Here is a 71,872-nt window from a genome sequence, read left to right as displayed (position 1 = left end):
CCTGAAGAAGCAGAAAGACCTGACTTCAGGTTCTCAGAAATCCCATAAAAATCCAGGTGCACTTGACCCCCACCTGTAACTCTAATGATAGGGGAGGTGGAGACAGGGGCATTGCTGGAGTTTGCTCTGCTAGGTCAGCTCCAGGATCAGTGAAAGACCTTGTTTCAGGGGAATATGGTGGCCAGTGATAGTTCAGGACAGCTGACATCTTCTCGGGCCTCTGCACAGGTACATATATGCATACACGCATACACACACACCATGTACATTCCTTAAGTCTCTGTTTCCCTGCTTGTATTAATCTATATTTTTCTGATGACCAAATTTATTTTTTTTACTTATTTACTTTACACCCCAATTGTTGCCCCCTCCCAGTCACCCACTCCCACAATCCCCACCCCCACCACTCCTCCTCTTCTCCTGTGAGAGGGTAGAGCCCCACTAGGTATCCCCCCACAAACTTTTATTTTTTTAAACTCAGGGTCTCATGTAGCCCAGGCTGGCCTCAAACTCATTATGAAGCAAAGGATGGTCTTGAGCTTCTGATCCTCGGGTCTCCCTCTACCTCCCATGTGCTGGGGTGAGAGACGAGTGTCACCATGGCCAGTTTGTGTGGTGCTGAGGATGGACCGCAAAGCCTCATGGATGCTGAGCAAGGGCTCTACCGGCTAAGCCACACCCCCAGACCCTCTATATTTAGAAAATCAAAAATAAGCCCTGCTTCAAAACATCAGAATGATTACAAGGCACCTGCTAGTCTCTAGTTGAAGTCTAGGTCTAGCCCCTTCCTTGTCCCCAAAGAGCTTATAGTCCGTAGGTGATAGGGCATTAATACAAACTGATTGAGGGAGGGACAGGTGCTGAGTCACCAGGGGCTGGAACTCGGGGGCAGGGGACAGCTGCAGGGCTTGACAGGGATCCACACCTCATTGCAATTTGAGCCCCTGCCCAGCAAAGGAGCCTTGTCCTCCCATTCAGAACAGAGCCCTGAATCTATGAAGCCCGTAAGGCCAGCTCACTCATTACCTTCCACGATGGTCCTCCTTACCCCCAAGTACCTGAATCAAAAAACATCAAATCAGAACCCACGTGGATGAGAGGCTGTGTAGACAGCTCAGTCTGTACAGTGATTGTCTTGCAAGCATGAGAACCAAAACCCATGTAAAAAGGCAGATGTTGGTGGCATGCACCTATAATCTAAGTTCTGAGGAAGAGAGAACAAGATCCCCAGGGCTCAGTGGGTAGCCAGGCTAGTCCAGTTGGTAACCTCCAGCTAACAGTGAAAGGCTCTGTCTCAAACAAACAACCCAAGGTGGGCTGGGCATTGGTAATACACATCTTTATGTCTTTAGTACCAGTGCTTGGGAGGCAGAGGCAGGCAGATCTTTGATTGAAAGTGAATGTAGTCTACCGAGAGAGTTTCAGGACAGCCAGGGCTACACAGAGAAATCCTGTCTCAAAAGAACAAACAACCCAAGATGGATGGCCCTGAGGAACAACATTGGAGGTCAAGTTCTGGCCTTTACACATGGGTGCACACACATGGGAATGCATCCAAACACATGTCACATGCAAAAAAGAAGTCACATGGGTGAGACTGGACACCCATGAGACCGGATACCCAACAGAGGCAACATGGGATGGACCAAATTTGAGTATCAAAGTCAGACACTCCCTCCTCCCCGTAGCTGCCAGTTGAGAGAAACAGTGAAGGGAACAAGGTCAAAGTTAGGAAGAAAAAGCCCAGAATCACTCATGAGGTCCAGGTCCAAAAGATGGGACTTGAGGTAAGGAAGGAGTCAGGACTGAGGTTGGATCTGGGAGGGAAGGAGGAAGAGGACCAAAGCCAGGATGCTGGGCTCCATGGAGACAATGGGGGTGCAGGGAAGGTGGTCCCAGCCTACCATGGTCTGGTGTGCTTTCCAGTGCTGCAGCAGGTCTGGGGACAGCTTGGGGTGGCTCTTTAAATAGTGCTCCTCCAAGCCAGGCACCATTCCAAGTCTAGACAACAGTTTGGAAGGTGACCAGGGACAAGATGAGGGGCATTCAAGCTGGGCATCTCCCAGGGCTGTGAGGAGTGGGTGGCAAAGGCCACCAATGTGGAGACTGTCTAAGCCATGGGGATCTCTGACATCCCTAAGCCAACTGTTTTCTCTCTAGCCAAGGGACCATGGACCAGGAAGGGGGCAAGTGGCCAGGGACATGCCGAGTAAGTCAATGTGATCAGCCAGCTGGAGAGGCTTGGCATTGGATCCGTGAGGGGCAGAGGGCTCCTGGAAACAGAGGCTCCATGCCAGCTGGGGACACTCAGAGTAAAGATAACATCCCTTGAGTTTCAGGATTCTGGGTAGGACACCTGTGGGATACTCAGTCCTATCGTGGGGACAATGGGGGATATTATGATTGCATGACTTGCAATGTGTTTTGGTCTGACCGTCAAGGTCCCTCAACCAACATGACTGCAGTCAACTTCTGGAATTCTAAAACCTCACACCCCCACAAGTCTACAGACATTCAAGTCCTTTATGCAGAAGATGTGGTATCAGCTTAGAAGCTTCTATATGATTTTTGAAAAAATTGATTTCTGGACTGGGAATTGAACTCACAAGCCTCAGTTGCAGACAGTAGAGGTCCATGCCCTTTATCCTTTCCTAATACTTCTGAGCACATTTGGTTAAAACTACACATGTGCCGGGCAGTGGGGGCGCACGCCTTTAATCCCAGCACTTGGGAGGCAGAGGCAGGCGGATTTCTGAGTTCGAGGCCAGCCTGGTCTACAGAATGAGTTCCAGGACAGCCAGGGCTATACAGAGAAACCCTGTCTTGAAAAACCAAAAAAACAAAAACAAAAACAAAAAAAAACTACACATGCAAAAACTGGCTACACATTGCTCTGTGTACACATTGGAGGGCCATCCTTATCTGCCCCAGGCCAGGGCCCCCTTCTGAACTTGAAAATGCACAAAGTAAAGCCAGGAATGCTGGTGGTATATGTCTGATCCCAGCACTTGGGTCGGGAAGGCAAGAGGGTCAGGAGTTTAAGATCAGTCTGGGCTACAAGAGATCCTGTGGGCAGCAAGAAAGGTACAGCACCTACATAGAGTCCCCCAGCGAGGAGCGATGGTATGGCTTAATGATGGAACACTTGACTAGCTGCACAAATCCCTAGGTTCAGTACAACACACACACACACACACACACACACACACACACACACACAGAGAGAGAGAGAGAGAGAGAGAGAGAGAGAGAGAGAGAGAGAGAGAGGAGTGCAAAAGAAAATGCACAAAATCATGTTCGTAAAAGCAGAGAGACAAAAGAACCACATAGTTGATGAGGGAGAATTACAAAGACTTCACACACACACACACACACACGCACACACACACGCACACGCACACGCACGCACTCGTGCAATCTTCTCCTGGATGAGAATCTAAGATTTCTCCCTCCGAGCCAAGCAGAGCCCACACCTGCCACCCACCACCTCCTCAGGTGACCAGTGTGGTGCTGGTGGCCCCAGATCAGCCTCAAAGGCAGCCCCGGTCCATCTAGCCAAGTCGACTGCTGCGTGGGAAACTACATATGATCAGCTGCCAGGGCCAGAGGGCTTGGCTCAGGCCATGCAGCTGCAGGTCCCCAAGAGCTGGAGAGCTTAGCTGTCCCCGGAGCTGGCCTCAAGCCTGCAGGCCCTGGTACGGCTGATCCATGCCTTGATGAGAGAGAATATGATACTGATCAAACGAAGAGTGGCTGACATTTATAAACCAGAAGGTCACTCCAGGTCTTTGGCATCAGAGTCAGTCTCTCTCTCTCTCTCTCTCTCTCTCTCTCTCTCTCTCTCTCTCCCTCCCTCCCTCCCTCCCTCCCTCCCTCCTGTCTTTCACAGAGTCTCATTGGGTAGTTCTGGCTGGCTGTCAACTCACTATGTAGACCAGGCTGGCCTTGAACTCACAGAGCACCAACTGCCTGTCTGTCTCCCAAGTGCTAGGATTAAAGGCGTGCTCTACCATACCCTGGCAGAGTTCATCATTAACTCACTTTCCAAGTGAGGAAACTGAGAGACCATAAGCCACACATATGCACTCTCACAACTCATATGGCTGGTAGAAGGAAGTGGAACTAAGGAGAGAGGCCCTTTCAAATGGATTAATAAAGAAGCTTCTAGAAGATCCTATCCATATAAAACACTTCTTACACCTATGCCTTAATCTTCTGAGACTAAAGAAGACTGTCCACTTTCTCTGCTCTTCCACGCCCCCAGCCCCTCACTGGGGGATTCTAGGCAGGGGCTCTAACATTGAGCCACACTTCGAACTCCTCACTGGCCTTCCACCTATATTGGAAGTGAGGTCCTTCCATGCCACCTTCAGGGAACCCCAAAAGAGCCATCACATATTCCACAGTCATTCAGTAGGTCCTGCCCACTGAAGGTGACCCTGGCTGAGGCAGAAGCCCTGGATGCCAAGCTTAGCCCACACTGACTGGCAGGTGGGGAGACAGGCTGTGTGGCTATAGCAGTGCTTCTGTTTGAGTGCCCGCATGGCACAGGTGGCCGCTCTCTGTGCCAGCTGCGGGGTAATGTCTTTACTTGCCAGGTCATCTCGGCTCCGGGCTCAATGAGGGAGACCATGATGGCATCCAGCCTCTAACTTTGGAAAGCCCAGGACAGTTCTGGGCAAGCACCATGCTCACGGCCTGAGCAGCGGAGTGCTGATTAACAGGGAACCTCCATCATAGCTGGAGTCTTGCAAATGACAAGAAAGTACTGAGAGGCATCTGGGGAATATTTGCCCTCAAAGAGTGACAGCTATTGCTCAGACACGCCCAAGCCAGTTGGAGCAGATGATTCCACCTTTCAACTCTCCTTCAATCCTCCCTCCTCCCTCTCCCTCCCTATTTCCTACCCCCTTGCTCTCCGTGTGTGTGTGTGTGTGTGTGTGTGTGTGTGCGTGTGCGTGTGCGTGTGCGTGTGCGTGTGCGTGTGCGTGTGCGTGTGCGTGTGTGTGTGTGTGTGTTAAGGTCAGAGGTCAACTGCAAGGGTTCCTCAGAAGCTGCCCACCTATTATTTTTGAGTCTCTCACTGGCTTTGAACTGGCCAACCAGACTAGGCTAGATGGCCAGCGAGCCCCAGGGAGCATCCTGCTTTTGCTTTCCCAGTACTAGGCTTACAAATGTATGTACCACGCCCACCTTTTCACATAGGTCCTGGGGATCAAATTCAAGTCTCATGTTTGCATGGCAAGCATTGAATTATCTCCTAAACCTCTGCTAAATTCTTACCTGTACCCCACCCAAGCTCAACAAGCTATCCACCTTCAACCCCAGCCAGCCCCCCATGCTGACATCTACTGTTCCTCAAAGTCTTGTCCCTGCAGTGGTACAGGCCTGCCCATCACAGCTAGTTAGAAGACTGAGAAAGGGGTGTCATGAGTTCAAGACCAATTTAGGCTGCATAGTGAGTTGCATGCCAGGCTGAGCAAGTCAGTGAGATGTTGTCTCAAAGTGACAAGGAGGAGGAAGAAGAGAAGGAGGAGGAGAAGGAGGAGGAGAAGGAGGGGGAGGGGAGGGAAGGGGAGAGGAGAAGGAGAAGAAGGAGGAAAAAGGAGAAGAAGGAGGAGGAGGGGAAGGAGAAGGAGGAGGAGGAAGAGGAAGAAGAGAAGGAAGAGGAGGAGAGAGCTGGGTACAGGCTGGGTACAGGCTGGGTACAGCTCATTGGTAGCATGCTGGGCTCCCAGAACCTTATTCATTGACACAGCCTTCCATGTGTCAATTGTCTGACAGATCCAAGGAACCCATTGGAGTCCACCACTGTCATGGTCCCAGTGTGTAAAATTTTGCCAGCTGGTAAAGCTGTTTTGGAATGTTATGGAAGCAGAGGAATACAGAGTCTGGCTCCTGGAGGTAAGCTGTATGCTGAGGACAGAAGGGAAGGAGGATGTTAATATTTAAAGATATCACACTTTCACTGAGCCACGCCCACAGCCCCTCACTGGGGGATTCTAGGCAGGGGCTCTACCACTGAGCCACGCCCCCAGCTGCCTTTTTGTTGTTGTTTGCTTGTATAGTTGGTGTCCTAGTTAGCTTTAACTGTCAACTTGACACATCTTAGAGTCCAAATTGAGGAACTGCATAGATCAGATTGGCCCGTAGGATGGTCTGTGGGGAGTTGTCTTGTAGTGGGGGTGGCCTGATTCTGCTTGTATTGTAATGATAAGTGTAGGGCCCCAAAACTGTTTGCCCCAGAGAGTTCACACTAGATGCTAAATAACCCTGGCTCCAGTTAACTGTGGTTAAACAAAGATGCCAACAGCCAGTAGTTGGGCCGAAAAGACATAGGTAGGGTTTCGGTTTTGCAGGATTGGGAAGACAAAGGTGTGGGAGAGGAGGAAGGAAAAGCCTCCTTGGGTTAGCGGAGTTATAAAAAAACGTGGCCCTGAGAGCTGGCCAATTAGAGTTAAGTTAGTAAGTAATAGCTCGGGGTTATCGATAGGGAAGTAGAGTCTAGCAGCATGGAGGGTAGGCAGCTGCCCAGCTATTGTGCTGTTTAAGGCATACTGTAAATATGAAGGCTGTGTGTGTGTGTGTTAAATCAGAGAACTCAATACCCAAAGGTGGGGTAGAAGCTCCAGGTGGGGTTTTTAATAATTTGTACTACATTGTCTTGATTATTAAATGATGTTGGAGGTGATTCTGGACTGTATAGAAAAGCTAGCTGAACGTGAACCTGTGGTCGTGCCAGCAATCACCCTTGCTCCCCGGTTTCTGCTTCAGCTCCCTGCCTTGACTGCCCTCGGCGATAAACTGTGACCTGGAAGTGTAAGTCAAATTAATCCTTCCCTCCCCAAGTTGATACTGGTCAGGGTGTTTTATCTCAAAAACAGAAAGAAAGGCGGAACAGCCCTACAAGCCAAGACCTCATGTCGTTCAGGCTACCTTTGAACTTGCTGTGTAGCCAGGGATGAGTTGATCCCCCAGTCCTCCTGCTGCCCACTCCTGACTGTCGAGATTCCATGTGTGCACCACCATATCTGTCTCTCTGACTCGTGTCCGGTGCCATACAAGAGGATGCCTCTTACTTGTTTCCATTATCACCAACAGGAGCCAGTCTCCTCTTCACTGCCTTTCTGCCCTGATGGATCTACATCCCCTGAATCTGCAAGGCATTTTAAATCTTTACTCTCTTAAACTGATTGTCAGTTTGATGAGAAAAGTACTCACACAGTGTCCGTTGCCACTCTCTTTCAGGTGGCCTTTCCTTGCTCACCCCCATAGCCAAGAGCTCACCGCCCAAACTTGTTATCAAGACAATTCAGATCAGTAGATAGTCATTGACTGCTGCAATGGAGAACCCTTGCTCGATGACCCCCGGGTTGGGAACATTTTAGTGACCTAGTTAGACAGTGTTGGTGGAGTGTATTTGTGATCTAAATATTTGTTGAGGACAATCTGAGTGCTTGTCACCGTGCCCTGCGTGGTGAATAACACCAGTGTGGCTCTAAGAGTAATGGAACCATAGAGAGAATATCACTAGCCATTCAGAGGTATCTCTATGGGTAGGTGTCCCCACATTGGGCCTTGAATACAGAGGGGCATGGTAAGTTTTACTTGTGGGCTAGAAAGAAAAGGTAAGTTTCTTTTTCATGTTCTAGCACACCCATAAAGGTGTGAGTTAGCATGAGAGTTCATGGTCAAGTAGGGAGACATGGATCATGTGTGTAGTGGTATACCAGTAATCCTAGCACCCAAGAAGCTGAGGCAGGAAGATCAGGAGTTCAAGGCCAGCCTAGGTTACATAGTCAGATCCCTGCTACAAAAAAGAGACCGCAACAATAAATGCATGGCCAGGGAGGTCACTCTACCTGAGTTTGATCCCCACACAAACAAACCAGGTATGTGAGTGCACATGCATTCTTCCAGCTGGCAAGAGAGACGGGCAGATCCCTAGGACCTGCTGGTCAGCCAGCCAGGCTGCATCAGCAAACTGCAGGCCAAGGGAGAGGCACTGTCTCTAAAACAAGACATAGAGTTACTGAGGAAAGTACCTGAGGTTGACATCTGATCTCTGCATACACATACACACACACACACACACACACACACACACACACACACACACACCCACCACCACCACCACCACCACCACCACCACCACCACCACCACACAAAGAACCCAGAGAAGAGGTTCCAGGTCTGGCATCAAGCCTCCATTTCTTCTGGTTTAGACTACCTCAGGGGCTCAAAGGGGTAGGCTGATCCTGCCCATTTTCCTTAAGGCCATCAACCCACAGCTATTTTTACAGCAGGATGTCTGTGGCCACAGGTCCTTTGAACCAACCCGTCTTGCATGTTTCTGTAGTATGTATATCCTGGCTTAGCCTGTCCTGTTGTGGCTGCAGCTATAAAACAGGCAAGAAGCATTCTGGGAGACATTCTTCTGGTTTTAAAGGCTGTCTTGCCTATTCTAATGAGAGAAAGCTTCGTGCTGGGGATAAGGGGTGGCTGGGAAGGGGGGGGGGACACCAGGAGTTTTGGGGGAAAACCCAAAGCACCCTCCAATTGTCCTCAGAGTGTCTCCACCATCCCCTGGTAATTAAAGAGATGACAGATTCGAGCAGCCATTTCCTGTGGGGTGAGAGGAAGGTTGGGGGAGAAGGAAAGAAGGGATAATTGGCTGTAAGTCGGCGCTCTGTCTGGAATATGAACTGTTAGATTGGGGTAGCTCCTGCCACACTTAGTCTTTGGCTCCTACTTAGCTTCTGGTCTACCAGGAGCCCAGTTAGTCTTACAGGGGTGGCCATAGGACTATGGGGCATCTTCCCTGAATACACAACAGATCTGAAGCTCAGAGGTGGGAGGGTCTGCTCTAGTTTCCTTTCTGTTGCTGTGACAAAACATTCTGATAAAACCAACTTGGGGAGGAAAAAGTTAGTTAGTTCATTTTATGCTGTCAGGTCACAGTCTATCATCAAGGGATGCCAGGACAGGAACTCAAAGCAGAGACTTAGAGATAGATAGATAGATAGATAGATAGATAGATAGATAGATAGATAGACATTTTTACTAGAACCCACAGGGGCAGAAGGGGACAGGAGTTACAGGAGGTTGTGAGCCAACCTACATAGGTTCTAAGAACAAACTCAGGTCCTCTAAAAGAGCCGAATAGGCTCTTAGCCACTGAATCATCTCTCCAGAACTTCAGCTAGCCTTATATATTCTGCAGCCACTTGCCTAGGGAATGGTGCCACCCACAGTGTCTGGGTCCTCCTATATCGATTAATAATTAAGATAATCCCTCACAGACAGGCCCATGGCAAACCCAGCCAAGGCAATTACTCAATTAGTGTTTCCTGCACAGCCAGCCCACTTTGATCCTTGGGCCATAGTGATCCCAAGGGAGCCATGTTTATCTTGGTTTGAGACTGTATTAGTCACTTCCATGTCATTATGAGAAAAAGCATGGACAGAAATGTTTGGCTTATGGTTTCAGAGGGGTCCACTCCAACCTGCTGATGGGCAGAGTCCCCACACAATGGTGGGCCAGGAAGCAGAGACAGAACAAGACTGGATGCAGGAGCCTGGGATAACTTCCAAAGCTCAATCCCACGACCTGTTCTCTCCAGGCGAGCCCTACCTTCTAAAAGTTTGGCAGCCTTCCAGAACAGTACTCCCTGGTGGGGAACAAGCATTCAAACATGTAAGCCAGGAGCGGGGACTGGACGGGTGAATGGGGGAGCTGTGTCACATCCAAACTGCAATAGTCATGTTGCTATCTCGTCTCCTACCAGTGATCACACAGAATTTGTAGCCATGCCTTCTTTGTGTTTGTATGTCTGTCCATCTATTGTTTTGAGTCAGTACTTCCTATAAACTGGCTTCTGCTTCACAATATAGCCAAGGATGGCCTTGAACTCTTGATCCTCCTGCCTCCAGCTCTAGAGTGCTAGGATTATGTGTGCCACCATTCCTATGCTTTATGCAGGAGAGTCAAACAATCTACCAACATGGTTTAAAAGGAACCTCTGTGGGCTGGCACATCTCTGGACTCTCTAGCAAACCCACGTGGTGACAAAAGACCCAGTCCATGTTATTCATGAAGAAACTCAGATATATCATCACATAAGGACTGGGACTTGTGTGTTTCCCACTTCATAAGCAGCCTGCCCAGGGCCTCAGAGACCTGGGATGTGGTGGGTATCTGTACAGCCAGACTTCTCACAGCATACTCAAGTGTCACTGCTCTGGGGACTGAAGAGACGACTCAGCCAGTAAAGGGACTTGCCGCCAAGTCTGATGACCTGAGTTCAAATCCTGGGACCCCCATATGGTGAGAGGAGAGAGCCGACTCCAACAAGTTACCTCTGGCCTTCCATACACAGAAAATAAATAAATGTAAAAAGAAAAGATAATATATCAGTTCTTTGGTAACTATTTATGGTCACGTGAAGAACCATCCCACAGCACATGCCTGTAATCCCAGCACCCTAGAGACTGAGGCAGGAGGATTGAGAATTCAAGGCCAGCCTATCTCAGACAGACAGTGGTTAAGAGCACTGGCTGCTCTTCCAGAGGTTCTGAGTTCAATTCCCAGCAACCACATGGTGGCTCACAAACATCTGTAATGTGATCTGATGCCCTCTTCATTGTGTCTGAAGACAGCAATGTATACTCACATTTAAAAAAAAAAAATAGACGAGCCAGGCAGTGGTGGTGCACGCCTTTAATCCCAGCACTTGGGAGGCAGAGGCAGGCGGATTTCTGAGTTTGAGGCCAGTCTGGTCTACAGAGTGAGTTCCAGGACAGCCAGGGCTATACAGAGAAATCTTATCTTAAAAAAAAAAAAAAGAAAGAAAGATGTGAATGCAGACCCTCCCACAGGAAGACGGATGACAGCCCACCTGGCAGAGTGAGCTAGTCACTTCTCTCACATCAGTGTCATGGATTCGCAGCTTGAGGGTACAGGAGCAGGAGGCAGCTGTCACGTGGCATCCACAGACAGGAAAGAGAGACAGATGCCGGCGCTCACCTCACTGTCTCCTTTTCATTCAATATAAGACATAAACCCACGGAATCCATAAATCCATGGTGCCATCCATATTCAAATTGGGTCTTTCTACCTCAATTAAACCAATCTTCCCTAAAGACATCTGTTGGGCCTTGGACAAGGTAACTCCATTTAACCTGTTACCTTCAGTCACGTAGGACAGGTAGAGGGTGTGACTAACAAGTCTCCACCTCCAGAGATTTAAATATTAATGAATTATCAAAAGGCCAGGGGCGTAGCTAATTAAGTTATTCCCTCCCCTTTTTCCTTCCCTATAAAATGAGAGCCCCCTGGCCTTTGGGGGGGAAGGGGGGGAAGCGCGTACCAGTTGCGCCCATTCACCATGCCATGAACAATAAAAGCTTTGGAAAACCGGACTCCACGTGTCCATGGTCTCTCCGCCTGATTCCCAGCTTTTGGAACCCTGGAACCTTGCCGATGCAGCCGCCGGCCCGCCCACCGACAGCTGCGTGAATGTGGGATCCTCCGCTGGCGGCGCGGGAAGCCCTGGTGCCGGACCGCCCTGAGACTCTGTCGCCGGACTCCCTTCCCCCCGCCCGCGAGATTTTTCCCCACAGACATCCCCAGAAGTCTGTCCCGATGATGATTCTAGATGCTGTCAAGTTGACAATTGACATCGATCATTACAGGCTGGATCATATATGTTTAATGTCTGGCCTGACCAGGACTTGTGCGACCTTCCAATATGGCTGCCGCTTGGTAGTCACACTCCTCTTATAGCCCAGGGTTATATGTCCTGGAAATAACATTTTCCTCAAATTGTGTGACCTAACATCAGAAACCACATGGTGACATTTGATACTTCTGTCCTCTTTTGTTGGCGATGAGAGCCTGCCTGCCCGGTGGTGTGAACGAGAAGGAAGGCTGGGGCTAGCCTAGACTCGAACAACCTTGGAAAGTGATATTGGATCCAGATCTGACAGGATAAAGAGCAGAAATTCAGGACCCACCCACAGCCAAGCCAGCCCAGAAAGGACAGGAAACTGTCACTTGTGAGACAGTTTGATGGCATTCTCTACGTTGTACAGTCTTCAGCCAAGAAAGATTGTGCTTCAGAGTGAAAAAGAGGGGTCTGGTCCTGGTGTGATTTAATTTTTTTTTTTTTTTTTTGAGACAGAATCACACTAAATTGCCCAGGCTGGCATCAATTCACTATGTAGCCCAGGTTGCCCCTGATCTCATAATCCTTCAGCTTCAGCCTTGCAAGTGCAGGGGCTTCCCATGAATAGCTCTGTAACTGTTTCAATCTGAACTACTCTCCATCTGACCTGTGGGTGTGACTCTGGTGAGAGAGTATGTGCCTAGCATGTTCAGGACTCTGGGGTTGATCCCCCCCCAACACCATGTACACCACCCATGGCTGTACCCCAGGAATTCCAGCACTTGGGAGGTAGAGTCAGGAGGATTGGAAGTTCAAGGTCATCTCATTCCACACAGTAATTCAGTCTCCATGAGATCTTATCTCTTTTCTTTTATTGTCTTCAAAATTTTTATTTATTTTGTCTTGAAACAAGTTTTTGTTATGTAGCCCTTGCTGGCCTGGAAACTCCCCATGTAGATCAGGCTGACCCCTAACTCACAGAGATGGAGGTGTGTGTGTGTGTGTGTGTGTGTGTGTGTGTGTAAAAAAACAATCTTAGATGTCACTCCTCAGGAGACTGCTTCCCTTGTCTTTTGAGACAATCCTAGACTGGCCTGGAGTTTTCCCGTTTGTCTGGACTGGCTGCAACAAGTCCCAGGCATCCCCAGGGATCCCCTACCATCCCATCTCTGCCTTCTTGGTGGTAGGATTACAAACACACACCACCATGTCCAGCTCTGTATGTGTGTGCTATGGACCAAACCCAGCCCCAGTCCCCTCACCACCACACACACATACACACACCCCTGCTTGTAAGGCAAACACTGTACCAACTGAGCTATCACCTAGACTTGATTTTTGGGATTTTTTCAGCTAGAGTCTCATTATGTAGTCTAGGTTGGCCTGAAACTCACACTGTATAGTCCAGAATTCACCAGAATTCACAACCCTCCTGCCTTGTCCTCTCAGATGCTGAGAAGACAGGGATGTACTGCCATATCCAGATCTTCATCCTCTTTCTCTTCCCCAAGAACCAGGTAGACCTCACTCCTTAGGCAGCTGGGGAAACTGAGGCCTAGAATATTTAAGGAGGCACAGTGTTCTAGTGAAAATAAGTCCTCCCATCTCAAAAAGGAGCTGAACAGCCCTGGACCTCCAGACGGTCCCCGATGCATCCTCCACACAGGGCGGCTCAGGCAGGCCGGGTCTGAGGCCTCCCCAAGGCCTCCAGACTGCCAGACAGGCCCAATTTGCTTTACTAATGGGAGGTTTATGCCGCCCAAAGCCTCCTCCCACCCTCCCCTGGGGGCCCCCAGCTGACAGCCACTGAACTGAACAAACCGTAATTATATTGAGCCACAACCGCCCTCCTGACTGAGCGATTAGCCAAGTTGCCAGGTATGGGGAAGCTTACACCCTAGGCTGGCTCTGGGGTGCGGCCAGCCACCCAGCCCCTTCACACCCACAGGTGAGACGCCTCTCCCCAGGTACAGACTCCTCCCTCAGCCTGACCTTAGGCCATCCCTTGAGCCTAGCTTCCTATCACAAGCTGGGAGTGGGGGTGGAGAGCTATCAGGGGAGAGAAAAAAGTAGGAGTCACCTCCCGGAGGCCCTTCCCCAGCCCACGGCTGTTACCTCAGAACAGTTTTGGATTAATATAAAAACTGCAGAGCCTCTACTGAGACTTCCTTGTCCCAGCCCTAGCAGGCTTCCCCTGGTTATTACCGTGGGGTTGTTAACCACACCCCCACCTCCTCACTGGTAGATTTTAGACATGTGGTCTACCACTGAGCCCCACCCCCACCCCCACCCCCGCTTTTTACTTCTTGAGGCAGTTTTACCTGGTGGTACAAGCCTTTCATTCCAGCTACTCAGGAGGCTATGGCAGGAGAGCTCAAGAATGAATTCCAGGACCACAAATTCAAGGTCATTCTGAGCAACTAGTGAGGCCCTAAAGGCAATCCCAGTCTTCACCCTCCATGCAGAGACAAAGGCAATAAATCATTGCCTATGTCCTGTAGAAAGGCATCACATGCTGTTTCTAGAAAGGCACTGTCTTAGATAGCTTGTGTGTTTGTGTATACTATGGAGACGTGACGTCTGGAGCCATGGCATCCAGGTGGGACCAGGTGAGGGCTTTAAAGATGAAAGGCAAGCGCCCACCGGTGGTGATAGGTGTGGTGTTTAGAGGAGGGGCAGGGACGACTGAAGCCATCACAGAATTATGAATCTTCTTTCTCAGGTCCCTGCTTTGTATATGCCATTCTTTTGGGTTTTTCTCATAGCCAAACACAATCCTTTAGTGTGTGTGTGTGTGTGTGTGTGTGTGTGTGTGTGTACACGCGCGCACACACACACACACACACTCACTCACACACATGAACACAGACTAGAGGTCAGCCTCAAGTGCTGTTCCTCAGGAGCCATCCACCTTGTTTTGTGTGTGGGAGAGGCGCTCATTCCTACGGACGCATGGGAAGCCAGAGGTCAGCGTCAGCTGCCTTCCTCTATTGATCTCTGCCTTATTATTATAACCTTTTAAAATGTAAAGTTTAAGAGTATTTTTGCCTGCCTTGAAGGTCTGTGTATCACATGAGTGCCCAGCGCCTGTAGAGGCCAGAAGGGGCGCGGGATGCCCAGAAATGGAGTTCCGAATGGTTGTGAGCCGCCATTGTGGATGCCGGGAACTGAACCTGGGTTCTCTGCAAGAGCAACCCGTGCTTTTAACCGCTAAACCATCTCGCCAGCCTTGCTTGAATTTTTTTAAAGGTGTTTCTCACTGAACCTGGAGGTGGTCTAGAACGGCTAGCCAGCAAGCCCCAGGGACCCTCCAGTTTCTGCCCCTCACCATTGAGAGTATAGATGCACGCCACACGCCCAGCTGTTTATGTGAGCGCTGGAGAGCTAAACTAAGGTCCTCATACTTGTGCAACAAGCCCTTGAACTGCTGAGCCAGCTCCCCAACTTGGCTTTTGAAGCTGGGTCTCTCATTGAAACCAGGAACTCACCAGTTCAGCTGGATTGACTGGCCAGTGAGCCCCAGGATTCCGTCTTCCCCATAACTGGGGTTACAAGCATGTAGGACCATGCTTAACGTTGTATGTAGATTCTCGGGACCAGACTCTGATTCTCATGCTTGCCGGGCACGCACTTTATAGATAGCCATCTCTCCGGCCCCCAAACACAATCCTCGATTAATCAGAGTACTTCCGGGGAACCTTTACCTTGGAGGACAAGTTAAATGAACTCTAGGGATTTCCAGCTACTGAGTCCGGGGGTGGGGTGGGGGGGAGTGGGGGGGGCGGTGGCTCTTATCACTTCCTCCTGAGGAGGCTTGCTACCAAAACTTACTTCAGCCTCCTAACCACACCCTGGTACAGAGACTGTGCCCCCTACCTGGGCCCCACAGAGTCAACTTGCACATCAACTCGGCCTCAGGGCCTCACCCTCTCTGCTCTCTGGAGGAGCAAAGGTTTGACTTTCTGGAGAACGAGCAAGTGTCTCCGCTCAGCCTTGTTTACAGTTGTTGAACTATTTTCGTCAAATTAATTAAATACATGCTAAATCTTCTCCAATTTGTTGTGCAACAAATTAAAGATGCTAAGATCGCGAAACACACACAAAACCTGTTTGTTCCGATAAATACCCACATGACAGCCCTGCATCACATGTCTAGAATCTGCTTCCAACCACCTACTGCAACAGGGCAGAGCTCTGACCTCCCCTACAACTAACCGGTCCCCTGTGCCTGGGCTCCCTGGGAGTATCCATGGCTTCCCATGCTTCCTTATCCGTTGCACAATAATTACATGTGAGTGTATGCATGCGTGTGCATGCGTTCATGTGTGTAAGTCAAAGGATAGCCTCAGGTATTATTTTTCCTCAGCCACCATCCACTTTTTTTTTTTCAGACTTCTCTCAGTGGCCTGGAACTTGTCAAGCAGACTACGATGGCTAATTTTCGAGCCCCAGGGATCTGCCTGGCTCCAGCTCCTCAGTTCTGGAATTACAAGTGTGCTCCACCACAGTCAACTTTGGGGGTGTGTGGCGGGAGGGTCTTAGGGTTTTTTTGTTGTTTGTTTTGTTTGTTGTTTTGTAAGGAGCAGGTGGTTATTTTTTGAGACAAGATTTCTCTATGTAGCTGGGCAGTGGTGGCGCATGCCTTTAATCCCAGCACTTGGGAGTCAGAGGCAGGCAGATTTCTGAGTTCGAGGCCAGCCTGATCTACAGAGTGAGTTCCAGGACAGCCAGGGCTACACAGAGAAACCCTGTCTCAAAAAACAAAAAAAAAAAAAAAAAAAAAAAAAAACAAAAACAAAAAAACAAAAAACAAAAAACAAAAAACAAAAAACAAAAAAAAAAACAAAAAAAAAAGATTTCTCTGTGTAGCCCTGGCGGTCTAGGAATTCACTCCATAGACTAGATTGGCCTCAAACTCAAAGATCCATGCCTGCCTCTGCCTCCCGAGTACTAGGATTAAAGGTATGCCCCACCATGCTTTTTTTTTTTAATCCAGCTTTTTAAAAAAGTGAGGCCTGGGAATCAAACTCAAGTCTTCATGTTTTTAGAGGAAACACTTTACCGATAGATCTGTCTCCAGCTCCTACAGTGCTGACTCATGATACACAGGATACTACCTTCTGGAAGCACAGAATATAAGGTAGCCAGCCAAGCTCACCTTGGGATGTTAGCTGTCCATCTGCAGTAGGTGACCACTGTGCACACAGGACCTTCTCCCAGCTCTGGACTCTAGTTCCAGGCAAGGCTTTGACTGAAGAAGTCACAGCAGTCCAAATCGTGGCCCTAGGAATCCTCTGTGCTCTAGGATGTCAACATCATCAGAACCTTAAGCCAGCCCTCCATACACACACTAGTGTATCTGCATTGTCCCACCCAAAGAAAGCAGTCCACCTTCATGAGTCTTCTTTACTCTTGCAGGGTCTGGAGGGATAAAGATGCCATAGGTGGCTTTTCTGAGCAGCCGCCAAGATGGCTGAAGTGGAGCAGAAGAAGTGGACCTTCCACAAATTCACCTGTTGTGGTGTGGACCTCGACCAGCTGCTGGACATGTCCCATGAGCAGCTGATGCAATTGTACAGCATCCACCAGAGCCTGCGCCTGAACCGTGGCCTTCGGTGGAAGCAGCACTCACTCACTGCTCAAGCGCTTGAGAAAGGCCAAGAAGGAAGCACTGCCCATGAAGAAGCCCGAGGTGGTGAAGACCCACCTGAGGGACATAATCATTCTGGCATCGTGGTGGGCATGTACAATGGCAAGACCTTCAACCAGGTGGAAATCAAACCAGAGATGATCAGACACTACCTGGGCGAGTTCTCCATCACCTACCTACAAGCCCATGAAGCACAGCCGGCCCAGTATTGGTGCCACCCACTCCTCCCGATTCATCCCCCTCAAGTAGCGGCGGCCAATAAAGACTGGTGTTTTTGGTCCCTGGGGAAAAAAATGGCATAGGTGTCCCAATGAAAGACGAAGCACAGAGAGCCCTATATGCTACATGCACAAGCCTGTAGATTGCATATTTAGAATTGTGCAAATATTATATTATCAACTTTATAACAGTTATATATATAAATAAATAATAGTATACACATGTAATATATAAGGCACTGTAAATAATAGTCAATGTATTGTGCTGTAGGGTACCAGAACTTATTTCTCCCATCTGATTGTATTTTTGGACACATATTTTATTGTTCAATCTTCTTTTCTCTAGCCACTTCCTAGTCTTTAGTAGTTTATTATTCTACCTTTTCTTCTTTGAGATCAACTTTTTTGCTTCTATATGAGTAAGAATATGTGATATTTGTTTTTCTGTGCCTTGAAGCCGTGTACTACCAAGATCTGCAAATGACCCCATGCTTGGTTGTAGACCCTTCACAGTAGAGGCTTCTGGGCTCCAGCAGTGCTCAGGTATATGGATCACCTGGGAGGAGAAAGGAAACAGACAATGAAGAGTCACAGATCATGGCATCATATGCCTGTTCTATACCCAGCTAAACTAGCCAGCAACCCTAAGGTTTTTGAGGAGGAAATGGGATGCACAGAAAAAATGGCCCAGGAGAATAACAAAGAGTAGTCCTAGATGACAGGATCCAGATTAGCAAAGAAGATAGGGGAGAGAAAGAGTTCCGTGAGAATGAGGGATTCCATAGATTTGATAGTTTTCCTGATACATTAGAACAACTTAAAAGGCAATAAATGAAGTCTGACAGTGGTAGTGTACACTCTTTTTTTTTTTTTTTTTTTTTTTTTGGTTTTTCGAGACAGGGTCTCTCCATGTAGCCCTGGCTGTCCTGGAACTCATTCTGTAGACCAGGCTGACCTTGAACTCAGAAATCTACCTGCCTCTGCCTCCCGAGTGCTGGGATTAAAGGCGTGAGCCACCACCGCCCGGCGGTAGTGTACACTCTTAATCCCAGTACTCAGGAGGCAGAGCCAGGCAGATCTCTGAGTTTGAGGCCAGCCTGGTCTACAGAGTGAGTTCCAGGACAGGGCTATACAGAGAAACCCTGTCTTGAAAAAACAAACAAACAAACAAACAAACAAACAAAAGTTAGAATCTGCCACAGAAATAAGAGCAGAGGGAAATACAGAACAACATCAAACCAAACCCTGCATCACAGACCACCGAGCTTCCCAGTGAACAGTACTCACATAATTATTCCAACAAACACTGTTTATTCCCAGTTTTCCTAATCTGCCTATCGATGTGGCTAGAGAAGGTCTAATCAAGGTTAAAAGGGCAAATATTTCCAACCGTAGTAATGGAAAAGCTCAAATGACAAATGTAAACAAGGAAAAGGGAGGAAGAGTGGGAATAAGTACAGCACACACCGACATCTTTATTGTGAGCAGTATGGAGGACTGGAGGGCTGGAGAGATGGCTCAGCAGTTAAGAGCACTGGCTGCTTTCCCAGAGATCATGAGTTCAATTCCCAGCAACCACATGGTGGCTCACAACCATCTGTAATGGAATCCAATGCCCTCTTGTGTGTCTGAAGACAGCTACAGTATGCTCAAATAAATAAAATAAAATAAAATAAATACATTTTAAAATGGGGGACTGGAGCTGGAGAGATGGCTCAGTGAGCGTTTAAGCATGCCTGCTGATCTGATCTTCCAGAGATGGCTCAGTGAGTGTTTAAGCATGCCTGCTGATCTGATCTTCCAGAGGACCTGGGTTCGGGTGTCAGCACCCACATCAGGCAGGTTCAGCACCAGAGTATCTGACATGTGGCCTCCTCAGACACATGCACATAAATAATAATTTTTTAAAAAGTCTTTTGAAGAGATGGTGGAGTGGTTATTTTGGAAGGGAGGCAGGAAGGGGACCTTAAGTTACATCCGCAGTCCTCTGATCAGGAAGTCTCCAGGCACAGTGTTTAACCTTTCATTGTAACAAAACACCTGATACCGACAACCTAACTAAGGAAACGTTCAGTCTGACTCAGGGTTTCAGTCCATTGTTAGCTGGCTCCATTGTCTTGGGCCTGAGGCAAGTAGAACAACAAGGTGAAAAACTCGTTAAAACAATGGTGTGCGGTTCAGGGAAGACAGGAAGCAGAAAGAGGAGCAAGGCGGGAGGGACAAAGACAAGCATATTGAAGACCCTCCCTTAATGACGCACTTCCTCCGGCTGCGTCCCCACCTCCCGTAGCTTCATCACCTCTCAATACATTGTTCTGACAGGCTCTGCTCCATTCATTGTTTCAAGATCTCCCAGGAGGAATCCGGGCCCATCTTCCTGCCCCTTCTCCCATCTCTCTCTGTCTCTGTGTCTCTCTGCCTCTGTCTCTGTCTCTCTTTCTCTGCCTCTCTTTCTGCGTGTATGTATGTTTGTATTCTCTCTGTGCATGGCTGTTCATGTGTGTATAAGTACACATATGTGTGCGTGTGGGTAAAGACCAGAGGAAACTCTTGGCTGGTTGGCTGGGTTTTTTGTTTTGTTTTTTTTTTTTTTTTGGTTTTTTTTTTTTCGAGACAGGGTTTCTCTGTGTGGCTGTGATTTCTTCGATGTTGTCTATTCCTTGGGTCGCTTCGTTTTTTTGTGTCTCATGTAGCCCAGGGCTGCCCTCAAATACACCCTGTAGCTAAGCATAAGTCCCGTGAGGATGAGGGATCCCATAGATCTGATCGTTTTCCTGATACATTAGAACAACTTAAAAGGCAATAAATGAAGTCTGGCAGTGGTGGTGTGAAACTTCTGATCCTTCTGCCTCCATTTCCCGAGTCTGGAGTTAGTGGTATGAATCGCCATGAATAATGTCTATGGTGTTAGGGGTGGAACCCAGGACAGCATTAGACAGGTACCCTATCAATTTAATTACATCCCCTACCAGCCCACCTTGTTTTACTGAGATGGGGCCTTTGCTGGCCTCGATCTCATCAAATTGGCCGTGCTGGCTGGCCAGTGAGCCCTAGGTAAGCTTATCTGTAAGCTCTGAGCTTACAAGCACACACCAGCACACTTGGCTTTCTTAATGGGGATGAAATTTAGTTTCTTCTAATAAAAGCATGTTATGCTTGGCTGGCTGAGCCATCTCCCGGCCTCTTATCTGCCTAATTCTCCTGCATACATTTCTCTAGGTTCTCAAAGTCACACCGATCCGAGATTGCAGAGAGGCGAGCTGGCTTTGGGGCAATTGGCTGTAACTGTAACACGGTGTGAGACGCTAAAGCCATTTTCCTATAAAAGGATGGAGTTTAGAAAGATCCAGCTGTTATCTGCAAACATCTGCCAAAGAAGAGGACATCACTGGGCTGTGACTTCTGTCCCAGATTGCTAAACAATGGGTGGACGGCTGCAGGGAACTAGATGTTCAAATAAGGAAGGCAGAGGAGTGAGTTGCCTGCCAGAAGAGGTGTGTGGAGGGACTGTACATGCACCTGGGAGCAATGGGGCTTAGCAGGAATCTAGCATGAGATAAGGAGTTCCCCAATTACCCCCAAATCCTGAGAAAATGGGTCTGGAGGGAAGAGGGAAACAGGCTTGTGGCCAAAACAAAGATACCAAGATGGCAGCTCTGGGGTCAGTGGTTCAAGAGGGAGATGAAGCTCTTATTTGTGTCGAAAGGGAGATGGAGATGTTGCCTAGATTGTCTGAGGAAATAAATGCCGCCCGGGGAAAAGCCCAAACTCCAAAGGACCAGTTCTTCTTTCCTCCTGATGGACCACCCTGATTTTTCTGTTTAGAGAGAAACTCTGTATTCCCACAGACTGGGCTCCCTTCGCTTCCTTGTCTAAGGCCTTTGCTGAAACTCTTTGTGAAAGGGGCTGAGTCTACAAAGTGCATGAAACACGTACTTGCTCCCTAGTCCCTGCCTCTCCATCAAAGAACTAGAACAGTATACATTGAAGCCCGCCGTGTCCAGCTGGAGAGACGGCTGGGTCGGTAAAGCAGTTGCGGAACAAGCATGGGGATGTGAGTTTGAAACCCCACCCCCACGTAACAATGCAGTGCACGAGTCTGAAACCCCGGATCAGGCAGAGGCGAGCAGATTCCTGCAGCACAGTCTAGCCGAATTGGTGAACTGAAGGTTTGGTGCGAGATCCTGTCTCAAAATAATGTACAGTGGCGGATCCCTGGCCCCCTGTGAGCATGCACCCGTGAGAACATGTGCACATGCTAAACATATGTGCACAAACACATAAAAGAGGGGAGTGGAAGGGAGAGAAGAAAAGGAGGGAGGGAGGGAAGGAGGGAGGGAGGGAGGGAAGGAGGGAGAAAATGGAGGAGACACACAGAAATATAAACAGACAGAGAGACCTGAGACTTCGTTTGTGTCCCTTCTGGATGTCACTGTCTCCAACTTCAGGTTCATTAATTACTCCCTTGATCTGAGAGGCCAGCACAGGTACCCACCAGCAACGTAAGCGGCACCCTGATGGAAACACACTCACGTCTGTTCTCCTGTGACTTCCTTTCTTCTCCAAAGAGTGTTCTGAGCCTTGTATGCACTGGAAACTCATACATATGCACTGTATTTAATGTGTTTCTCCCTGTGGGTTCTGTCCGACACCTGCTCCGGAACTCAGAGGCTCTGCCTCATCATTTCAGAGTTTATTTATTTGGATGTTGCTGGATTTGGAGGGAGGGGGGTGGAGGTGGACCTGCATCTCTCGAAGGATGTGTAGAGGGAAAATGTCCTGAGAAAAAACAAAGGACTGAGTCAAGGTGTGCCTCACAGCCAGACATGGGGAACACCTGGGTCCCCATCTGCTGAATAACACTTTATTCCTCTCCTTCCTCCTCCACCTCCTCTTCCTCCTCCACCTCCTCTTCCTCTGTCCTCTTCTTCCTCCTTTTTCTCCCCACATTCTCTTCCTCTTCCTTATCTTTATCAGCCCAGGCTCCTGATCTGCCCCCCTCCATCTGCCACATTCAGGGACTACAGCTGTGCCACCCTGCCCGGGGTAAATTTCCCAGGTCACACAGCAGTAAGTGACAGAGAGGTCCACAGGAGCCTTCCTGACCACTGGTCTTTCTGCACATTTTCAGTCTCCAAGTCCTTCCCTAGAATCCCCCAGTGAGGGGCTGGGGGCATGGCTCAGTGGTAGAGCCCCTGCCTAGAATCCCCCAGGGGGGGATGGGGGCATGGCTCAGTGGTAGAGCCCCTGCCTAGAATCCCTCAGTGAGGGGCTGGGGTGTAGCTCAGTGGTAGAGCACCTACCTAGAATCCCCCAGTGAGGGGCTGGGGGCATGGCTCAGTGGTAGAGCCCCTGTCTAGAATCCCCCAGTGAGGGGCTGGGGGTGTGGCTCAGTGGTAGAGCCCCTGTCTAGAATCCCCCAGTGAGGGGCTGGGGGTGTGGCTCAGTGGTAGAGCACCTGCCAAGACTCCCCAGTGAGAGGGATAGAAGCATGATTCAGTGGTAGAGCACCTGTGTAGCATGAGAAAGGCCTTAGATTCAGTCCCAGAAATACATATGTACGTATGTACATACATACATACATACATACATACATACATCATTCATACATGAAAATATTTCATCAGGGCAACTAAGTATGTCTGATCACAATGTTCAACCTCCACAAAGAAGCAAGCAAACAAACAAATGCAGTTTTGCTGCTTCCTTATGGTGTATACCCTCTGTGTTTCTTTCCTCTCTCCACCTCAGTTTCCCCATTTGCAGAATACAAGCTCTAGCACCCACATTCCGGGACAGAACTAAGGATTTCAAAGGGATCCCAGATTCTGATCCACTGTGCTGTTATTCCAGGCACATGCTAGAAAACCCCGTCTATTCCCAGGACAGCGGTGCTGAGCCTGTCATCGCGCTGAGGTCACCGCACTGAGCCATCCTGAGATAATTTAAGAGGTCTGAGCCAAGGAACTGTCCCCAGGAACAACTGCTATGTCCCTTCTATGGCCACAGGATAGATCAGCCTGCAGCTGGGCTGCAAGGACTCTCCAGGTGTTGCCACCAAAGATGCGCCTTGTACACGTTCGTTCTCTCTCTCTCTCTCTCTCTCTCTCTCTCTCTCTCTCTCTCTCTGCCCGCCACTCTAAAAAAATGACTCCCAGGCAAAGAAAGCAGACACTCTGGGCTATAAATATTTCAGGCAGAATGAACGTCCTTCCCGAGACCAGCTTGCAGTATATATTATTTATAAAACCATAACTTGAGTTGAAAGGTAGTGGGTGGAAAAAAATAGACAATCTCCAGTCAGATTCAATGGGAGGTGGGAGGGGAGAGATGAGTGACTGAGCCATACAAGGTCACCAGAGGTCATCTGGCCACACCCACCCTGGTTCCTGCTTTTTTCAAAGGTAGCTGGCTGGAGGGACAATGAATAAAGGCCCCGGATGTCAGCAAAGAGTCAAACAACCAAGATCAAGTTTGCTTCTCAGGACTCTTGTCAATGAGTCTTCCAACACACACTCCAAGTGGAGAGAACTAGGAATCCTGTGTGGGACGGTGTGTTGCCGTTTTCCTCAATAAGTGCACATTATTATTATTTTGTAGTATTTTATTGCCTTTTTATTTATTTTACATGCATGCCAGAGCACGTGATATGGAGGTCAGAGGACCACTCTCAGATGTCAGTGCGTTCTCTCTCTCTCTCTCTCTCTCTCTCTCTCTCTCTCTCTCTCTCTGTCTCTCTCTCCCTTTACTAAATTTGACCTAGGGATTAAACTTTTGTCACCAGCCTCCTCTCCCACCCTCTACCTTATTTTGTGAGATGGGTTTCTCACTGAACCTGGGACTCACCAGTTGCCTGAACCAGCTGGCCAGTAGGTGTCAGGAACTGTTCTGTCTCTCATCCCCACAACACTGGATTACAGGCACCAGATCAGACTTTTACATGGGTGCTTGGGATTTGAAGTCAGGCCTCATGTTTATGCAACCCCACTATACTGACCGAGCTGTCAGATCCCCGTAGCCCAAGAAAAGTAGTATTTCCTCCAGATACTTAGAGATGAGGATTTGCCATGGGGAAACAAGCTGGGAAGGCTGCCCCCAAGGCCACTGCATGGGCCCCCTGTTTCCACACCCTGCCCTCTAACCATTAAAACAAATAAGGAGAAAACACTGGATGAGTTCATTTGCTAAAATAGACCCAAATGAAATAGCTGATTACATTTTTCCCCAAAGGAAACTTGAGTTAATTTGGCCGGTGACTTGTTGCCAGGCTGCCAGTCCCAACACACACAGGAGGGGGGGGTGGAAACGGGAGGGAATCAACAGGGACCGGCACAGTCAGGCAGCTGTGTGTGACATCCCAGAGGTCACATTCCCAACTGTGAAATGGACAGATGACAATATACACTCAATGACACTCGCCTGCCAGCTGCCGTACATGCTCCGAGAGGCTTCCATTGCTTTCTGTCCAGAAATAAAGCTCAAGAGTCACACAGGCCATTGATGTCCACAGCTAATGCCTGAGGTGGGGCACACCTGGAATCCCAGCTGACGGTCGATCGTGTGAGGGTCATGAGTTCAAGGCCAGCCTGGAGGACACAGTGAGAGGCAAAACATGGAAAAAGAAAAGGAAAGAAGAAAGGAATGAGGTTGGAAAGAGAAGAAAAGAAAGACGGACAAAGAGGAAACAGGAGGGAGGGAAGGAGAAAAGAGGGAGAAGAGAGTGGGGACGATCTGGGGCTGCAGCTCACCTGGCACAGTGCTTGTCCAGCACACATGGAGCCCCAGGACTCACTCCCAGCCCTGCATAAGCCACGAGTGATAGAACATGCCTGTAACCTCATCAGTCCTGGTAGAGGCGGGAGGATCACAAGTTCAAGGTCATTTTTGACTCCACGGCACCTTGGAGACTTGCCAGCCTGGGCTACATTGAGACCCTGTCTCTAAACTGAATGAATGAATGAGTGTATGAGGGAGAGAAGAAGACAGAAGGGCTGTAGAAGCCAGGCTTGAGCGCCTTCAGTGCCTGTGGAGGTCACTACAGTGGAGTCAGATACATATGGTGGCCCCAATGGAATCTTCTAGGCTAATTCCTTCTGCCAGGAGTCAATGTGTCCCAGGAGGTCTCATCTGGCCTTAGGAATCATCTCACTTGCTTTGCAAGTGGGTCACCCATTACTGTTGAAGTCCCCTCTCCAATGTAGGCTCTACCCCAAACCCCAAGCAGATCCAAGGCCCCATCAGCCCCCACCTGCTGCCAAGATCCCATTTGAGCCCAGATCTACTTTCCCTTACAGCCCATCTCTCAGACACCCCATCCTCCAGAGGGAAGCTTCTTCCAGCAGCTGTCCCAGCTGGGCTCTGGTCCCTGCTGAGCCTCCCCTGTTTTCACATCCCCTCCTCTGCCCAATAAAACAAATAAGAAGGAAATACTAGACAAGTTAATTTGCTAAAATGGACCCAAATGAAATAGCTGATTACATTTTTCCCCAAAGGAAACTTGAGTTAATTTGGCCGGTGACTTGTGCCAGGCTGCCAGTCCCAACACACACATCCGAACAGGGCTCCTCCCAGGGCCAGTTGGCAGCTGCTCTGCCCCATGCAGGTCGCAGTCACCACCCAATGGGAGGTGAAGGTGGGGTGTGGAAGGCAGAAACGCCCTGAGGAAATACTGTTAGAGGTGCATACATGTCCTGCACTGAAAATGTGGGCATACACATGCGTGCACACATAGGCTTGCACAGACAAGCTCATAGTGCACACACCCAAACAAACACACGCTCACAAACACACTCATGCATGGGCACGCTCAGAGCATTCATTCATCCAAGTGTACACATCAAAGCATGCACACATCCACACGTGCACACGCCCCCACACAGTCATGCTTGCACACAATTTCAAATGTGCATGCCCAGAGCATGCACACCCTCAAATACAGACACACTCATGCATACATTGCAAGGATACACACACACACACACACAAGCACACACAAACTCATGAATACCACCCTCACGTTTGCACACATTCAAAGCACACAAACATGGACACATGCACCCTCATGCCCGTATACACAAGGCACGCACAAAAGAGCTATAGGCTTCCCATGCATGCATGCACACATCAGTGCACACTCCCCCAGAGCATGCACACACGAGCACATGTACTGCCCAGCACTCACATATACAAAGCATGTGCAGTCACACACGTGCATGTTTGCACACCCACATACATGCACGGGTCTGTTTCATAGCTGCACTCCAGCTGAGGGCACTTGGGAGACTGAGTCAATGGATGCATCTATAGACCGATGCTGCTGAAACCCATAAGTTACTCATTACTGGTGCTGGAGAGATATCTCAGTGGGTAAAGTGCTAGCCACAGAAGCGTGAAGACCAGAATTTGATCCCAGAACCCATGTAAAAAAGCCAAGTGTGGTAACATTCATTTCTAATCCCAGCCCTGGGAGCCAGGGGCAGGTGGACACATGCTGGCCAGCCAGCCCAGACAAATCCATGAACTGTGAGAGGCCAGTGAGAGACGCCGTCCCAAAAATAAGATAACATTCTGGGGAACAATACCTGAGGCTGACCCCACAAGGTTGTGACCCCACCTTTGCACATGAGCACCACACAAACACACACAACCAAACACCACAGGCATGCGTCCAGGCAAAACACTCAAACACATCCAATTAAATTTTGAGAAATTAAATATACATAATATTTTTTAAAATCTTAAAAAAGTAAAGTCCATATGGAACAGAAGCCACACAGACAGTGTCGTCTTCACGTCCCCCACCGCAGCATCTCACACCTACTTCCAAACTGACATCATGAAGCAGGGGAATCCTTCAAGTCCTCCCATCAAGAGGGGGACCTCAAATAAGTTTTCAGCCCTTCCTTGGATCCAGCTAGGCACCTGTGAGCCCAAGAAGGGATGCCAAGCACGAAAAGCAGGTGTCCCCCAAACCCACAAGCACAGGGGCTGCAGTCACGAACCTCTAGGGTAAGGTGCATTTACATCCACAGGCACGTAGTAAACAAAGATCCACAGGTGCACAACAGACACACACACACATGGCCACACATACACACACACTCACATAAAGACAGACACACTCACACATAGCTACACATACACACATACAGACACATACATTTAGACACACACTCACACACATGCCCACACATATACATGCACTCACATACAGACTTATGCACATACAGATGCACACATAGTCACAATACAGATACTCACATACAGACAGACAGACACACTCATACAAATAGACACACACACATAGATAGCAATTCATTCACACACCTACATGCACACAGATACATACCCCAAAGCCAGCATTCATTCACACAGAGTCACCCCTGTGCAGGGAAGCACAGTTACACACAATAGACAGACACACTCATACATTCGGACACCGAGGCATGCATGCACACACTAATACCCAAATTCACACACACAGACACCCTCCATGAGTTATTGCTGCTGCTGCTTCCTCCTCCTCCTCTTCTTCTTCTCCTTCTCCTCCTCCTCCTCTTCTTTTTCTTCTTCTTTCTTCTTCTTTTCTTCCTCCTCCTCCTCCTCCTCCTCCTCCTCCTCCTCCTCTTCCTCCTCCTCCTCTTCCTCCTCCTCCTCCTCCTCTTCCTCCTCCTCCTCTTCCTCCTCCTCCTCCTCCTCTTCCTCCTCCTCCTCCTCCTCCTCCTCCTCCTCCTCCTCCTTCTTCTTCTTCTTCTTCTTTCTATTTCTCCCCACATCTCATTTGTAATAGTCTCACATAGTCCAGGCTATCATTGAAATGATTATACAGCCAAGAATGGCTTTGAATTTCTGATTCTCCTGCCTCTGCCTCCTGGGTGTTGGGATTACAAATGTACACCAATATCTGGTTGCCCATGCTTTGTCTTAAAGGATATTCTGTACTAGGAAGTTAAGAAGAGAGCACCAAAACCCAGGTTGAGCCAAAAGCAAGCTAAGACTAAGGTCGGGGCTATGGCCAAAGTCTAGTTAGCACTCGCCACCGCTCCACCCACTTTGTCCTTATTTTGGCCTCTAAGTATCTGGAGCCACAGCCCAGGTAAGGGATCCCAGCTATCTCTTGCTGCTTTTTTTTGACGACCAAGAAACGGGAAGTTAGACCAGTTTTCACAAGCGCCACTAGGTGGCGCTCCTCTAACGAAGATCTGAATGGACCACACTGCCCGCTCAGCCAGACCAAGGCTGGCCTCCTCCCTGCAGATGTTCCCTCAACCTAAGACACAGTGCCCCAGGTCCTCAATCCCCGTGTGTCCCAGCCTCAGCTTCCATGTAAGGCCTGAGCCACCGTGGCCTCTACAGAGGCAGATAAATGGAAGAGGGGACAAGGTTAACTTATGACTGCTAACAACCAAGAAGTTCATAGACACTTGCCCCCCTAGTTTCTAGACGGGAACAGAGGCAGGGTCAGGACGGGGCTCACTGGCTCACTGATAGAGCCGCTCACCCAGTGAGGGGCTAGGAGCCTGGCTCGACAAGCAGAGCACCTGCAAAGCCCTGGATCCTTTTTGCAGCACAAAAAAATTAGTGAGTTAATTAAATTAAAAGTGCGATTGATACAACCAGGCATGGTGGCAGCTGGCGACTATAATCCTAGCACTTGGGAGGCTGAAGTGGGCAGAAATTGGATTTTAAGGGTAGCCTGAGCTTATGGTGAGATTAAAGTTCAGTAAGCAATAATGACTCAGTTTCCCTCTTTCAATTCCCCTGGGACAGCAGTCTGGCATCTACCTTTACCCTCTCGGTTTGGGGGCGACGGTTTCAAAGCCCACAGGGGGATGGGAAGACCCAGGGTCTCCACCAGGCCCAAAGTAAAGGGTCAGAAGCCCAGGTCCACCACTGTGCCAACCCCATCCAAGGGAGCAGTTTTAATTTACTGCTTCTCACCGTAGGACCCGTCCAGCATCCCTTCCTCCAGGAAGGTTTTCAGGACTGACTCCCAAGTAAAGGCTTCAGCGGGACCTTCTATAGTAGGAAGTCCTGGGCCACAAAGTACTGTGCCCTCAGGACGTCCCCTAGTCCTTAGCTTGGCCAGTTGTCAGTGACAGGCTCTGGGGCAAAGACTGAACCATGATAACTGGATCTTGGAAAAGCCTGTGACGTGTTGGACACATTCAGTTGACATCAGTCAACTGAGATTAGAAAGGCCTTTAGGGTAGGGGATGAAACCTACCCTAAGAGAGGTAGGTTTCATTTCATCTCATCTCATGAGGGGAACCTCACTGGCTCAGAGAGGTCAAGTGACTGATAGAACATCACACAGCAGAGACTACACACAGTGTGAGGTGGAGTGAAAGAAAGGGGAGGGGGAGGGAAAGAAGACTAAAATTATGAAAATACATATATGCACATATGTATTCATGCACACATACACTCCTTAGAATAGTCCAGATGGCACCTTTAGCATGTATCAAATGCTAACTTACCCCTGGGGATAGGCCCTATCTGTCACCCTGCCATGTTAGCTTTGAGTAACAGACAGACTGCAATGGCAGCAGTGATGAATGTCCCTGTGTGTGTAGAGGTCAGCGGAGCTGGGTCAGCAGGACCCGGTCAGGCTGGGTCAGCTCAGGCAGCCTCCTGATGCCCTGCAGGAGTCTGGAAATCCATGGGCTCAGGCTGAGAGTCCTAGGGCACAGGGCAGATTCAGAAGAAAACACCAGGAAGGCCCAGGGGCAGGAGTGAGTTCTGCACTGGCCTTAAGAGTCTCTGTCCTTGCCCCTGGGCAGCTCTGGGTCCTGCTTAGAGCTTCGTCCATACGAGGGTGGGCTGGCCTGGCTGAGCAGCAGAGTGGAGGGGCGGAGAGACATAAACAGAGAGGCCGCCTTCCCACTGTGAGGACCACCCAGGGTACACATCAGCTCCCTCCTCCTGCTCCCTCCCTTTTCCCCTTCCTTTCTTTTCTCAGTGCAGGGCACTAATCATTTACCAAGAGAGGCAGCATCTTCCTCCTCCTCACCCCACAAACCAGCCAGAACAGCCACAAAGCTAGCCAGCCCCCGAGGCCAGGCCCTCGGGTGCCAGGTTACCCAGCGTGTATCTCAAGACAGCTGACTTCTCTGCTCCCTTGCTCTCCTCTTCTTTCCCTTTAGAAGCCTGAAAAAGGCGCCTGTCCCAGCTGCCAACCACCTTGGCATCTGCCACATGGGTGTCTGGTGCCAAAGCATCCCTGGATGAGACAATATTTTAAGACTCTTCTTGAGCCAGGTGTGGTGGCACATGCCTTTAATCCCAGCACTTGGGAGGCAGAGGCAGGCGGATCTCTGAATTAGGGCCAGCCTGGTCTACAGAGTGAGTTCCAGGATAGCCAGGACTACACAGAGAAACCCTGTCTCAAAAAAAATTAAAAATTAACTTAAAACTTCTTGGTGGAGTCTCTCAGAGACCATTTGTTCAAAGGTTGGTGGTTTCTGGGGTTCAGCATAGACAGATCACAACAGGAAGCTTGAAGTCCCCATAAATCACTCCACCAGGTCCCAGGCAGCCCCAAGTGACCAAGTGAGATTCAGGTGACACCAGTATACAATTGATCTAATTCAGACCCAGGCTACGCCCGAAGAGGGAAAGGCTCTGCTGAGCTGTGTGTAACTGCAAAAGGGATGTGCAACTTGCTTACACGAGATGACTGCTATAAAATTAATCAATTAATTCAAATAAAAGTGTGATTCAAGTTCAACCTCCAACTTACCTGAAGTCTAGACAGACCTGAAACATGGTTCTTCTGCTGCAGCCTCCTGAGTGCTAGGATTAGAGGTGTCATCTAGCCAAACATTTTTATTTCAGCCAAACCTATACTCTGTGTCTCCTTGCCCCTGGAAGTCAGCATTCTCCTTACCCATCAGATGAATCGATAGAGTGGCCAGGGCCCACGTACTAGTACAACTTTCAACCCAAGCCTGATCCTTAACCACTCAGAACCCAGGCTTAGAAGGTACTCTAAGCTCAAGGCAAAGTTTCCGTTCCCTCTGTTTTTTCCACTCAACTCCACTCCTTCCCCACCCCAAAACCGTCTTACCCTGTAGCCCAGGCTGGCCCTAAACCCTTCATCCTCCTGCCTCTAAAATTATAGGTACATCATGCTCTGACATCCAGCTTGTATTTTCTTTCATTTGAAATTTTCTTACATTTGAAAACATAAGAAGCAAAACATGGCTAGGAATGGTGGTCACAGGTCTGTGATCCCTCACTACATAGACAGGGGCAGGAGGAGGAATTCAGGCTAGCTTCTACTGTGTAGTTAGTGAGTTCAAGGCCAGCATGGGCTACATAAGAAAGGAAAGGGGCTTGAGAGGCGGCTCAGGAGTTAAGAACAAGTTTGCTAGTTGTCCTTCCAGAGATCCTGGGTTCAATTCCCAGCACCCACATGGCAACTTACAATGGTGTAACTCCAGTTCCAGAAGACTCAATGCTGACTTCTGGCCTCCTTAGGCACTAGATATTCACACGGTACACAGATAAGCATGCATGTAAAATAATAAAATACATCTTTAAAACTTTTTTTTCCGGGCAGTGGTGGCGCACACCTTTAATCCCAGCACTCGGGAGGCAGAGGCAAGCAGATTTCTGAGTTCAAGGCCAGCCTGGTCTACAGAGTGAGTTCCAGGACAGCCAGGGCTACACAGAGAAACCCTGTCTCGAAAAACCAAAAAAAAACTTTTTTTTAAGAATAAAAGGAGGGAAAAGAAGAGGGAGGAGAGATAGAGGAAAAGTCTTGATAGGTAAAATGCCTGTTGTGCAGGTATGGAGACAGGAGCTCAGACTCCTAGAACCTACATCAAAGCAGGGAAGCCTGGTGAGCACCTGTGAACACGGCACTCAGTAGACAAAGACGGAGTTCCATGGACAAGCTTGCTAGCTGGACAAGCCCAAATCAGGGAGCTCTGAGCTCGGTGAAAGATCCTGCCTCGATGAACAACAGACAACGGAAGACACCTAGACATCTGACATCAACTTTGGGGCCTCCATATGCACTCTGATACACACACACACACACACACACACACACATTTTTAATTAAAAGAAAAACCCAGGAATTAAAATGAACCCTAAACAGTACTTTCTTGTCTCTATAGTCTGTCTGCTAATTTACCTGTTTGTTATGTGGGAGTTCCAGCTTTTTGGGGTACCCAGAGAGAAGAACCTATCCTCCCCACCACCACCTGTTCAGGCTGCTCTGTCCAAAGAACTTCAAACAACTAGTCACATCACGTCCACAGTCAAGAGCAGAGAGAAAGGAACGTGTGCTTGCTCGCTCACTCGCCGGCCTGCTGTGCTTACCTGGGTTTCCCTGCTCTTGTACAGTTCATGAACCCCTGTGGAAGGGATGGTGCCACCCACAGTGTCCACATTAGTTATTTTAATTAAGATAATCCCTCATGGGCATGCTTACCGGCCAACCCAAAGAAGACAATCCTTCATTGAGGCTTCCCAGTTGACAAAGCTAGCCATCATGAAGGCCAGGGTTTTTGATGTGTCAAATTGGGTCTGGTAATTGTCATGTATGAATGCTTAAGAGAAGGTAAATCACTCACTCTTTCATTTATTCAAAAAATGCCCTGGCGGGCGTGTGGCATAAGATCTTGGTGGTTAAGAGCACATGCTGCTCTTTCAGAGGACCTGAGTTTGGTCCCCATCACCAACATCAGGTTGGCTCACAACCATCTGTAATCCCAGCTCCAGGAGATCTGATATACTCTCCTGGTCTCTGAGGGCACCAGTAAAAACTACAAAACAGCAGTACCCAGGTAATAGGCACTACCTATTAAGTAGTAGTCCAGAGGCATTCTGGGACCTAAGTCAACATGGCTGCTGGCCCTTATGTGATAGAACATACGTGCAGGCAAGGACATAGGCCGTTGTAGCCCAGAGCCATATAACATACCACAGGGCTAGAAGGATGCTTTGGGCCACACGGAGAGAGTCTGACTCAACCAGAGGTCAGCAAAGGCTTAAGAGCAAAGGGATCTCAGAACTGTTAGCTTGAGCGTTAGCCAGAGAACAGGGTTCATGGGAAACGGGGTCCCTCTAGGGCAAACAGAATATGCAAATGAGAGCTCAGGCTAGTGGCCTAGAGTCAAACAAGGGACAGTCAGCTCTTTCAGCAACCAGCTTCTGCTGAGTCCGGGGGGGGGGGGGGGGGGGGGGGGGAGGGGGGGGCGGAGGGGAGGGGCTGTGTAACAATGGTCTCAGTGACATGGGTTGTACCTTGGGACAAAATGTCAGCTCAAGATCTAGTCTTTTTCTCTCTGGTGTCCTCCTCAAGCCTGGGAAAGCTGTTCTCTGAGTTCAAAATTCCTTCCCATCATCTCCCTAAACACTTCGGTGACTTAGACACTGTATCTAAGTTGATTTAAAAATCATTTTGGCTCTTACATTGTTAACATTTATGGTTTGACTTGAGTAGTGTCTTAGTGAGGGTTTCTATTGCTGCAACAGAACACCATGACCAAAAAAAAAACTTGGGGAGGAAAGGGTCCATTTGGCTTACACTTCGGCATCACTGTTCATCACCAAAGGAAGTCAGGACAGGAACTCAAGCAGAACAGGAACCTGGAGGCAGGAGCTGATGCAGAGGCCATGGAGGGGTGCTGCTGACTGCTTTGCTCATCGTGGCTGTTTTAAGAAAGATGAAGGATTCCCCACCTATGGATGGCCCCACCCACAACGGGCTGGCCCTCCCCCATTGATCATTAATTGAGAAAACGCATTACACCTGGATCTCATGGAGGCATTTCCTCAACTGAGGCTCCTTCCTCTCTGATGACTCTAGTTTGTGTCAAGTTGACACACAAAACCAGCCAGTACAAGTCTCACCGAGAACACTACCCACCATCGACCCTGGTGCTCACCTATGGGGAGGCCCCCAAAGGCCTCTTTTTCCTGGACTAAGTCCCTGGAAACTGTCAACTTCCATCAACCACAGCATGGTCCCCTCATGAATGTTTAGGTGCAAAGACCAGTCGAGTCCCTTTGCTTTGCCTACTAGGAACTCAGACATCCAATTATCAGGCGAGCAGCCCCGGGGCCACGCAGCAATTAGAACAGGCTGATTCATGACTGACTTTTATTTATGGAGTCCACCTATCCATTGGTGTTGATTGCTGTTATGGTCTAAATGGGAAATTCCTCATCACTCACCTCTGACCCCCAGGCTCAGTCTCCCCTCCAGCAGAGGTGCTGTTTGGGGAGGAAGTTGATCACTAAGGGAAGGTGAGCAGAGGATTATAGCTTGGCTCTGCTTCCTGCCAGTTTTCTCTGGTCCTATCCCACTTAGGTGTGAGCAGGCTACCTTGTGCTACAACCACGATCTATTTTCCCCCACAGTGTCTGTCTCCTTTCTAAGCATAAATCAAAACACTTCATGTTATGCTGACTAGTTTTCTTTTCTCGTCTCGGCACAAGATGGGAAGAGAGACCAGACTTAGACAATGCCTCCATCACATTGGCCTGTGGCTTTACATCTGTATCGACTGATGGTTGGTGTGGAAGGGCCTAGCTCACTAGGAGAGTTGCCACCTCTGGGCAGGCGGTCTTAGGCTGAGCAAGCCATGGAGAGCAAGCCAGTAAGCAGCATTCCTCCATGGCCTCTGCATCAGCTCTTGTCTCCAGGTTCCTGTTGTGAGCTTCTGCTTTGACTTCCCTTCATGCTGTAGTACAGCTGTAAGCTAAAACAAACTCCCCCCCCCCCCAGACAGGGTTTCTCTGTGTAGTCCTGGCTGTTGTCCTCACTCTGTAGACCAGGCTGGCCTCGAACTCAGAAATCTGCCTGCCTCTGCCTCCCAAGTGCTGGGATTAAAGGAGTGCGCCACCACCGCCTGGCAAACTCCCCCCCCCCCATGAGACTTGGGCAGAGTCACACAGGGAAAGCGGAATCCGAGAGAGAGAGAGAGAGAGAGAGAGAGAGAGAGAGAGAGAGAGCGCAAAGGACACAGGCTCGCCCTTTGCAGGCCGGCGCCTAAGCCACTGCGCCACTGCTGGCTTGCTTCCAAGTTGCCTTTTAGTTATGGTGTTCTATAATCGCAAAGGAGAGCAAACTGAGACACCCTTCCGTGGTTTCTGTCAGGTGTTTGGCTACAGTGAAGCAAGAGTAACTCATACAACTGCTTTATTGGTTTTTGTCTCATTTAAGCCCCTGTTTCTGGATGGTCTCTTTGCACACACATATGCACGCATACATGTGTTCACATACCCATGCATGCATACATACATATGTGCATGCACAAACAGATGGGTAGATGTATGAATATGTGTGTGTGTGCATGTGCACATGTGTGGATACATGCATGGGTATGTGAGCACATGTATGCATGTATGCATGTATATGTATGTGTGTGCCTGTATATATTTGGAGGTGGGTAAGACAGACTCTCTTTATGTACCCAGGCTAGCTTTGAACTTGCAATCCTCCTGGCCTTAGCTCTGAATTACCCCAGTTCTCATCCTTAGCCATGCTGGCTGGCTGTCCCAACCATGGGACTCTGGCTCCTGGACACTGACACAGCATGGTAGTTTCCAGAAGGGCTCCTGGTGAGGCCAAGAGGCAGAAAAAAAAGAGTGTCATGTTATTGCACACTTTTTCTTGAGTTTGCGATAAGCTCCTATTAGCCTATAGATCTGGTCCCATAAAATAGATTTGTGGACTCGCAGCCAGACACGGCCTCGTTCTTGAGCCTTGCTGATGGCTCATTTTTCCACCGTCTTCCTGGAGTAACTGATTGTCATGAATTTTTCACCCAAATGTTGCCACTAAAGATGTCACCAGCTTCCCTTCCCCGGGAGATTTTACAATCTGGCTCTAATGGGATAGGGGCAGAAGACATGGAGACAGAGGAATAGTTATGCCCCTGAAGGAGAAAGGAAGTCAGGCTGGAGAGACGGCCCAGTGGGTAAGATGCCTGCCTCACAAGCATGAAGGCCTGAGTTTGGATTCCCAGAGACCAGGTAAAAACAACAAACACAGGTGTAGTGGTGTACACTTGTAACCCCAGGGATGGGGAGATAAGAAGCAGAGACTGGAGGATCCCAGGAGCTCTCTGGTCAGCTAGCCAAACCTATTTGGTTAAGTTTAAGGCTCATTTCAAACAAAAGTGGAAGGCACCGGAGAAACAACAGTCAAGGTTGTCCTCTGACACACACAGGCACATGTGTGTATGTGTCCCCCACACAGGCACATGCATGCATGTATCCCACACACAAGCACATGCGGGCATGTATCCCCCACACAGGCACATGTGTGCATGTGTCCCCCACACAGGCACATGCGTGCATGTATCCCACACACAGGCACATGTGGGCACCCATATAGACAGAGTTATGCATCTACCCCCATACACAGCTGCTCACACAGACAAACACACATACATAAATATATACATACATATGTATATGTGATGTGTATATATGATATGTATATATTTATATGTGACTTTATATATGTTTTATATACATATATAAAAAGATAGAACTCCCTGGGTGGTAGTGGCACATGCCTTTAATCCCAGCACTCCTGGAGACAGAGGCAGGTGGATCTCTGTGAGTTCCAGGACAGCCTGGGCTATACACAGAGAAACCCTGCTTAGAAAAAGCAATAATAGTAATAATAATAATAATAATAATAATAATAATAATAATAATATAAACATAAATAAAGCACCAGGAGGGAGGCAAGGTCCAGTGACAGTGGCAGCTCTGTTCGGGGAGCACTTTTGGTATGCCAGACATGAGTCTTTACACCCATCATCTCATTCAGGCTCAGCCACATGCTGGTAAGGGCAGGACAGAAGGGCTGGGACTCAGAGAGGTTGAGTAACTTGCCCAAGGACACAGAGCTCACTCATGCAGCAGAACCAGGAGGCAAACCCAGGTCTCAAGGGCTCCAGAGTCTGCACTTTGATATGTTTGCATCTGGGTTACGTGGCCTGAGTCAGACTCCCGGGGTCTGACCCTCAGTTCTGCCTCAAGATTCTCAAAGAACAAATAAAGTAACAAGAAACAGGTTTGCTGGCCCATGCCTATAATCCCAGCACTTGAGAGGCTGAAGCAGGAAGATTGTGATGAGTCAGAGGTCAGCCTGGGCTACACAAAGAGACTCTGCCTCAGAAGAAAGAGCTGGCTATGGTTGAACAGCCTGTAATGCCAATACTAGAGACCCAGAGGCAGGAAGATCAGATCGGGGGTTCAGAATCATTCTGGGGCTACACAGCAAACTTAAGGCCAGGCTGGGATGCTCAAGACCCTGTCAAAAAAAAAAAAAAAAAAAAAAAAAGGAGGAGAAGCAAATAGTACTCGGAACCCATCAAAGACAGAAGCCCCCATCTGAGTCTTGCACACCCCTCCTAAGACGGAGAGCTCATTACCGCTCAAGACCTCTTAACTGATCTCATAGCGCTGACCGATGATGAACTGGATTCCACCCTTGTTACTCTGGCCTTCCTGTGTAGTCCATGCATCTGAGCTTTTCGAGGTCCCTGTGGAGTCTACAGAGAGGGGCACCCCCCACAGAACGAATCCATTGGATCTGAGAGCCGACTCCACTGCCCCCTACATAGGCTTAGTCTCAGAACTCAGTCCTTTGAGTGGTGGTGAGCAGGCCTGACTCCTGGTCCCCACATCTTCAAGGCTAAAAGAAGAGGGACAGCAGAGAAGAGAGAGGGGGCCTAGAGCCAAGTCCCACCGAGCAACTCAGAACATGGCTATGGCGGGCTGGGACGCGGCTCAGCTGGTAGAGCCATGCTTAACTACACCATGCAGGATGCTATGACTTCCAGCCCAGCACCACAGAGACTGGCCGTGGTGGAGCAGTCTGTAAGCCCAGCACTTAGGAAGTGGAGGCTGGAGGATCAGGAGTTCAAGGTCATCCTTGGCTACATTGCAAGTTCAGGGCCAGGCTAGGTAACCTGATATAAATAAATAAATAAATAAATAAATAAATAAATCAAACAAACATTAAAAACGGTATGTATGTGATAGCTTAGTAGTAAGAAAAGGGATTGCCTTACAAGAGTGAGAACTTGGGTTCATTTTCCAGAATCTACATAAATATATGTTTAAGATGGGCACTGTGGTACCTGTTTGGAATCCTAGTGCTAGGCAAAAGGGCACAGGTAGTGTTGTCCCTGGGGCATGTCAGCCAACCAGCCCAGACTAATAAGTGAGCTCCAGGCTAGTTAGAGACCCTCTCTTGAAAACCAAGTAGAGATTGTCCTGCAAACAACACTCAAGCTTGAACTCTGGTCTCTGCAAGTACACCACATGCGTGCTGGCATACACATGCATACACACACACACACATGCATGCACACCTGCATACACACACACACATGTATGCACACCTGCACACACGCACACATGCATGCACACCTGCACACACACACACACTTGCATCCCACACCTGCACACACACACACACACACACACACACACACTTGCATCCCACACCTGCACACACATAAACAATGCACACCACACACACCCAGAACATAGCCACAGATTGATTGATTGACACATTACAAGAACCAAACACTTTTCACGTGGCAGCCCTGGCTGTAGCCAGATTACTGCCCTATAAATGAGTAAGAAACTTGTTGATTGATTCATGAGGAGGCAGAGCCAAGCCCAAGACAGTCACCAGGGATGACGCAGCTCTGGAACCCTAGTGAATGCCTGCCGAACAAGTTGTCAGCTTTGCCCAGAGGGTAAGGAGAGGTACCGGAAGGCTTCCCAGAGGAGGGAACATTTCACTCACTACCCATTAGTGGTGTTTGGGTTGCAACCAACCTGGTGACCCAGTGACTCTTGCCTTGGTGGCTCCATTGTGGGAGAGGTAGGCTGGTGAGAGTGTGGGACAATTTCAAAATCTCTCAACATGGTTGTGCATACCTGAAAGTTCCAGCTCTCTCAGGAGGTTGAAGTAGGAAGGCTTTATATTTGAGGCTAGCCTGGACTACATATCAAGATCTCGGGTCAAACGAAGCAACAATGAAAGCACCAGAGAGATCGGTCAATGGACAGCATGCTCGGCAAGAATGAAGGCCTGCATTTGAATCCCCAGGACGCAAGTAAAGACAGACAAGGTAGTTCACATCTGGAATCCCTGTTTCCTATGGGAGATAGGAGGTGGAGACAGGAGACTCCTGGAAGGCCATGGGCCAGGCTAGCCCACTATATGCATCAGTGAACAAGACTCTGCCTGTCCTAGGTAGTCTATTACTGTGGTAAAACACTAGCCAAAAGCAATTTGTGAAAGAAAGAGTTTGTTTCAGTTTACAGCTTATACGCCATCCTTGAGGAAGGGCAGGGCAGGGACCTGTAGACAGGAACGGAAGCAGAAACCATGGGGGAACTCTGCTTAGCGGCCTGCTCAACCTGCTTTCGTAAACAACTAAGGACCAACTACCCAGAGGTGACACTGCCTGCCCACAGTGAGCTGGCCCCTTCAACAGCAATCGTCAAGAAAATGTGCCACACAGGCTTGCTGACAGCCAACCTGACAGGAAATTCCTCAAACCAGGTTCCCTGACCCCAGGTGATTCTAGATTGTGTCAAGGTGGAAAACAAAATGAAGACTGCCTCAGACAAGGCTGAAGAATCCTCTCTCTGATCTCCACTTGGTACACACACCCATGCTTATGTCTACACACACATGTGCATGCTGGACAGTGCGTGCATACGTGCGTGCACACATACACTCGAGAAGCAGAGGCATGCAGATCTTTGAGTTTGAATCTAGGCTGGTTTACAGAGTGAGTTCCAGGACAACCAGAGCTACACACAGAAAGTGATCTTGAATACATAATCCTATCACTCTGGAAGCCAAGGCAGGAGGATTGCCTTGAGTTTGGAGTAAATAGGAGTTACTGAGTAAAAGATCTTGTGTCAAAAGAAAACGCCAACAGAGACACCGTGCCTGTTCCTCACCAGAAGACTGACGAATTGCAACTGAAGAGATCATGAACGAGCCCCTTTCTAACAGCAGCGCGGGGGAAGCCGTCTAGTGAGGATTCAGAACTTAAAGGCAGAAGAGATGAGCAACTAAGATAGTAAGGATAACAACAACAGTAAATCTTCTACGTGACAAAGAGCACCATGAGCGGAGTCAGAGAACAGGATCCTCCCAACTCAGACCACAGGCAAAATCTCATCTCTCTCATATATAAAGAGTTTCTAGGGGTCAAGAAGAAAAGACCTGCTAGTTTTATGTCAACTTGACACATGCGAGAGTCATTTAGGAAAAAGGCACCTCAATTGAGAAAATGACCCCCACCAGGTTGGCCTTGGACATGTCTATGGGGGCATTTTTTGATTGATAATTGATATGGGTGTGCCCAGTTCACTAGAGGAGGTACCACCTCTGGGTGGGTGTCTTATGAACGTCCTGATGATTGCACAAGGGAGCAAGCCAGTAAGCAGCACCCTTCTACCGCCTCTGCTCCAGTTCCTGCCACCAGATATCTGCCTTGAGTTCCCTTCATGGCCTGTGACAAGGATGTGTAAGATAAACCCTTTCTTCCTCAAGTTGATTTTAGTCACGATGTTTATTGAAACAGTCGAAACCCTAAGACACAGTTGGAGAGATGACTAAGAATGCTTGTCGATTTTTCGGAGGAACAGAGTTTCATTCCCAGCATCTACATCAGGCAGCTTAAAACTATTGATAACTCCAGATTTAGGAGCTTCATGGTTTCCAAAGACACACACACCAGTAATAATAATAAATTTATTTTTTATTTTATTTTATTTTTTGGTTTTTTTGAGACAGGGTTTCTCTGTGTAGCCCTGGCCATCCTGGAACCCACTCTGTAGACCAGGCTGGCCTCCAACTCAGAGATCCGCCTGCCTCTGCCTCCCGAGTGCTGGGATTAAAGGCGTGCGCCACCACTGCCCGGCAATAAATTTATTTTTAAAAAAGACTTCTAGTTCAGTAGAAAAGTGAGTGGGGAGAAAAATGGCCATGATATTCCAAGGAAAAGAAATGTGGACAGGAATCAAGCTCACTCACAGTGAGAGAAAAAAAAAACCCGAGGGGCTGGGGGCGTGGCCCAGTGGCAGAGCCCCTGCCTAGAATCCCCAGTGAGGGGCTGGGGGCATGGCTCAGTGATAGAGCCCCTGCCTAGAATCCCCCAGTGAGGGGCTGGGGGCGTGGCTCAGTGATAGAGCACCTGCCTAGAATCCCCCAGTGAGGGGCTGGGGTGTGGCTCAGTGGTAGAGCCCCTGCCTAGAATCCCCCAGTGAGGGGCTGGGGGCGTGGCTCAGTGATAGAGCACCTGCCTAGAATCCCCCAGTGAGGGGCTGGGGTGTGGCTCAGTGGTAGAGCACCTGCCTCACAGGCTAAGCAAGCAAGCAAACAAACAAACAAAAAAATCCTAAGAGAATGAAAGATGAACTAAAACTATCTCAAAAAACCATTTCTTGCCTATCAGATAGGCATAAATCCAAAAACATGACAACACAGGCTATGGGGTGGGGAAGGAGATGCTCTCTCATGTCACCGGTGAAATGCAAAACACTACAACAGTCCCAGATGAAAAATGACTTGGTAATTCTTATCAAAGTTCCAGACGTGCTCACTCCAGGACCTGGCGATCCCACTAGTGGGAATCTGCTCCAAAGACATCCCCTGAGCGTGTGAGGAGCAGTGTCGGAACAAGCTTATTCATCGAAGTTGCGAGTCATGCCAACAACAAAACCTGCCAACCTCCCAGTCATCTTAAAAATGTGTGTGAGAGAGTATGGTCCAGCTGCTTTGTGGAATAGTATGCAGCTGTCTGGGATGAGGGGATGAGGAGGAAGAGGGAGAGGGGAAGAAGGAGGAAGAGAGGAAGGAGGAGGAAAGAGAGGAGGAGGAACCTCTGTTGGTCTCAATGTCCAATGGTTTCCCAAACACAGTATTTGGTAGAAGGAACTGAACAATAGCAATGTATGCAAATAAACCTTGCCATATTCATTTGCATAACTAAATCCTGGAAGGAAACACAAGAAACTAATTAACTGTTTCTCTAGGGAGCAGTGGACGAGCAGAAATGGGATTTCAGTGAATGTCTGTGTGTTAATAGCGATGTGGAGTCCGACCGTAGGAGTGTATTACATATTCAAGCTTCTATAATGATATTAAAATTAGTGGCCCGCCATGTCAATAAACATAAATGCATATCTGGTATTTATCTGGTCATCTGTTCATTCCTAAATACCATCTCAGATTCATAGGAACTGACTCCTCAATTAGGGGCAGAAGTCAGTAAGAGTTCATGCCAGGTAGGTCACTAAAAAAAAGAAAGAAAGAAAGAAAGAAAGAAAGAAAGAAAGAAAGAAAGAAAGAAAATGAGAAGAAAATCCACAGTCTTGGGGCCAGTGCTCCGGAAGCTATCGGGCATCTGCACATTAGGAAGACTTGTGGTCGCAGTCTTGTGTCTTGTGTGTAGGTTAAGTCTCTTGGGAGCCCAGCCCAGGCCTTTGTATATTTTCAAGTTTAATGCTAAGTGTCTCACTTGAGGGGATACTGCCTAAAGAGAGGATGCTTGGATATGGTGGGAGGAGGAAGCAGGGGGACAGAGGCCATCAAGGAGGGCTCAACTTGAGCTGCCAGAGCTTGTCTCTAAGCCCAAGCATCCCCTAGTTGATACCATGGCAAGTGGCTGAGAAGCCACCCCACCCCCAACCCCCAAGTCCAGGCAGCTCTGGCTTTTCTGTGGGGATAGATGAAGTCAGAGGGATACATCTGGGAGCTAGAGAGACGGTTCTTACAGTTTGTAAGAGACAAACTGTAGTGCTCTTACAAAATACCCCGAGTTTAACTCCAAGCACCCACATTCCAGCAGCGCACACTCTTCTCTAACTGCAGCTCCTGTGCTGTTTGTCAAAGGCTCCCCGGCCTGTGTGACACCTGCATTCACGTGCACATGCCACACACACACACACACACACACACACACACCCATGACTGAAAAGAATACAAAGAAATCTTCAGACAAAAGGGACTATTCTGTATCCTGCCTCAGTTAAGAAGGCTTCCTGACACTGACAAGATGGTCAGACATCTCTTGGGCCTCCTCTCCTGGTCAGTGGCCTGTTCTGCTGACCTCAAGGTAGAATCGTCATCCACCCACCCTCCTACCCAGCTATCACATGAGCTGCCATATGAAAGTAAGCTTCCCTGAGCCAAGCACACCACTGGAGCACCATGCAAACTGTAGAGCGCTGTGCACTCCAGCAACGTCACCCTGGGGTGGGCAGGCAGCTTAGGAGAGAGTTAGGCTGTAAGCGATTGCCTCTTCCCATTACAGGCCTGGCTTTTACTGCCTGTGTTAAATGCGCGTTGGCTCGCTCTCCACCCGCCCGGCGGCTTGCACACACCTGTACATGGAAGGTTGTAATTTTGTAGTCTGAATCACTGGGTGAGATCACACCCAAGTTACCGGCAGTCTGCTCCTTAGGGCGGGCTGGGCAGGCAGACGCCTTTGTCTTCCAATTATGGAGTCTTTTATTGCTCTTTTAGTTGGAAAAGAAACACCCAAAGAGGCTGAGTCTGGGAGCAGTGTTGTCAATGAAAAGTCACGCAAAGCCACCAAGATCTGGGGCAGGTGTTCGTTCATTTGAGCTCACTTCTCAGCTGGATATGACGAGGCTGAACTGGGGACCACCTGGTGCGAAAACTCCTGCATTTCACAGGATTGTCTATACGTTTTAGCTCTGGGAACAGCTGCTGTGTGACTCTGGGAAAATCACCTTCTCTCTCTGAGAATCCCCATTCTTATCTATAGAATGGAATGAACCAAAGTCTGAAGGCAGAGGTATGGTACCCAGCAGGTTATTGTCAAGCCCAACCATAGACTTGTCTTCCTTCCCTCATCTAGTCAGGCCCTCAAATACCTGCACGCAGCTGTGCACACAGTAGGCAAACAGGGTACGGGAAACTCATGGACCTGGGACGAGACTCTTCCTTCATTCTATAAATATTGACCTACTGCGTGCTAGGTTTGAGAAAATGCTGAGATTGGCTTCCTGCCCTGGAGCAGTTCACAGCCCTGGGTTGGAGACAGAGACCTGTAACTATCACAAGTCACAAGAGATGGGTGACAAGTTACCAGCACCAAGGAAAATCCACAGGGTGTGCCCTATCCCCAACATGCATCAGATAGGCCCTTAGGGTACAAGAAATGATGCTTAGAGTGTGACTTCCTATGTGTGGGAGCTGGGGGAGGGAGGAGTGAGCTAGGACAGGAGTAATAATGTCTCTAGAGAAGGAGGTGTTCAGAGAAAACTGGGGATGAAACAGAAGAGGGGAAGCAAATGGGAGCACCGAGATAGATGAGCCAGAGCCAGTCCCTAGAGGGGCTTTGCAACAGGTCGTGGGATTCCAGCCTAATACAGAGGCAAGTAGTGAGACTAGGAGCATGGCTCAGTGGTAGAGCCCCTGCCTAGAATCCCCCAGTGAGGGGCTGGGGGCGTGGCTCAGTGGTAGAGCCCCTTACTAGAATCCCCCAGTGAGGGGCTGGGAGCGTGGCTCAGTGGTAGAGCCCCTTACTAGAATCCCCCAGTGAGGGGCTGGGGGTGTGGCTCAGTGGTAGAGTCCCTGCCTAGAATCCCCCAGTGAGGGGCTGGGGGTGTGGCTCAGTGGTAGAGCACCTGCCTAGAATCCCCCAGTGAGGGGCTGGGGGCGTGGCTCAGTGGTAGAACCCCTGTCTAGAATCCCCCAGTGAGGGGCTGGGGGTGTGGCTCAGTGGTAGAGTCCCTGCCTAGAATCCCCCAGGGAGGGGCTGGGGGCGTGGCTCAGTGGTAGAGCCCCTGCCTAGAATCCCCCAGTGAGGGGCTGGGGGCGTGGCTCAGTGGTAGAGCCCCTGTCTAGAATCCCTCAGTGAGGGGCTGGGGGTGTGGCTCAGTGGTAGAGCCCTGCCTAGTATGCACAAGGCTCTGCGTTCTATCTCTAGCACTGAAAATAAAACAAAACATTTAAAAGGGGCTAAAGGGGGGCTATACATATAGACAAAAACAAATAACTGAAGGGACTGAAGAGGGTTCAGCAGCTAAGAGCACACACCATGCTCTTCTAGAGGCCTGAGTTCAGTTCCCAGAAGTCACATCTGGAATCCCATAATCACCTGTAACTCCAGCTTCAGGAGATCCAACACCTCTGACCTCCATGAACATCTTTTTTTTTTTTTTTTTTTTTTTTTTTTTTTCGAGTCAGGGTTTCTCTGTGTAGCCCTGGCTGTCCTGGAACTCACTCTGTAGACCAGGCTGGCCTTGAACTCAGAAATCTGCCTGCCTCTACCTCCCAACTCCCAAGTGCTGGGATTAAAGGTGTGTGCCACCACTGCCCGGCACCTCCATGATATACACAGTGACATACTCACATACACATTAAAATTATATAAATAAATAAGTCTTTTTTAAAAACTGAGTGGAACTGGAGAGATGTCTCAGCAGTTAAGAGCACTGACTGCTTTTCCAGAGGATCCAAGTTTGGGTCCCAGTACTTACATGGTAGGTCACTCCACTGCCTGCGACTCCAGTTCCAGGGGCTCTGACTCCTTCTCCCAGCCTTCTTGAGGACCAGGCACATATGTAGCAAACAGACACACCTGCAGACCAAACACTCATATATGTAAAATAAATACATTTTAAAATTATTTTAATTGAGTAACAGGACACATAAACAAATGGGGAGAGAAAGACATCTCTTGCAAGTTAAAATGCAGATTATACTTCTAAGAAAGCTAGGTGTGGTTGTGCACATCAGGAACCCCAGGAATTAGAAAGCCAAACTCAGCATTGAGTTCAAGGTCAGCCTGCTTGAGACACTGACCCAGAAAAGCCAAAAATAACGAAGGAAGTCGATAAATTTGTAAGATTACATTAAAGAAATACTTGTAGAGGGGGAAGAAAGAAATAAAAGCAGTCCCATTCTATACTGGATGAGTAGGGTACAGTGCTGAAGACCCAGAGTGCCAGCACTCCGGTGGCAGAGGTGGGATGCCCTGGTGAGTGCAGACCTGGTTCTGGACTCAAAATACAGTCTTCAATAGAGCTTCTGTTCTGTTCTGTTGGTGTGTGTGTATGTGTGTGTATTTGTGTCTGTTGGTGTGTGTGTGTGTTGTGTGTGTGTGTGTATGTATTTGTGTGTGTTGGTGTGTGTGTGTGTTGTGTGTGTGTGTGTATGTATTTGTGTGTGTTGGGGTGTGTGTGTGTTGTGTATTTGTGTGTGTGTGTGTTTGTGTATCACGGTATACTTGTACGGTCAGAGGACAGCTTTGTAGAATTGGTTCTCTCAAGCCGGGCGGTGGTGGTGCACGCCTTTAATCCCAGCACTTGGGAGGCAGAGGCAGGCGGATTTCTGAGTTCGAGGCCAGCCTGGTCTACAGAGTTAGTTCCAGGACAGCCAGGGCTACACAGAGAAACCCTGTCTCGAAAAACCAAAAAAAAAAAAAAAAAAAAGAATTGGTTCTCTCCATCCACCCTTACAGGGGCTCCAGAGATTGAACTCAGGTCTCTAGGCTTGTGAAACAGTCGCCTTTACTGATGAACCACTTCTGGCCCAGCTGTTTTGCCTTTGATATGGGCTCTCCCATTGCCAACAGCTTGTCTCAAACTCCCAATCCTCCTGCCTCTACTTCCCGAGTGCTAGCTAGGATTATAGGGATGTGCCACCACACTGGTTGAGGGAATATTTTTCTGAAATACAGTTTCTATATGTAGCTCAGGCTGGCTTTGAATTCGCTGCAATCCTCTTGTCCTCCCCTCCCAAATGCTGGTATATTTTGCCTGCATGTATGTCTGTGCACCTAGCCTACACAGGCCAGAAGAGGTCATTGAATCTCCCTGGGGCTAGGTTTGAAGCCAGTTATGAGCCACCACATGGATGCTGGGGATGGAACTCTGGTCCTCTGAAAGAGCAGCCTGTGTTCTTGACCTCAGAGCCATCTCTCTAGCTGGACTGTCTCAAACTTAAAACTTAAACATTGGGCCGGACTTACGGCTCAGTGGTTAAGAACCACTGCTCTTGCCAGGCAGTGGTGGCGCACGCCTTTAATCCCAGTACTTGGGAGGCAGAGGCAAGTGGATTTCTGAGTTCGAGGCCAGCCTGGTCTACAGAGTGAGTTCCAGGACAGCCAGGGCTATACAGAGAAACCCTGTCTTGAAAAACAAAACAAAACAAAAAACAACAACAACAAAAAAGAACCACTGCTCTTGCTGCTCTTGCAGAGAACCTGAGTTTGGCTCCCAGCTCCCACACCTGATTGTTCAGAGCCACCTATATGATTCCAGATCCAGGGAATCAGAGGCTCTCTTCTGGCTTCCTGGGCACCTGCACTCATGTGCACACACCCTCCCCCAACCCCTCCCCCATGCACACACACATACACAATTAAATATAGATCTTGGGTGTGAGAGAAAGCTCAGTGTTAAAGAGTGCACACTGATCTTATAGAGGACCTGAGTCCAGTTCCCAGCATCCAGCCTGGAATTCCAGCTCCAGAGGAATCTGATTCCTATGACCTCTGAAGGTACCTATACTCATGTGCACATACTTCCTTCTGCTTCCAACACACAAGCACACATGCATACATACATACACACATACACACACACATACATACATACACACACATACATACATACACACACATACATACACACACATACATACATACACACACATACATACACAGGCATATATACATACTTACATATGTATGTACACACATACATACATACACACATGCACACACACAGGATAAATAAGTAAATAAATAAGTCTAAAAATCAAATGAATAAAAGAAAATTTTAGACCAACAAGCACACAAACAAACATACCAAGATAGAGAAAATTCAAGGCCTCCTTTCTGGGACCCAAAGAGGACAATGGTGGAGATAAGCAAAGCCCATCGATTCTCAGTCTTCTGGTGTTACTGTCCCACATTTGACTGCAACATCGTTGTCTGTTGACTTTAAAATCTGGGGGTCGGGGATACAGAAGAAATTGCTCTTTTCCCAGTTTTCAATAAGCCAATATGTAGTGTGGGCAAGAAAGAAATACTGGATGTAGCTAGGTAATATGGTACATTTCTGTAATCCCCACAGTTGGGAGGCTGAGGCAAGAGGATTAGAACTCAAAATCAGCCTGAGAAACTTCAAATGTCTCTATTCCAAAAAAGTAAACAGAAGCTGGGGCCCTTGGCTCAAGGTTCACATACTTACCCAGCATGCCCAGGGCCTTGGCCTCAATGTCCAGTACTTCTTAGTTGCTAGGGACTGAGCCCATTTGGAGGTACTAAGTATTGTATCCAAGACCTTTCGGGTGCTAGACAAGTACTCTACTGCTGAGCCATGCCTGCAGCCCCTTCTGGGAGACTCCACACACGTATTTTATCACTGAACGCCAGCCACAGCCATAGCCCCTCCCCTGGGGATCACAGGCAGCTATCCCACCACTTAACTTGGCCCCCAGCACCTAACTGACAGAAATCAGGTAAACACTATGTCACACACTACCACTCCGTCATGCTTCTTAATTTGAGACAGGTTTTTACTGAGTTGCCCAGGCTGGCCTGAAACTTGCCATCCTCTGCCTCAGCCTCTGGATTTACTTGGATGGTGTGGCTGAACCACCACACCACATCTGGCAGCCTCTAGACTACCTGCTAGCTTGCTGCGCTGGACACACCAAGCCTCTCCCCAGCTCCATCCAGCGGTCGGTGCAGCCCCCCCTCCCTGCCGGAAAGGCTCTGAGGGTTGGAACGACTGGCTAATGACAGGGAAAGTGCTGAGACGACAGGTTATTTCAACAGTGTCCTCATCCGTTGGGTATTTCAACATTCTGTGTTTGTGCAAGAGCCATAATGGGACGCGTCATAAACTCACACTGTCTCAAAGCTTGGGCACGTCGTGGCGGGATACGGGGAACTGTCCGGGGTTTAGCAATCAAGCTGTCTCCAGGCTCCAGCTCCTTAGGGCTCGGCCCATGAACAGCCCTGGAGAGAAATCTCAGGGTGTCAGAGAAAATCCAGAGCAATTACCTCTGGGGGTAGTTAGATGAGGGTACAGATACCAGGCTCCACCTTTCTGCCTGCCAGGGGGGAGGAGGGCTAGCTTGTCCCTTCACCAGCCCTGTGGAGGAGGAGGTCACCAGTGACCTCATGGGTGCAGAGGTTGTGAATCATGGCTCAGACCTGGTCCCACTTTCTCGGAGGAAAGCAGGTATGTCGGTCTCCACTGGGGCACCTTTGTGCCTGGAGCCAGCCACCACCATGTCTTGATGGATATTCCAAAGCACGGACCCTTGAAGAAGGCTGTAAGAATCCCGTAGCCTCCTATAGGAAGCCATACTACACTTGGGCTCAGAATTCTCCAATCAGATCAGCTGTGACACAAGATTTGGTTGAGGAGCTAAACGGAAGTGGGGAGGGGGATCACCTCACTGAAGCTGGGAATTAGGCTGAGAGAAAGAGAAAGACAGGAGAGCTTTCATTGGGTGGGACAATACCAATCATTCTTCCACTGTGTGTGTGTGTGTGTGTGTGTGTTCCTGGGGATTGAACCTTGTAGATGATAGACAAACACACTACCATGGCCTGAAGCCCATAGACCCTCACTAAGAGATTCTAGGCAGGTACCCTACCAGCGAGCCATGCCCCAAGCTTCTCACTGGGTATTCTAGGCAAGGGTGCTACACCTGTACCTCCAGTCCACATCACTGGGTTCCTGATTCCTTCCCTGGTCAAAGGAATCCAGCATCTTACTTTCTCCAGTCAGGAGCTGATGTCTTGGTGTGATGGATACACTCTGCCCTGGAGTAGACTTGCTCACCTCCTGGGCTCATCCTCAACCCTGGCGTAATAGCATCACTTTCAGACATAGCCCAGAGCAAGTGAAACATGAATATTATAAGGCATCAGTGCAGGAGAGAAAGTCTCATCTTATTCTAGAACCTTCTGTGGCTCCTTCACAGACTACTTCCTATAGCACAGCACATTAGGGATAGGATGAACTTTCTTCCTCTTTTGGCCCAAATTCAGTTTTTAGTCTCAGTCTCATGGCCCAGCTGTAAACTCCAAAATTAGTCCATTCCCCAAGGGAGCCTCTAGATCAGTGGTTCTCAGAGTTCCTAACAATGTGGCCCTTTAATACAGTCCCTCAAGTCGTGGTGCCCCCAGAACCATAACATTATTTTGCTGCTACTTCATAACTGTAATTTTGCCACTGTTATGAATCATAATGCAGGATGTCTAATATGTGACCCCCAAAAGTGTCTCGACCCAGAGGCTGAGAACTACTGCCTTAAAGCCAAGAGTTTATTTAGCAGCTCAGCAACTCTGATTGGATGACCACTCAGGAGGCACCACGAGCCACAGTGGGGGCTGGAATTGAACCTGGCCAGCTCACACATGGTGACTTGTTTACTCTGTTGCTCACCATGACCCTGGTGTGCTGGCTAGTTTTATGTCAACTTGATACAAGCTAAAGTCTGTAGGGCATTTTCTTAATTAGTGATTGATGGAGGAGGGCTCAGGCAGCCCACTGTGGGTGGTGCCATCCCTAGGCTGGTGGTCCTGGGTTTTTATAAGAAGGCAGGCTAGGCAAGCCATGAGGAGCAAGCCAGTAAGCAGCATCCCCCATGGCCTCTGCATCAGCTCCTGCCTCCAGGTTCCTGCCCTGCTTGAGTTCCTGTCCTGACTTCCTCCAGTGATGAACAGCAATGTGGAAGGGTAAGCCTAATAAACCCGTTTCTTTCCAGATTGCTTTGGTCATGCAGCAATAGTGACCCTAACTGGCCACTGTCCCATGAACGCCATCTCCAACATTCATCTTTGTCTCTAATAAAGTCCCTTCCAGTGTAAAGCATTGCAAGGAATTTGGTACTGATTCAGCTCCAGAGAGAAAACGACACAGTGAGCCAGGCACGACGGCATGGGTCTATTAGCCCAGCTTCTGAGAAGCTGAAGGAGGAGGAACAAAAGTTCAAGACTTGGGCTACACAGTTACTTTTCAAGGCTAGCCTGGGCAACTTAATTAGACCCTGCCTAGAAATAAATGATAGGTCCAGGGAGATGGTTCAGCCCATGAAGGAACTTGCAGCACAGGTCTGATGACCCAAGGTGCATCTGTGGAACTCACATAAAAGCCAGATACTGCAGCAGCATGGACTTGGAATCTTAGCGGAAATGAGACAGAGAAGGTAGACGTCATAGGCCAGCTAGCCTGGAGTATACAGTACAGCAGCAGAAACGAGACACCGCCTTCAAAGAAGGAGGGGGCATGGAGAGGGGAGGGGACTGGGGAGGTGGCTAAGGATGCAGCTTAAGAGGAGGATCTGAGCCCAGGTAAGTGCTCAGTTTGGTGTGGGGGCCTCCCTGTAGACAGTAGAGAGTAGTGCATCCCCATAGAGAGCAGGTTAGGAAGACCAGTCATATCTGTGAGCTCTGAGTTTGATTGAGAGGCCTTGCCGCAATGAATAAGGTCGAAGAGTGATGGAGGGTAGTTCCTGACATCGGCTCAGGCCTCCTTGTGCACATACACTCACACATGTACAAACATGCATACACATACTCCTCTCTCTCTCTCTCTCTCTCTCTCTCTCTCTCTCTCTCTGTCTCTCTCTCTGTCTCTCTCTCTCTGTCTCTCTCTCTCTCTCTCTCTCTCTCTCTCTCTCTCTCACACACACACACACACACACACACACACACACACACGGGGACAGAGTGTGTGTGTGGGGGGGTGAGGTTAAAAATTGATTAAAACCAATTTTCAAAACAAAAATTGTCCCCTGACCACCACATGAGTTCCATAGCACATGCATGCCTGCACTTATACATGCATCCACACTAAAAGAATAAAAAATAAAAACATACACTTTAAAAACAAAAAAATACTTATAAGGGAAACCTAGGTATGAGTCACAAGAACCTCTCCCCTACTGAGCCGCTATACATCTTTGGAACACCTGGCCTGGCTCGTCTTGTTTGAAGGTGAAGTATTATTCTAAAGACATCCCTTGGAGCTGAGGGTGGAGCCTCTGTAGCATGCTTGAAGCCCTGGGTTCCATCCCCAGGACCTCATCCACCAGATGTGGTGGTACACGCCTGTATCCCAGCACTTAAGGGATGAAGACAGGAGAATCAGAAGTTCAAGGCCATCCTTGGCTACAGAGTGAGTTCAGGACCAGCCTTGAATACAGGAGACCCTGCCCACCCCCACCTCTCGGAACAAGAAAATAGCCTTGGGCAAACAGCCTCCAGCAGAGGGGATGGTTACCCCCACTGACAGTTCAGAGCACTTCCTGTGGGTAAGCATCTTGGAGACTGTCTATGCCAGGTGGTCTGAAAGGGCACAGCTGTGCAGCCTCGGCAGAAGGAGGCTGAAGTAGGGCCCAGCTATGGAACAGACAGTGCAGGTGGGCAGCGGGTCAGGAGGAGGGCTAGGAGGTTGGAAGTGTACTGTGGTCCCTGGATGGAACTTTAGAAAAAACCTGAGCAAGGTCAGGAAGGACAAAGCGGAGAAACAAGTGACTATCAGGGGTGAACGGCACAGAAAACAGGAGTCTTGGGGCGTAGGGGCTAAGTATGCCTCTTGTAGGAAAGAGGAGATAAACCAGGCATGGCAGAGAACACATGTAAGCCCAGCATTCAGGAAATGGAGGCAGGAAGGTCAGAAGTTCAAGACCAGACTGGGCTACATAAGACCCCATCTCAAAACAAATCAATAAGCCTGGAGTTTGGCCTGGTGACACTGGCCTGCAATCTTAACTACCTGAGAGACTGAGTTCAAAGGATGATAAGTTCAAGGTCAGGCTGGCCTGCATAGCCTGGACTACTTAATGAAACCCTGTCAAAAAAAAAAAAAAAAAAAAAAAAAAAAAAAAAAAAAAAACCAGACAGAATGTGCTAGAAACTCAGGAAAGCAGACCCTACCTGAGAGCTGGAACCAGGAGCAAGAAGGACAACATTCTCCCAGATGCTGGGCCACTCACTGGGCACCAGGAAGACCAGAAGTTGCTGCTCCTTGGTCCCTAAGAAACTGTTCCCAGTTTCTGAGAACTGGGCACCCCAACTTCCCTGACAGCTGTATGTCCAACTCCCAGGTGACCCTGGCTCCCTGGCTGCCCAGCTTACTGGATAAGACAGCCCAGACAGCCAGGCTGCTCAGGCTCAGAGCCCTCCGGTTGTCACCTCCCCCGCAGCGCAGCCGGATGGCATGGTCTCCTAACACATCTGCCTGTTTACATTCTCTCCAATGAAAAGCAGCTTTGTTTATGGAAAAGAGCTATTTTGGTTCAGAGTCTTCTCCTCAGCCCCTCAACTCTGGCAGGCAGAATGGCGGCTGCTCTCTTGAGGGGCTGAGAAGAGTGGAGCCCAGCTCCAGCCAGCCTGGGGAAAGTGCCGGAGGGCTCCCATAATGGGGAAGGAGTGAGGCAACCATCTCTAAGCCAACAAAGGCTGTAGACAGAGATGCACGTGTCATGTAAACCAGAGTCCAACCCAGTTGAATGCAGCCTTGTAGCTGGTCCGGCAGGGATGGAAACCGTTTAAAGAACCCTGCCCTTTGGGTTCCTCATGCTGGAAGAAGGAAAGGGCTGAAGCCAGAGGAGGAGCTTGTCTTGAGGAAGAGATTCTTTGAAGTGCTGATAACTTGTCAGGCCACCTTGCAGAACAGACTGGAGCCAGCAATGATCATCAGACATGACCGAATCATCCAAAATGACCACACCTTGACTTAGGCTGCTTGGCCATTAAGACCTCTCTCTGTCAGGAACCCAAAGATGGACTTGCCTGCTGCCTCTGCGCCTCTTCCCACCATGGCCACATTGAGTTATTCTCTCCTATGCTTTTCACTGTGTCTTCTTGCCCTACGGATGCCCTGGACCTACTACAAGGGACCAGGCTCTGACCTTAACAACTTTAAAAATTGTCTCACCCAGAGGGCCCCATGAGCTGGTGACTTGGAACTCTGGCCCCCAGTGTCTGACAATCTACCCTGAACTCACCAACCAGGCTTCCCCCACAGCCTTGCCAAGGGAAGTCTTCACCACTTTCACTGTGCAGATGAATAACTGAAGCACCCGGAGATTAGAGGGACTCCAATAGACCACACAGCTACTGAAAGCACAGACTTCCTTTTTGGGAACCAGGAATAGTCCCCTTGAATTTCAATCCATCCTTCCCCATGCCTGGGATGGGAGTACATAAATCACAGGAGGTAGAGAAGTCAGGTGACAGTCAGAGACTTCCTTCCTGTCCTCTCTCCTTTTTGAAGCCATACCCAGCCTCTCACTGGGGGATTCTAGGCAGGGGCTCTACCACTGAGCCACGCCCCCAGCCCCTCACTGGGGGATTCTAGGCAGAGGCTCTACCACTGAGCAGCATTCTCACATTTCTTTTGACCTTTTATTTTAAAATAGGGAGCCCCGCTTTTCTAAAACTCCCTCTGTAGCCAAACTCAGATTTTACTTGCAAGTCTCCTGCCTAGGCTTCCTCCATAGCTGGGATTCCAAGACTGCAGCTTCATGCCAGTGTTGTCACAGTTAATCTGTACTTAAAAGACTTCAGTCTTTATTCTTAGTCAGGGAACTGCTGTCTAGCACATGCCAGGGTGAGGGACTGTGATAACCATTTCCTGAGCAGCTTGGAGACAAGTCAGGTGAGTTCCTTTGGGGTACACTGTTCCTTGATATAGACAGATAGAGGGGTGTTTTTTGAGGATCCCTTTGGAGGAGATCTGCTCCCAGCCACCAAGCCAAGAGCTGTAGTCAACACCAGAGGCCAAGCCAAGCTCTATGAGGCTTTGGGAAGAAACCACCCAAGACCCACACCCTAATGATGCAAGCAAAGGTTGACATGGTCTTCTTGACCTGTCAGCCCAGATCCCAAACTGGATCATGACAGACTATGGTCTGTCTTCCCAAGATGTCTGACACCTGCTGACATGAAGACAGAACTGGTCCCAACTCTCGGGTATCTGGACACTGTTTTCCTTGAGTTTCAGTCTTAAGACAGTCCCAGCTGCTACAGCAGCTTTTGTCTGTTATTTTTCCCATCTTCTTGTATCTATATATGTGGTGTTCATGTGTATATATGTATGTTTTCATATGCATGTACACATAGAGGTCCAAGACTGTTGGGATTCATGCTCAACCGATATTCCACTTATTCAGTAAAGTAAGGTCTCTCAGTCAAACCCAGAGCTCATTGATATGGTTAGTCCTGCTAGCCAGCCTGCTCTGGGGATGTCTTGTCTCTGTTTGTAGAAGCAGTGGCATTAAGGTGGGTTCTGGGTATCCAAACTCCTGTCCTCATACTTATATGGCACACACTGTGACCACTGAGTCATCTCCCTGGCCCTATTAGTCTCTGCTTCCTAGTAGAGACTCTATAGTTCCAGAACGGCCACCAGATGTAGAAATCTAATTTCTCCTTTTCCATCCCTAAACCCACTCACACAAGGCATGTGTGTGGGTAGGTTCCTGACACTTGGAAAGACAGGGAGATCTGCCTGTGTGGAGTAATTACAGGACTTATTAAAATCTCTCTGGAGAGCTCTCCTGTCTCTCCTCTCCTGCCTCCCCACTCACTCCCTTCCTTCTCCTGCCCTTCTGACAAAGCAGAACGCCCAGTCCCAGTACACCTACCCCCCTGCCCTATCAGCCTGATCAATTTTCTCTTAAACAAGGAAATTTTTGCTTCTAAGCAAAAATTGATACCGGATCTGGCAAAGATGGCTTCGGTTTGGTTGGGTTTTGGTGGTTAGAGCCAGAGTCTCATGTACCCCAGACTGGCCTTGAGCTCACTATGTAGCCAGGTTGACCCAGAGCTAGTTATGTAACTCTAGGGTGGTCTCAGCTTCTGATCCTCCACCTCAGTGTGGGGTTTACAGGAAGGAGCTGCCATGCTTAGCCCCCTGCCCTGGGGCAGAGTCATCAGTCATGAACATTTTATGATTCTAGAGTGAAACATCACAGAAAACCAAGCCTAAAGAAGTTGAAGGCCTAAGGAAACCCAAGCTGAAGGGTTGAACGTGTCATTTCATTGGCAGAGTGCTTATCTTGCTGACCAGAACCCAACCCCACCACCTCTCCTTACTCTCCCACCCCAACCCCACACTGCATAAACTAGGCTTTGTGGCACATGCCTGCAATCCCAGCATTAAGGAGAGGGAGACAGGTAGATCAAGAGTTAAAGGTCACCAAGTGACACATGCCTTTAATGTCAGCACTCAGGAGGCAGAGACAAGGATATCACTGAATTCAAGACCAGCCTGGTCTACAGAGTGAGTTCCAGGACAGCCAGGGCTACACACTGAAACCCTGTCTTGAAAAAGACAGTTAAAGGTCATCCTCTACTAACAGAAGTTGGAGGGCTAACCTAGGCTACATGAGACCCTGACTCAAATGAGCAAAAGAGGCGCTGAAAGCCAAGAAAAGGGGATACAGGCTGGGAATGATAGTTCTAGCTAAAGGCACTCAGGAGTCACAGCCGGTGGATCTCTGTGAACTGAAGACCAGCCTAGGCTACATAATGAGTTCCAAAACATCCAGTGAGGCCCAGGACCCTTGTGCCCCCTACACACACACACACACACACACACACACACACCCACCACACACACACACACACACACACACACACACACACACACACACACACACACGTGGATATGCCTGTAATTCTAGCAGCTCTGGAGGATGAGGCAGGAGCATTGGGTTCAAGGCTATGTTGGTGAAGTAGAGAGACAAAAAGATGGGGCTGGAGGAAGGAAGCATGAGGGAGGAAGACAAGTAGAGCAGGAGATGTGCCAAGAATAGTGCACGTCCTTGGGCACCTGACCTACCCAATACAAACCAAGATGTGAGCTGGACCAGGATCTCAGTGTTATTGGGTTAACAATGGCAGACTCAGGACTGAGGCTCTGTGCTCTACCCATGGCTCCACAGGACGGAGGAGGAGACACATGGTAGACCCCTAGGCGCTGCATACCGCGTGGGATTATTAGTAATCAGTGGGTTTTCTGTCCCCTCTGTCTCTCCGTTCCTAGGGCTCACAAAGCAGCATGAGTGGGCAGCAAGCAGCTAACAATTAATTACAGGCTGTCGCCCATTGTTCTCTAATTACTCTTCCAGGCTTGTGGGATTCCTCACCTGCACAGAGTCCTGGAGCAGAGACAAGAACCTCCTACGGGCTTTCTTTCCTCCCCAGTGCCTAGCACTATGCTAGGCTCACAGGATGCCTTCAGACAGAGCAGTGATTGGCTGATTCCTGTTCACATGGGATTCAAGTAAGAATTACTGGGAGGGTTACTCTCCTTACAAAAAGGCTGGACTCTTGCAAGGGTGCTTAGTTGTTTGAGTGGAGGGCAGACCCCAGGCATCAGAATTTAGCTCCAACACACTATCGTCAGTCCCCACCAAGTACAGAAGATAGAGACTACAGCCTCCTGTACCCTAGATAAATTCTTTACCACTGAGCCACACTCCCAGCCCCTCACTGGGGGATTCTAGGCAGGGGCTCTACCACTGAGCCACACCCCCAGCCCCTCACTGGGGGATTCTAGGCAGGGGCTCTACCACTGAGCCACACCCCCAGTCCCTCACTAGGGGATTCTAGGCAGGGGCTCTACCACTGAGCCACACCCCAGCCCCTCACTGGGGGATTCTAGGCAGGGGCTCTACCACTGAGCCACACCCCAGCCCCTCTCTGGGGGATTCTAGGCAGGGGCTCTACCACTGAGCCACACCCCAGTCCTTCACTGGGGGATTCTAGGCAGGGGCTCTACCACTGAGCCACGTCCCCAGCCCCTCACTGGGGGATTCTAGGCAGGGGCTCTACCACTAAGCCACACCCTCAGTCCTTCACTGGGGATTCTAGGCAGGGACTCTACCACTAAGCCACGCCCCAGTCCTTCACTGGGGGATTTCAGGCAAGCACTATACAGTTGACTCATGACCTTAGTCCCTCAGAGGATTCTGGGCAGGTGATCTACTGCTGATCCACACCCTTCAGGCCTTCAGTAAGAATTCTAGGTAGGACCTCACTATACCACTGAGCTATATTTCTAACCCTCCAGGCAATAGAATTGTAACAAATTTCCCAGGTGGCTTTCCCATTAAGTCTAGAATGAAAATCCTGCTGAAATGGCTCCCCAGCAAATACACTCAGGTCCTGTGGCATCAAGACCTGGAACAGGTTCTCTGTACTATGTTGTGTCATATGTCTATCGAATGACTTCATCTACCTCAACAACTTCAGGTGGTTCCAACTCTCAGTATCCAGCTTAGAAATATCTTTGGCTCCAAAATATAAACAGAGGGAATTGGGCATGTTGGTGCAAGCCTCTCTTTGCAGTTGGTCAGGAGACTCAGGCAAGACTTCAAATCCTGCCTGGGTGACACAATGAGTTCAAAGCCAGCACAGACAACTTAGTGAGACCATCTCAAAAGAAAAAAAGAAATAGAAAAAGTAAACAAAGGGCTGAAGACTTGGCTCAGTGGTAGAGCCCCTGCCTAGAATCCCTCAGTGAGGGGCTGGGGGCGTGGCTCAGTAATAGAGCTCCTGCCTAGAATCCCTCAGTGAGGGGCTGGGGGCGTGGCTCAGTGGTAGAGCCCCTGCCTAGAATCCCCCAGTGAGGGGCTGGGGGCGTGGCTCAGTGGTAGAGCCCCTGCCTAGAATCCCCCAGTGAGGGGCTGGGGGCGTGGCTCAGTGGTAGAGCCCCTGCCTAGAATCCCCCAGTGAGGGGCTGGGGGCGTGGCTCAGTAATAGAGCTCCTGCCTAGAATCCCCCAGTGAGGGGCTGGAGGCGTGGCTCAGTGGCAGAGCCCCTGCCTAGAATCCCCCAGTGAGGGGCTGGGGGCGTGGCTCAGTGGTAGAGCCCCTGCCTAGAATCCCCCAGTGAGGGGCTGGAGGCGTGGCTCAGTGGTAGAGCCCCTGCCTAGAATCCCTCAGTGAGGGGCTGGGGGCGTGGCTCAGTGGTAGAGCTCCTGCCTAGAATCCCCCAGTGAGGGGATAGAGTGGTACCCAAAGGTAGGACACCTGCAGAATTTGTTAGGCCTTGGCACAATCACATACACCGGCAGGGAAAAAGAGAGACAAGGAAAAGGAGGCAGGGGGAGGGAAACAAGAAGGGAAGGAGAAAGGAAGGCAGGCAGCAAGCAGGCTGGCCTTTCTTGAGTCCTGTAGCAGTGACAGGCCTCTCTTTCAGTCCCTGCCTCACCTGGGTTTCTCAGAAAGGTTGCAGTCAAACATAGCAACAGCACTCCCCCAGCCAGGCTGAGAAGATCCATTACTGTCCGTTTACCAGCCATCTCTCTCCTCTCCAGTAAAATGATGTCCTGAGCCAGACTGTGGTTTTGTGACTTGAAGGCCAAAGCCATGAGTCGACACCATCTACTTATCAAGACCAAAGGCTGTGGTCACCATATATATGGAAGGAACAGCTCACAAGCCTGGGCGCCTTCATGCTACAGGGCCAAGCCATGCCCTGGTGCCACTGATCTGGGATTCCAATGGAACAGCCCCATGCTGGCCTCTCACTGCCTCAGGCGTACCTCTCCCACAGCCCTCAGGCTCGGCGCTAGAGCCAGGAAGTCTGACTCCTCACTTGCCTGTCTGGAACTTCTGATGGGTTAGTCCAGCCCATGTTCAAGCCTCTGACTTACTTTTTTCTTTCTTCCTGTGTGAGCATGTGTATAAGTGTGTGTGTGTGCGCGCGCACACACTCGAGCACATACACACACATGCAGCCACATGTTGACACCCCTCACCCCAGATCAGAAGTGTCAGTCCTTGGGTCTCAAGTGCCTGCTTTCTGTTGTTTTGTCTTTCAAGACAGGGTTTCTCTGTGTAGCTCTGGCTGTCCTGGAACTCACTCTGTAGACCAGGCTGGCCTCGAACTCAGAAATCCGCCTGCCTCTGCCTCCCAAGTGCTGGGATTAAAGGCGTGCGCCACCACTGCCCAGTAAGTGCCTGCTTGCTTTCTTTCTTCATTTCTTCCTTCCTTTCTTTTGTTCTTTCTTTCTCTCTTTCTTTCTCTCTCTTGTTTGTTCGAGACAGGGTTTCTCTGTGTAGCAGAGTCCTGGCTATCCTGGACTCGATTTGTAGACCGGGCTGGCTTCAAACTTACAAAGATCCTCCTGCCTCTGCGTCCAGAGGATTAAAGACATGTACCACCATGCATGGCTAATCTTCTTTTTCTTTTCTTTTTTTTTTTTTTCTTTTTCTTTTTTTTCTTTCTTCCTTCCTTTTGTTCCTTCCCTGACAGGGTTTCTCTATGTAGCCTTGGCTATCCTGAAACTCTGTAAACCAAGCTACAGTGATTCTCCTTCCTCTGCTTCCGAAGTGCTGGAATTAAAGGCTTTTACCACCATGCCCTGCTCAGTATGCTTTTCAAAACAGAGTCTCTTGCTGGCCTAGAACTCACTAAAGTAGCTGGAGTAGGTGCCTGGCAACCACAGGCTGACTCTGCCTCCCAGTGTATGTATGTGTATGTGCTATCATGTCCAGCTTTTTTATGTGGACTCTGGGTGTTGGACTCAGTCTGTGCTTGCTCAGTAGGCTCTTTTCTACGTGTTATCTTCCCCGGCCTAGTTTTAGCATTTGTTTTTTTCCCCCCCTGAATGTACACTGCATATATAAACTATACTCTGTCAGGCTTGATTAGCATGCCAACTTGAGTGATTTTACTCTTTTGATTCAGTTGTTCATTCTTTTTTTAAAAGATTTATTTATTTATTTATTTATTTATTTATTTATTTAATGCATATGAGTACACTGTAGCTGTTTCAGACACACCAGAAGAGGGCATCAGATCCCATGATAGATGGTTGTGACCCACCATGTGGTTCCTGGGAATTGAACTCAGGACCTCTGGAAGAGCAGTCAGTGCTCTTAACGGCTGAGCCATCTTTCCAGCCCCAGCTACAGTTCATTCTTGTGGCTCAATTGGCTGCAGACAATGGATCCCCCTGCCACCTACACCCAGAAAAGAGCACTCACACCCCACCAGCCCCGGCTACATCACTGCTCCGAGGTGTTCCATCCACTGCTCCTTCCTCTATTGCTCAGGGGCAGGAAGAGAGAAGATACAATCTTGTGCACACATGACAGGGGTCACTCATCCTGAATGAGGCAAGCACAGACACGGCATTCCTGTCATCTTCATCCTATGACAAGGACAATAATTCCTTCAAAGAGGGGTGGGGCATGCAGCCTCAATGAGTGGAGACAGGGCAAGAGATCTGGCTCCACATGCCAGGCTCTCTGCTGCTTATTTGAGGGTATGATGCTCTTCTGTAATTCATAGGATAACCTGGGGAAGTTAGTTCTGTCCTTCTATGCAGTTCCAGGGCTCTAACTCAGGTCCTCACACTTGGTCCACCAGGCTTTCTGAACTGAAGCTGGTGACTGAGTTATGGCACCAACATTTACTGTTTCCTTAGCAACAAGGACAAGCATGTTTAAAAATATCAGGTCTTTGGGAACCTTCCCTAGATCCCCGTCCCCCAAGTCCTTGAGTTTTTCTCAATATAACTAAATGTCTGATGGAAGCAACTTAAAGGAGAAAGGATTTATCTCAGAATTTTAGACTATCACAGTAAAGAAATGTATCAGTCAGAGTTCCCAAAGAAACAGAGCTGGTGATGCACACCTTTTATCCCAGCTCTTGGGAGGCAGAGGCAGGCAGATCTGAGTTTGAGGCCAGCCTGGTCTACAGAATGAGTTCCAGGATAGCCAGAGCCACACAGAGAAACCCTGTCTCAAAAAACCAAGAAGGAGCAGGAGGAAAAGGAGGAAGGGAAGAAGGGAGAAAGGGCAAGCCACTTGCGTTTACTTGATTTCAGTTGCAGCCAAATTGACAACCAAGATTAACCACCTCAGAGAGTCATGACAGATTTGCCAGTCTTAGGAGTGTGTGGTGGAGACGCCACACATTAGCAGATCAGGAAGCTGAGAAAGACCAAAAGGTAGGACTGTACTAAAACCCTCAAAAGTTCTAAGTCCAGTTGAGCAGTGGTGGCTCACGCCTTTAATCTCAGCACTCGGGAGGCAGAGGCAAGTGCCTCTCTGAGGCCAGCCTGGTCTATAGAGTGAGTTCCAGGATAGCCAGGGCTACACAGAGAAAGCCTGTGTGAAACACACACACACACACACACACACACACACACACCAAGACCTAAGGGTCTTATTAACTGTTGCACAGTCAGTGTAAGCCAGCTGCTCAGCCTTCAGAGTTGGGGCAAAGGGATGAGCTTTTCTAGAAGCATCCATGTTCAATGTGCTTTGTTTCCCCTCCCCCACCACTCTTCACCAGCTCCAGAGAAGGAGCAGTGACAACAGAGAGAATAGACAGGATGGTGGCCTGCTGTCAAAAACAGATCCTGCTGCATGGCCAGAGGAGCAATGGAAATCCTTAGAAACTAGTATTTCAACAGAAACACTGGGGAAGAGAACTCCAGCCAAGTGGGCAAGAAAACATTGGCCCAGAAAAGTGCCTTCTGGGCCAGTTTCCTCGTGGGGATCAAAGGCAGATTCTGCTGTATCTGTCCAGCTCTTGTTGGGGCCCAGTAATGTCACAGGCGGGTAGCACCCAGCCATCATTTTTTCTGTCCTGGCCAGAACCTATGGAAAGGGCTAACCACACCCATTTCACAGATGGGGGACAGCCATGCTGGTATAAGGGAACTGGGTTCTGCCTTGCATCCCATGATTGTTTGGGGGTGAGGGAGCAAGGGACAGGAATCTACCCAACTCCCCCCATTCCCCACTCCAGATCCCCTCAGGCCCCCAGATGTTTGCACCTGCCTGTAGGACCACAGCTGGCCACCACTAGAGGCTTTTCCACATTCTCGGCTTCCACATCATCCCAAACAGGGTGTATAAGGGTGGAGAAGCCAGAGGACTTTGGGGCCAATGTGAAGGACATTAGTAGGTGTTAGAAAAAATAGTCAAGTGCGAAATGGATTCCTGCAACCTCCTGGGCATGCTAGAACCTTCCTTTTGCCTTCTGACAATCCCACAGCTAATAAATCAGAGGCAGCCACAGCCAGAATGACCAAAACAGAGCTGGAAGTGGCTTTTCATAGAGGAGCCACCCAGAGGCCAAGAAGGAACTACGCTGGCGAGCTGCCCCCCTCATCCTGCAGTTCTGGCTTCCTGTGCTCACTGAGTCCTCTAAGGTGAATAGAGAGTCAAAGGCAGTTCCAGGTTGGACTGTCCACAGCTAGTGCCAAGCCCTGGTCAGGACAGCTTGTCAGACTTTTCTGGGAGGGATGGGGAGACATGATTGGTGAAGTGCTCCCCACAAAAACATTCTCAGTCTCCAAAATTTAAATCCAAAAGCGGGAGCATGGCAGTGTACACCTGTAACCCCATGATGCAAGCAGTTCCCTGGAAGATCAATGGCCAACTTTTCTAACTAAATTGGTGAGCTCCAGGTTCGGTGACAGATCCTGTCTCAAAAACAGGGTGTATGTCCACATAGATGCTCTACCACTGAGCCACGCCCCCAGCCCCTTCACTGGGGGATTTTAGGCAGGGGCTCTACCACTGAGCCACATCCCCAGCCCCTCACTGGGGGATGCTAGGCAGGGGCTCTACCACTGAGCTACATCCCCAGCCCCTCACTGGAGGATGCTAGGCAGGGGCTCTACCACTGAGCTACATCCCCAGCCCCTCACTGGAGGATGCTAGGCAGGTGCTCTACCACTGAGCTACATCCCCAGCCCCTCACTGGGGGATTCTAGGCAGGGGCTCTACCACTGAGCCACGCCCCCAGCCCCTCACTGGGGGATTCTAGGCAGGGGCTCTACCACTGAGCCACGCCCCCAGCCCCTCACTGGGAGATTCTAGGCAGGGGCTCTACCACTGAGCCACGCCCCCAGCCCCTCACTGGGGGATTCTAGGCAGGGGCTTATCATAAAGCTACACCCACAGCCTCCTACTGGCAAATTGTATGCAAGAACTCTACGACAAAGTTATTCTCAGCCCTCCTTTTAGTTTTTATTTTGAGACAGGGTCTCACAAGCTACCCAAGCTGGCCCTTGTGTTTCTATATAGCCCAGCCTGACTTTGAACTCAGATATCTTCCTGCCTCATCTGCTTAAGTAGTTGGGGTTGGTTGGTTGATTGGTTGGTTTTTCAAGACAACGTTTCTCTGTGTAGCCTTGGCTGTCCTGGAAGTCACTTTGTAGACAGGCTGAACTTTGAACTTACAAGGATCAGTGTAGCTCTGCCTCCTGTGCGCTGGGATTAATGTCATGTGCCCTTACCTCCTGGCTCCACTCAAGAAGTTGGGATCATAGACTTGAGCCACCAGATGCCAGCAACAGTTTTGTTTTTTGTATGTTTGGTTGGTTTTTTTTTTTTTTTTTTTTCTGAGGTGTTAGGACTTGGATATACAAGGGCTTTGTACATACCAGGCACACACTCCACCACTAAATGACAGCACCAGCCCCCAAAACTTCTCTGGAAGAGTGAAGACTTGGTCACATTTCCACAGCCACAAGGCACAGAGTTCTGTCCTCTGTGACCCCACCTGACCCTAGGGGCACCAATGTCACCCTTGGCTGGGAAAAGAGAGAGGCAGTTCTCACTGCAGCTCAAGCGACGGTTTGCCCACTTGGCTTCCTGTGAGGTTTGCCTCTCTCTTCCCGTTCTGAAGATGTCTCTTATCTTTGGGTTCTTGGGGGCTTTGGGGGCTGGGCCAATTGCCATTTGGTGACAGTTGGTACCAACACAGGGCCCCTCAGGGAAACAGAAAAAAAAGGCAAAACCAGGGTGGGCAGCAACAATACAAGCCTGCATGACATGATCTTGGGGTTTCTCCCCCCCACCCCCAACCCCATGGAAGTCCTTAAGGTGCTACATGAGTCCTGTACAGCAACCCTCTTGCCTCCTCAGATTGGACAGTAAGTGACCAAAGGCACATACAGCTGTCCAGCCAACATCAACCTTGCACTTCCAAATGAAAACTATTTCAGCCACTGAAAACTAATTGGGCTCTGTTAGGTTCTTGGAGAACTGGCAGTGAGCTGCTGAGGGACCCCTTGTGGCTCACCCTTGTCCAGCTGGATCAGCAGGCTGAAGGGCTTGCCCTGGTCCCTGAATTAGAAACTCTAGGCTCTTTAAAGGGTGGTGTGGGGTGTCTTATGGAGCCCAGGCTTGTCTCAAAGTTTCTATGTGCTAAAGAATGGTCTAGAACGTCTGATCCAGCTCCTGTCTCTACCTCCTGAACGACTACAGGCGTGTACCACCATTCCTGGTTTAGGCGGAGCTGGATGGAGCCCAGGGCTTCCTGAATACTAGGCAAGCACTCCACCATCTGAGCTTCCAAGGAACTCTTGGACAATCACCAAAACTCAGAACAATAGTACATGCCTGTAATCTCAGCCCTTAGGTGGAGGCATGAGGATCAGGAGTTCAAGGTCATCCTTGGCCACGAAGAGAGTTTGAGGCCAGCCTGGGCTACATGAGAACTTACAGGATGGAGGCAGGGATTGGATCTGAGTCCTGCCCTGGCGGGGGAAGGGATACATTCTTGCCATTTAGAACTGGTTAAAAAACAAAAACAAAAAAACGAAACAAAACAAAACAAAACAAAAAAAAAAAAAAAAACTGTGACTAGGAAAGTCAGGCCTTACAAGGAAACTCCTGTTAATATGTCAAATGACTTTATAAACTTCCTTCTATTTTTTTAAAATTTTTTATTGCATTTATTTACTTATTTTGTGTGTGAGGATACCCATGGCACAAGTTGTGACAGCCAGAGGACAACCTGAAGATGTTGGTTCTCTCCTCTGTCCCCTGTGGGCCCTGGAGAGCCAACCCAGGTCTTCAGGCGCAACAGAAGGTACCATTAGTAACCGAGCCATCTCCACAATCCTAAACCGCTTTCTAAACGTTTGTGTTTATGCCCAGAGAGTAAACTCGGTGGTGGTGGCAGAGGCATTTAATCCCAGCACTTGGGAGGCAGAAGCAGGCTGAGCTCTGAGTTCAAGGCCATCCTGGTCTACAGAGTGAGTTCCAGGACAGCCTGGGCTACACAGAGAAACCTGGTTTTGGGGGGACACCCACAGACTAGGGAAGCCCCCAGCCTTGATCAGAGAAGGGCTTCTTGAGTGGGCAGTGGTTAAAGGAGGGGACACAGCTGGTCCAAGGGATGAGAACACATAGCTGCTGAATGCCCAGTCCCACACGAGACATTGTGTCACCACTCCGAGGCCCAGGGAACATCTGGAAAGAGGGAAAGGGGGAGCAGAATGAGGATGAAGCTTCTGGTGGGGCTGTCACATGAGCCCTGCCATCATGAACATGCAGCAGCTGTGACTGCTTGCATGGGGGAGGGGGCATAAGAGAGGGGCATAAGGGGAAGAGGGGGAGGGAGCTGGAAAGCAGAGTGTTTGAGAGGAAAGGGCACTAAAGGGTTGGTTGCTTACAGTGTGTCTTACGAAGCTGTCAAAGGGAAGAACATCATTTGACGTGCAATGTTTTTAAGGGTTTTCTTGTTTGTTTGTTTTGTTTTGTTTCCCCCTTGAGACAGGGTTTCTCTGTGTAGCCCTGGCTGTCCTGAAACTCACTCTGTAGACCAGCCTGGCCTGGAACTCAGAAATCCGCCTGCCTCTGCCTCCCAAGTGCTGGGATTAAAGGCATGAGCCACCACTGCCTGGCTAAGATTTTTTTTTTTATTATTATTATTTTTAAAAGTGACATCATAATTTATCACATGAACTGATTGGTGAAATTAACGTTAACTCTCATTCATATACTGCTGAAAATATATCTTAGAAACCAGACCTGCAATCCCAGCACTTGGCAGATTGAGGAAGGAAAGTGAAGTGTTCAAGGCCCGCCTAACCTACATAGCAAGCATGGGCTAAGTCTCATATAAACAAAACAAGGAGCCAGGAGTTCGAGGCCAGCCTGGTCTACAGAGTGAGTTCCAGGACAGCCAGGGCTATACAGAGAAAACCTGTCTCAAACCCGTCCCCCCAACACACACACACACACACACACACACACACACACACACACACACACACACACACACACAAAACCCAACCCCTGCCCACCCCAAAATCCAAACAAACAAACAAAGCAGGCATGACAACATATTTGTAATCTCAGCACTCAGGCGGTGGGGCCAGGCGAGTCCTAAATTCAAGATCATCTATAGTTATAGGTCATCCTAGGCTACATGAGGGTGGGGGAAGGAGGAGGGGGAAAGAGAGAAAGATTGGGAAACTGAGGCTGAGGTGGTGGCTTCCTTTCGGGTCATCAAGGCTCTTCGTGCACCTGACAGGGGGCGCTCTTCTCCAGCTCCCCAGTCTCGTCAACTCGCGCGGGTCAGAGTCCCCCTAAGAAAACCTTCTTGGAGCGATTTTTCCTTTCGCGCGAACTCAGCGCCTCCTTCCAGCCGCGAGGTCTCAAAGGTGAGCCTCACACAAATGCGTTGCAGATGTTTCTCCTTCCAGATCGGCTACCGCGGCGCGGCTGCAGCCGCCGCCTGATCCTGCAGCGATCCGGCCCGCATTTTCCTTCCCACCCTCCAACTTTTGCAAGCTGTAGTTATTTGATAATGATTTTTTTTTTTAAACCTCTCCCAATAATTGTTATCCTCCCCGCCCGGTGCAGCTCAGGTGATGAGTGCAGACGGTAGACGCCTCCTCCTCTTCCCGGGCCCTCAGCCCGAGGCCTTGGAGTAAGGAGCCACAGCCTAGCCAACAGAGAAAGCCAAGGTTAAACGCCTCGGGACGACCCCAAACGGCCCCCCACGATGCTTTTCTGTGCACCCTATACCCTCCTGGAGCCAGGCCACCTCTCCCTAAGTCTACTCCGGGGTTGTGACTTTCTTAGCTGGACGGGTGCCACAGGCATGAGGTTCTGCGGAATCCAAGCCTTGGAGTATTGATTGAGGACCTACAGTATTCCCAAGTCCTGAGCAATGAGATGACTCCAAAAGCAATCCAGAACTACTCCTGCCTTTGAGGATGCCGGTTCAAGAGAAAATCGGGGCCACCACCCTTGCCTGAAAAGATGACAAGGCATTCCCACAAGAGAAAAAAAAGCAGCGAAGCACTCAGAAAGCTGCTTCCCTCACTCCATAACTTTCCTTAGCTCCCATGGCCTCCGCAAAGGATCATGGCCCGGCCTGGATGAAAGCTTTCTTCATCAAGGCTCCTCTAAACACATGGCAGAAAGCAAGACCACACCAAGGTGCGGCTGGGTAGGTCCAGGTCCCCAAGATGAGAGGGACCATCCATGAATAGCCCGAGTGAACTCCCACCTCCCCTCAAGACTTTGTACCTAGTCTCTTGGAGGCAAGGTTCACTATGAAGCCCAGGCTAACCTTGAACTGACCCTGCCTCAACTTGTCAGTTACATGTGTGTACCCGGAGACCAGGCGCCTGGGTTTATTACTGTTTGGCTTTTGTTGTTGTTGTTGTTTCTTTTCTGTTTAGAGGGTTCTGTTTAGGGGATGCAACCTCAGCTTGGTTGTATCCCCTAGACAGTCCAGAAAGTTCTGCTAAGCCTAAATGAATTGTAAATTTGTAAATAAATGGGGTGGAATTTATTAAGTCCACAGCTGGCAGCAGGGACTTAATGGGGGGAAAGGGAAAGATTAAAGAGTTCTACAGAGTAGTGTGGGGTGCACAGAGAAAGCAGGGCACTGGCAGAAGCTTGGCCTCTCCAGGTCTTCTTAGAGATCCTCAGTCTCTGGAGCCATTGCTCCTGCCTTGAGTAGGGGGAATAAAGTCACCAAAGAAACGCCCTCAGGGGCTGAGGATGATGGCTCTTCTGATAAGCATAAGCCCCTGGGGTTCTGTGTCAGCACCAGGGAAGATGAAAGCAGGAGGTTCTGGAGTCCAGTGCCATCCTCCGGTGTATAATCATGGTGGGGTTGAAGGCAGCCTGGGCTACATGAGACCCTAAGTTTAAAAAAAAAAAAAAGTTCTTTGGTTAAGGATTCAATCCCTCTTTGTTTTTCTTTTAGTTTCTGTTTCCAAAATATTTTGAGACAGGGCCTTACTATATAGCTTACCCTAAAACTTAGGAAAATCTTCCTGCCTCTGACTCCTGAGTGTGCCTGGAATTATTAAGGATGTCCTCTAGAATGCCTGACTTTTAAATGTTTCTGTGGTTAGGGCCTTGTCACATACTCAGGAGCCCTGAACAAACTTGCCTCCTCCAGGAAGCCTTCCCACCAGTACAGCTAGGTCTAGACTCACACTCAATTACATATAGAATTGGGGTGGTCCCTGTCTTATACCTGGAGCCCCCCCCCCCCCCCCAGGGAGAACTAGGTGTGCTTCCTCCCCTCATTCCTAGCATGGAGCTAGCTTGCAGCTTGCATAAGCTCTCCTTTCCCCCAGCTTGTTCCCAGGGCTCCAGAGGACACAGCATCCTTTAAAAGGGCCCGCTGGACTGATCATGTGCACTTGTGACTCCAGCTGAGAGAGAAGCGCCTCAGTTCCCAGCCTGCCAAGTTCAAGGCCAGTCTGGTCTACAATAGTGACTTCCAGGTCAGCCAGGGCTACACAGTGAGACCTTGTCTCAAAAACAAACAATTGGCCGGGTTTGAGGGCATATGTGGGAGTAGAAGGGTAGTGGTGGGGCAAGCCTTTGATCCCACAGTCAGGAGAATCGCTGTGAGTTCCAGGACAGCTAGGGCTACACAGAGAAACCCTGTCGCAAAACGAAACAAAACAAAACAAAACAAAACAAAATGAATAATCGATCAATGAATAAAAATAAAGGGGAAATGGCTCAGTGGATAAAATGTTTGGTACGCAAGCACAAGACCTGAGCTCAGATCTCTAGCACCTACAAAAGAAGCCTGGCACGTCTGGAACACCAGCTCTGGAGCGTGGAGTGGAGCGTGGACACCGAGGACACTAGGAGCTCTCTAGCATGCAGTCCAGAGGAGACAGCAAACACCAGGTTCACTTAGAGATCCTTTCTCAGAAGCCGGGGAGATAACAGAAGACCCTGGTGCCAAACTCTGTCCCCGAGCGAAGAAAGCACACTCCACACATGTGCACAAACACATAGATTATAACTAACTTCAATTTTAAAATGCAATAACCAGCCTTTTTCACAAGTCTACCGCTCTGGGCCACCGAGTTGTGGGACCTTCTTCTGGGCCTTTGAAAAACTGTGTCTTCCTGTCTCCCGACGAGAAGCTGGGAGGCCCTCTCTGTCTGCCAGAAGGGGGCTCCCCAGGCGCCTCCCCGGCCAGCCTGGAGGAGGGGGTTGAATGCCTGGCTGGAGGCCCCTTGTCTGAACAGAGGCAGGATTTATCTCAGTTTGGGGAGGTCCAGGGCTCCGGGCCCTTAAATCCTCATTAGCCCCATCTAAGAGGCGGCTATGATCTGAGAGACAAGATGTATGGATTCCAAATTGGAAACAGCCCGGTGGGCTGCAGGGTGGGAGACAGACAGGGAGAGAGGGTTAGGGCCGATCTCTGGGGAGCCCGGGACAGCAGAGGAGTCCTGCAGACACGGTCACAGGAAAAGGAGGAGGAGGGAAGAGAAAACATTCCACTCGGGCTCCAGGGAAGAGAGTTGTATGGCGATGGAGCCCTGCCAAGTCTGCGAGTCCAGGCGACCTCCTTGAGGAGACTGGGGCGAGGGCAGGCCAGTGCCGCTCACCACTTGAAGGGCCTGGCTCCGGGGCACACACCCTGGTGGGTCCTGTCTCACCACCCACAGCCACCCCTGGGAAATAGAAAGCACCGTGTTTGCTTGACAGATAGGGAAACTGAGGCTCACCCAGTGCTGTGTGGATCTCCCCAAGGTTCCCCAGAGGACCTGCAGAATTGGGGATCCAACCTAGCTGCCACCAGGCTGGGAAAGCAGGGCAAGTGAGCTGGTAAGCTTCAGCTTCTCCGTATTGTTCTGATGCTCCCCAACCCCATCCCGGAGGACTTCAGGTTAGGGGCAAAAGAACAGTTCCTGAGAATTGGGAGGTGGTGATGAGCAGAAATGGAATTTCAATGGAGGAACAGCTTTAGGGGATGAAGAGCTTGGCTCAGTCATACAGCACTGACCTAGCTGTGTGAGGCCAAGGGGAGAAGGGAGGAGGGAAGAAGGGAAGAAGGGAAGGAGGGAAGAAGGGAGGGAGGGAAGGAGGGAAGGAGGGAAGAGGAAGAAGGGAAGGAGGGAAGAAGGGAGGGAGGGAAGAAGGGAGGGAGGGAAGGGTAGGAAGCTTTCTGTGTGAATGTGGTAGTGCATGTCTGTAATCCCAGAATCTGGGGAAGCAGAGGATTGCCACAAGTGTGAGGCTAGCCTGGGCTATATACTAAGATCTTATCTGA

General features: G+C 49.3%; 1 protein-coding gene, 1 long non-coding RNA gene and 1 pseudogene across 2 annotated transcripts in view; 1 reads left to right on the top strand and 2 right to left on the bottom strand.

Moving 5' to 3' along the window:
- Positions 1 to 1,994, bottom strand: part of Myl10 (myosin light chain 10) — a 12,707-nt gene extending 10,713 nt beyond the window's left edge. The window contains exon 1 of the mRNA XM_076922262.1: positions 1,905 to 1,994. Coding sequence (XP_076778377.1) covers positions 1,905 to 1,994 — 90 coding nt within the window. The remainder of the gene's footprint in view (positions 1 to 1,904) is intronic.
- Positions 1,995 to 16,701: 14,707 nt separating this feature from the next.
- LOC143437474 (small ribosomal subunit protein uS19 pseudogene) lies at positions 16,702 to 18,088 on the top strand (annotated as a pseudogene).
- Positions 18,089 to 24,334: 6,246 nt separating this feature from the next.
- Positions 24,335 to 53,931, bottom strand: LOC143437475 (uncharacterized). Its single transcript, XR_013106928.1, has 3 exons — positions 53,489 to 53,931; positions 46,062 to 46,162; positions 24,335 to 25,120 (listed from the first exon to the last, which is right to left on the bottom strand). It is a non-coding gene; the product is annotated as an uncharacterized LOC143437475 (long non-coding RNA).
- Positions 53,932 to 71,872: the final 17,941 nt, after the last annotated feature.

The sequence above is a fragment of the Arvicanthis niloticus genome, chromosome 24, assembly GCF_011762505.2.
Source record: "Arvicanthis niloticus isolate mArvNil1 chromosome 24, mArvNil1.pat.X, whole genome shotgun sequence".
NCBI lineage: Eukaryota > Metazoa > Chordata > Mammalia > Rodentia > Muridae > Arvicanthis > Arvicanthis niloticus.
This window is presented reverse-complemented; position numbering and strand designations above follow the sequence as displayed.